We start from the raw sequence: 55,599 nt of genomic DNA, 5'->3' as shown, positions 1-55,599 counted from the left end.
TGTCTCACATGTACCAGTAAACTAATTAAGCAGCCATAGTTACCCAACTGCACTGTTTCATTTCAAATTGTTTGCTTACTGAAGATAGCAGGAAAATATTTATTGACAGACGTTGTGTGGGAAAGTTCCAGTTCTACAGGATTGCTGCCCTTGAAATTTTAGTCTGAATAATCCCCTTCCATCTCTACTACTCTATGTCAAATACATTTCTCCTGCAGATGCCTAATTTTGAGCAAAAGTTTGCTGCAGCGAACGACATCTGACGGTGTCTGCTTTCAAATATACCCTTGCACATATAGATTTTTTAATTTTTGCATGGCATATTTTTAAAAGGGCAAATCACTAATGCAAGGGTAATAGGGCATCGGGACCTGAATATTTATAGTTCATAACTAATCACATGGAAGGATTGTGAAGGAAATGGCAGTGTGGGCCGGAAGTGTAAACTAGTGGGTGACTTCAATGTCAAATCAAGTTCCGAAAGAAAATAGGGAAAGTAAAATTTGGATTAAGAGCAAAGGAAAGAGGCAGAAAAAGTTAAAATAAATTAAATTCAAAGTTGAATAATTTGTAACTCGGAAGGAATGAGACTAGGTCAGCACGGTGGCCCAGTGATTAGCACTGCTGCCTGCGCTGAGGACCCAGGTTTGATCCCAGTCACTGTCTGTGTGGAGTTTGCACATTCTCCTCGTGTCTGCGTGGGTTTCAACCCACAACCCAAGATGTGCAGGTTAGATGGATTGGCCACGCTAAATTGCCCCTTAATCGGAAAAAATAATAATTGGGTACTCTAAATTTGTAAAAGAGAACTTTTTTTTGAACAAAAAAAAGGAATGAGACTGTGTTCTGTAAACATTTGATCTTCAGTGCCAATATGATTAATTAGCACTAACATGTTAAAAGCTTTTTGAAATCACTTGGCTTAACTCTCCTTGTGGGGAGTTTATTTGTGCAATAGTTATGAACTACTGCAACATCAATGCATTTAAATGGTTAGGGAAAAGCGCGATGCTGATTTCACAAAGCTAAGGTGAGTAGTGTAACTCTGACAGCAAGTTTTGATATCTGCTATTAATTGAGCATCTGCCCACTTCAAATCTCTCCAAGTTGGCCAGGGGTAGCTACATTCAATTCTGGTGTTATGGATCCCTTTAGAGACTGATAACTTTGGAAAAAGTAATTCAAACTTCCAGTTCAAAGTTGAAAGGATTGCATGGCAAGATTTAATGTTTTAAAACTTTTCCTGTAATTCAAGATTAATAACACTTGACCTAAACAGCTAAAACTAAAATCACCTTTTTACAAAAAGAGCATATTTACTATGAAAAGATAAAGTGCATGGGATTGCGGGTAGTGTCTGAGATGGATAGAAAGCTGTTGGCAGACGGAAGCAAAAAGTTGAATAGATCTTTTTCCGATTGGCAGACAGTGACTAGTGTGGTACTACAAGGATCTGTGCTAGGACCCCAATTGTTACATTATATATTAATGATTTGAATGAGGGAACTAAATGTATTATCTCCAAATTTGCAGATGATACAAAGTTGGGTGGAAGGGTGAGTTGTGAGGAGCTGCAGAGATGCATCAGCGGGATTTGGACAGCTGAGTGAGTGGCATATGCATGGCAGATGCAATATAATGTGGAGAAATGTGAGGTTATCCGCTTTGGTAGCAAAAATAGGGAGGCAGATTATTATTTGAGTGGGTGTAAATTGAGAGAGGTAGATAATTTGGTTCCCTCACAAATTATCAGGGCAAGGAAAAGTGTTTGGTAGGAAACTAATCACCGTTTAAACTATTGAAAATTTGCTTACAGCTGAGTACATCCACCCTGACTCAGCTGTGTTAGTGGTAAGTACTGAAACTTCAGACCCCTGTGTTGCTTTCAATAATGAATCTCACAGTGGAGTGCAGTTACAGCAGAACCTGTTAAAGAGCAGGGTAACCCGACAAGACAATTTCTGGATTTCCTTAATCTGGCTGTGCATATGTGTACTATGGAAGTGCTCTCCGATCTATTTCATAATAATGGTGAATGTTGTTGGCTTCACTGTTAGTCATCGCACAAACTCTGGGTCAAGTAAATGAAATGAAAATTGCTTATTGTCACAAGTAGGCTTCAATGAAGTTACTGTGAAAACCCCTAGTCGCCACATTCCGGCGCCTGTTCAGGGAGGTTGGTACGGAAATTGAACCATGCTGCTGGCCTGCCTTGGTCTACTTTAAAAGCCAGCTGTTTAGGCCCAGGTGCTAAACCAGCCCCAGTGTGCTAAACCAGTAAATAATTGCACCGAGGTCTCCGGATGAAGCTAGAGTCATTGTAATTCTAGCACAATTCTTCTAGGTGCTGGATTGCACATTACTGGACTGGTGTTTGTCTGAAGGTCATTTGATGCACATGCTTCTTAAAAGGTGGTACAATATATCACTTGACATTTTAATTGTTCAGCCCACAGGTGCTGCTTATATATTATGACTGATCTCCACTTCATAACCCCCTCCCATCAAAACAACGGATCTTGGGAAATCTATCTCTCAAACGTTTGTTTAAGAGGCTATCATTTCTATTTCTATTGCATCATGCATGTGCTTCACAACCAACAAATTCTTATTTTGAAGTGTGGGCATTGTTGTTTTGTTGGCAACATAGCAGCTAACTTGCACACAGCAAGGTCTCAAGATAGCAATACAATAAATGGATAAGTTACCCTTTTCGTGTTGGTGGTAGTTAAGAGAGAACTCCTGATTGGGACATTGGGAATGATCCCTACTTTTCAGAAATATGCAACAGAATCTTTTGCATATCCTTAAAAATGCAGAAAGGACCTCTGTTAATGTTGACGCCTAACAATGCAACCGTACTTACAGTGAGGTGTTAGTATAGATTACATACTTCTGCTCTAGAGTGGAACATAAATTTCAGCTCCGAGGAAATAGTGTGAGCACGGAGTCAAACTAACAGTTAAAGTAATACCGTAAGGCATCCTCAATGATTTAGTGGACAATTGTACCACCATTATGTGGCACTGAGCTGTTCAGACAAGGACCATTTCGATTTTATCCCTGATCTTTATTCAGCTAGCTGATGTCACCCATGCTGAAAAAATGTTTCAAGCAAAAGAAACAAAGAGGAAACCAGTTCTGGGCACTATTTTAATGGATCTATATGTTTGGATGGGTAGAATCAGGTTTGGTTATAATACCTTCTTACAGTTGTGCAGCCTGACCATGCTTACGGAATTGATGGTTCATTCTGCATGATTGACACTGGACGCAAACAAATCCAAAATGAACTGACTATTTGCATGATAGATGGGTTCATGTCACCTGTCAATGAGGTTAAATGCAGCAATGCTGAAGTATGAAGACCGTAGAAATACTCAAACCATCTATGAAGAAAATCTAATACAAATCAAGGTAGCAGGAACTACATTATCCATGTTAATCTTTTACCCAAAGAAGGAATTTGTAATTATTAAAGTGACCTGAAAGCAATAGGGATGCAGAATGTGTGTGCACCTATGCTATACTTAGGACAACTTGAATTGCCAAGCAAAATTCTTAAAACACAGCAGATTAGAAACCTAGACTGAGATGTCTGTGCAATTTCCACATACTCCCTTAATCCTGATGAAATAAATGAACAGGCAGAGGTTGCTTGGAAATACATTTTGCATATCACAAGGAGTAAACCTCATATTCTTTATGAATATTGAGTATTTCTTGAACCGCAACTCTCACCACGTCCTGAGGTTTCCGCTAATACCTTGTGCCACTACATTCAAACTCTCAACATCACTCATCACCAATATTGACTGACTCCATCTCAAAGCTGCCCAGGTCCATAGCTATATTTCACTCTTTGCCTCATCTGATGCTTCAACCAAAAATGTATTTTCTTCTTTTCAGGTTGCAATGATCACAAGATTCATGATTCGTGGATGCCTACAACCCACTGGATTCTACCTCTTCACTTTCCTCTGGTCACATCTGTTCTATCAATCTTAGTCCTTGTAGGCTTTTTGCTGTCAGTTCTGGCCTTCACCCCTCCACCAAGTGGTTAGTCCTCAGCGAAAGTCTAATCTCTTGTCTTTCCACCTCGAATATCAAGCTTGGCACAACATTGAGCTATTTTTCAATATTATTTAGCTCCACACCCATTTCTTTGGCCATAAGTCTTCATGCACAATGTTTCCTTTTATCCTTTTCCAGTATTCTCCCTCCACATGACACCTACCTCCCTGTGGCTTTAACCCTCTCTTGATGTTTGTCTTAAGAACTGTTTGTGACATTTGGTGGTCTCTTTCTTTACTCCCCTCGCTCGTGCTATTGCAGCATTCCATTCTCTAAATGGAGAATCGGTCTTGATGCCGAAATTGTGGCAGGGGCCGGGTTCATGTCAAATCGAAATTCTCCGGTGCCTCAACAGTGGAGTCTATGCGTTCCAGTCTGCACGTATAGTAAAAGCCGTTCGCATACCATTAACGGGCCTGACCCGGTATTCTCCGGTGCCTCTGTGATTCTCCGCATCTGCCAGGGGGTTAATCCCGACAGCGAGGTTCATTTGTGCTTTTAAAAATTGGGAAAAGGACGCCGTGGATGATAAGGGAGAGACAGGAGGTAGGACATGCAGAGGCGTGACCGTGGGCAGTTCTTCCTGACACGGGGTGGGGGAGAACAGGCCCTGCTTGGGGGGTGGGGGTGGGGTGATCGGGGGACAGGCTGTGGGGCCAGGATGTCCCCACGGGACCGGACTGTCCAGGCATGTACCACTATTGCAGCGGCCTGCAAGGCATCCATCTTACTGTGCATCCATCTGCCCACCCTCCTTGTCTGTGGTTCTGCAGAGTGACACCGGCCGTATCGGTGCCCCTAGATCCAGCCCCACCTCTGCCAGACCACCCCCCCCAAACCAGTCGCCACCCGCTGGTGGGACATCATACTGCCTCCCAAGTGCAATGCCCACAGTAGCTCAACAAGGGGATGACATGTGGGAGCAGGATCCGTAGTGCCAACCAGGGCCACCATGTAGCCCATTGGACCTTGTTGGGTTCGGAGATGCGCACCATGCTAACACGTCGGCCTTTCACCCCCTGCCATCAGTGGATATTGGAATATGACCAGCAGTGGTGGCCTTCCTGCCCATGGTAGCACTTTCCACCCACCATCCACCTGCGAGAACCTTGCATGCAAGCTGGCCTTTCCATCACATGGTCGCATCAAATTGATTGGTCGGGGGAGGAGAAATACAGGAGTGATGAGCGCTGGCTGAACTGCTGTCTCTGGGCCAACCCACCACAAAGTCCACCCTCCAATGCACCCCCTCTACGGCAGGTCCAGACCAACCTGTCCCTCACGCCCTTCTGAGAGAGCACCGAGGTAAGTTGTAATGTTGTGCACAAATATATAAGCTTTTTGCCCTCGCCCCCAATGCTATCCTGTGCCCTGTACCAGTAGCAACTTAACTGCGTCTGCCTTTCTGGCCTTGTATGCTCTAATGCCACACTGAGGCGGTACATCAGGAGTGGAGGCTGCATGCTGAGATTCCCACCCTGTGACCTGGTTCCCCTTATGTAGCCATCTTCTGGGGTGCCTGGATCTGGATGTCACAGGTGACGTGGTGCTGTCCTGTTCTGCCTGCTGCCCATGTGATGTGCCAGGGACAGCGGTTGGGGGGGGGGGATTTTGAGGCACTGAGGTGATCCGGTACACCTCCTGCAGGAGTCACCGGTATGGGCCCCATCATCATCTCCCTCTAGGTGCCTGATGGCCCCAGGCTACTCCACGGGATGCGGGTACGAGCGGAACTAACCCGTGAGGCTCCCCGCCACCTGGAACTGCCAGTCCTGGAGGCTCGCTCTCGTCTCAATCAGGATCTGCATGCTCGTGGCCATGGAGCACAGAGAGTGGACCACTTATGTCTGGGACTGCGCCACATCAGCCAGTGACTCTGCCATCTTCCTCTGGAACTGGGCCACCTCCCTCTGGGTCTGTGCCATGTCGGCCAGCGCCTCGGCAATGCCGCTGATGCTCTCAGCCATGGCCCGCTGTGACTGGGCCACACGCTCTGGAGCGTCGCTGCAATGTCTAGGTTGCTTTGGTACTTGGCTGCCTATGATAGGGCAGCCCTGTCCTGGGCCTCGGCCATCGCCTACACAGATTGCCCAGGCCTTGAACATGTGGACCCTTGGCTGAAACCTTTGCCCCGAAAGCCTCCACTGTGGTCTCCACCAGTGTGGTGTTGGCCTGGGTGGCACACATTGTTGGCACCACCTACTCCACACAGTTGCACTCAATCGCCTGTGCCACAGGTGCTGGATGCTCGCCGACAGCCCCTCATGGCGTCCCTGGCTCTGCGACTGCATCTCCACAATCGATGGGGCCATCCATTCCAGAAGCCCAAAACCCTCCGGAACTTCAGCTAGACCATGGGGTCGGCCTGCCCTGCAACCATTTGTCCCCTCGGGGGTTCCTACCTCTACCTGTTGTACCACAGCATGTGTGTGCTGCACACCAGCTAGTGTCCGAGCAGCCTCTTCAATGAAGTGCCCAACTGACGTGAGTGTCTCTGGGATGGTGGAGGGTGTTGGAGATAGTTGTGGTGGGAAGTCAATGTCTTCCCCGGACTCGGGCTCTGGGAATCACAGGATGCGGGGCGATGGCTCCTGTCAATGTCAGTATCATTGTTGTCGCTGCCCGACACCTCATGATTGTGTCGTGGTTGGGAGTGGCATGGGAGTGTGTGTGTGTGGGGATGGGGTAGACCCGCAACAGTCCAAAGATGTGCGGGTTAGGTAGATTGGCCATGCTAAATTGCCCGTAGTGTCCTAATAAAAGTAAGGTTAAGGGGGGGGGTTGTTGGGTTACGGGTATAGGGTGGATACGTGGGTTTGAGTAGGGTGATCATGGCTCGGCACAACATTGAGGGCCGAAGGGCCTGTTCTGTGCTGTACTGTTCTATGTTCTATTGGAGGGAAATTACAGTGAACTGCTTAAAGAATTTGTAGAAGCCTGCTTGAATAACGAACCGAGTTTTAGACCTACAGCAAAGGAATTGCTGAACCATAAATTCATTATACGAAATTCTACACCGAGGGGATGGGGTAGACCCTCGGTGTTCCCTCACCATTGTGAGGGACGGTGTGTGGGCTGATGGTGGTGTGTGTGTGTTGGGGGTGGGGAAACGTGTACCACGGGAGTCTCAACTCTGGGGTCTCATTTCCTCACCCGATGCAGACCTCCATCCTGGATTGCTCTTTCTTCCAGCCCTCCGACATTGTCCAGTGCCCTGTTCTGCTGTAGAGGGGCTGCAGGTCTGGCGGTCCCCTCCAGTCGTCTTCTCTCAGCGATTGTGTGCTGCCTTTTCCTGGGGGGTGGGGAGGGAAACGCACAGTCCGACGTGGCCAGGGCACCCGGCAATGGTGGCTGGCATGTGGTGGTTCTGCCACCTTTTGAGTGGGTAGGGGGTGGGGGTTACAGGTGTGTGGGATGGGGGGTTGGTGTTAGTGGCACAGTGCTGCCTACTACCCTGGCTGCCCTGAGGAGATTGTGCAGGTTCTTTCGGTACTGCCGGCCTGTCCTCGTGATGTTGCCCACAGCGCTGACGACCTCTGCCACCTGCGTGCAGGTCCAGCGAACGTTGGCGGCTGGCAACCTCCTTCCCACCCTGGGGTGCAAGGTTGGAGAGAGACCCAACTAGTCCCTATCAACCCCCCACCCTTCCGGGCCTGACTGAATTTGTTGTTGCATTGAACCAACTCTCCTTTCACTCTGCACACTTCAAATAAAAGGATAGACGTGAGATATGTCTGCCTTATCATGATATATGTATATATAGAACATCCTTTGTTTCTGTAATAGCCGGGTCCCCTCCCTTACCTGTTTTTCCAGTATATTGATATTTGTATTGGTGCCATTTCCTGCCCTTTCTTTGAATTGGAACGTTTGATCAATGTTTCTCCAATTTGCACCCTTTCCTTGCCTTCACATAATCCATCTCTGCCTCTTCCCTTCCTTGACTTTTCTTTCTCTATTTCTGGGAATAGGCTATAAACAATTATCTGCTATAAGCCCTTTGGGTCCCACCATAGTTATCTTGACTGTACTAAGTTGTACCCTGCTTCTTATTCCACTCTTTCAGTTTCTGTTTCCATTGCATTTGCTCTGACAATGCCACCTTCTATAACAGTGCTTTTGTTATTTAATTTTTTCCCTTAACCAAGGATTCCCCACCAGCATGGTTGACCGGGCCATTAACACTGTCTATGATGATCCTTATCCTTACCTTCCAGCCCACCAGCCTTGTATTCAATGCTTCATCCTCCATTTCACCACCTCAGGGGTGATGCCAGTTCCCTCCATGACACTGGGCCCATTCCTCAGTCACTCCCCAACTCTACTTCTAACTCCAGTTTTTTAAAGTCAGCAGCTATTGTGATATTTCTGCTTTGCATTTCTTTACTTATCCAACCCCTTTTGCCTTGCACAATATCATTCCCGTTGTCACTTAATCTCTGGCAGTGAGTTAAAGTATAAAATCAACAGCTTTTTCTTAGAACTGATCTGAAACACACTCTGCATAAATGCTGGCAGACCTGCGGAGTAGTGTAACTTTTTATTTTTATTTCAGATTTCCAGTATCTGTAGCGTTTACTCTTGCCCATTGAAGGCTGGAATTCTCCGGTCCCGTTGCAATGGAGTTTTGGCTGAGCGTCCAATTCTCCGTTCTCACTGGCAGTGGTGGCGGAGCGAAGAGAAGACCGGTTACATCGTTAACTTTTTCCAGTTCTAACAAAAAGTAATTGACCTAAAGATTAACTGTTTCTCTTTCCGCAGATGGTGCCTGACCTGCGTATTATTTCCAACATTTTGTTTTTTGGATTTTCAGTATCCTATGGGCGCGATTCTCCGAGCCCCACGCTGAGCTAGAGAATCGCTGCAACTGCACCCTGATGCTGGTGCGCGATTCTCCGAGGTGTGGAGAATTGGCACCATTTGCGCCGGCCGTGGGCCACTGGAATTGGCGGGGCCACCGATTCTCCGGCCTGGTTGGGCCAAGCGGCCATGCAGAAACGGCAGAGTCCCGCCGGCGCCATTCACCCCTGGTTGCTGCCAGCGGGAACTCTGCACGGAGGCCCGAGGGGCAGGGAAAAGCGCTCCTTCACGGGGGGGGGGGGGGGGGGGGGGGGGCTTCCGATGGGGTCTGGCCCGCAATCGGGGCCCACCAATCAGCGGGCCGGCCTCTCCTCTTTCCTCCCCCCCCCCACCCCGACGGCGCAAACACTTAATCTCCATTTTGGAGAATCGCCCCCATAGTATTTTGCTTTTGCATTTAAATTTAATTTTGCAGTCAGTATATCAAAGAAGGGAGTATGACTGATCTAGGGTTCAGTCTGAAATGAGAAAATTGTACATGCATCAGTTGTAATAACCAAAGCCTTCAACAGCACAGATGTCATTCAAAAACATTGCTTTCAGCCTGCAGGGAAATCATCCAGGGTGCTATTCCTGTAAGAAAACTTTCATCCTGGGTGGTTGTATATCTTCCACTACACTGCTGTACTGCAATTTAAAGCAAGGCAGACTCGCACTTCGTTTCACACACCTCTCACCAAAATCCTCACCACTATAGTTAGCAGCTTGTTTGGTTACCTATCACAACACTTTGCTTTGTGATTAATCCTCAAATATTTTGGGATATAAAGTGTCTCTGGAAGCTGGGAGGTTATGCTATATAAATACAAACTCTTTCTTCAGTTAAAGTTTTCACCTGAATATTTTGTGGTGAGTGTTTTGAATTTCACTTGGGTATTTCCAACACTCAAAACCAAAGAGTTAATGTTTCAGGTTAGTGACATCAACCTGGAATTTTAACTTATTCTCTCCACAGATGATTGACCTGCTGAGGATTTCCAGCTTTCCAGCATCCACAGTGCTTTGATTTTGTACTTTAATATGAGTAAAAGGATCTTTTAAGCCTGCTCTGCCATTCAATGTGATCACAGCTGAACATTTGTCTTGATTCGACTTTGCTGCCCACTCACTGTTTTGATTCCCTGCAAAGCCAAAAATTACTCTATCCCAGCCTTACTTGGGTAAAGAAATCCAAAGATTCGCAACCCTTTGAAGTGAAGAAATTTCTTCTCATCTCAATCGTTTGTCTATTGTCAGAAAAACCTATCTTGCTAACTAATGTCCTTTAGGGAAGGAAATCTACTGTCCTTTCCTAGTCTGGCCTACATGTGACTCCAGGTCCATAACTATGTAGTTGACTCTTAAAATGGAGGGATGGGCAATAAATACTGGCCCAGCCAGCAACTCGCACATCCCATGGACTAATAATAAAAATCCCGAATGATCGGCTCTTTATCCTGAGATTGTTTTAGATTTCTTAGTCAGGTGAAACTACCTCAGTTTCTACCCTGTGAAAGTGCTTCATAATCTTGTAAATTTGACTGAGATCAGCTTTCATTCTTTTAAACTCGTGTATTGACTCAATTTACTTATGCCCAAGAATCAATCTAGTGAACCTCACTGCACTACCTCCAACTCAAGAATATCCTTCCTTAAATATGAAGACCAAATCTGCACAGTACACCATTTCACTGATGGTTTTAAACATTTGATTAATTTAAATGTAGTAAATCCAGCTTTTTCCAGTTGCTTAATAATTCTGGTTGCTGGTTCGTAGAGTGCATTAGTCATCTTCAGTGCCAGATACTGTTGCCACTAATCATCATTGCCCATTTTAAATATCCTAGATTCAACTCATGGATTAATATAATTGGATCATTCAAGGTAAAACTGAGAAGGGACTTCAGATCCTTTCTTAAATACAAAGCAAAATACTGTGTCCACCATCAATCTGAAGTAGAAACAGAAAATGCTGGAAATACTCGATGTAAAGTTCTTGGTAAGAAACAGCAAGAAATAGTAAGCATTCCAAAATAGAACTGCATATGCTGTTAGAACGTGGCCATTTTATTTTCTTTCTCTGATGCATCCTCCTTTAGGTGCAAATGAACAATACTTACAATCACAATACACTATATGCGGTAGGTCAGGCTGCATTTTTGAGATGAAAATCAGAGGAAAGAGTTAATTCCTTCCACTACCTCTAACACCCCTCCCTTCCTACAGCACCTTCCCATGTGCCAGGGTGCCCTTTTTAAATACCTCCCTTATCATCCAACAACCTCAAAAATCCATCCAGGTGAAACAGCACTTTACTTGAAATTCAATACTGTATTCGCTATTCACAATGTAGTCTTTTTACATTAGAGCCCAAATGCAGATTGAGAACCACTTAGCAGGTAACCATTATTCAGTCCACAAATATGACCCCAAGCTTCCGTTACCTATCATTTTAATTCTCTTCCCTGCTTCCAATCTGGCCTCAACCACCCAAACTTCAGCCTTCTAGACAAGGGTTCAATAATTTCAGATCATTACCTCTGTCCTCAGTGGATTCCTATGCACTGCATTTGACGATTCTGCTATTCCAATTTACATTATTGCTTATCCCATTACTATCATCTTTTGTCATTTAATGTCTTCAAGCCCATTACAGACCTCCTCGTGTTGCCTCCATCCTCTCTTTCTCTGCCTCTGTACTCATGTCAAGCAGTCACTCTTTTTTAAATTTAGAGAACCCAATTCATTTTTTCCAATTAAAGGGCAATTTAGCATGGCCAGTACACCTAGCCTGCACATCTTTGGGTTGTGGGGGCGAAACCCACACAAACACGGGGAGAATGTGCAAACTCCACACAGTGTCCCAGAGCCGGGATCGAACCTGGGACCTCGGCGCCGTGAGACAGCATTGCTACCAACTGTGCCACCGTGCTGCCTTTAGCAGTCACATTTCTAACTTTTTTTTAAAAACTAGATTACTTTTATTTGGCACAGGGTGGGCTGGTTTCTGAGCCCTGTCTAGCAGCAGTTGTTTGAGTTTTAAATCTATTTCTGATGGAGTCCATTATCTGCAACAATTGGTGTATTTTCATCAATACTGCTTAGAAGTAGTATGCTAAAATCATCAGAAATACTACACTGATAACTAGACTGAAGATTTAGGTAGTTCAAATACAACCATTTTTATTTGCTTTGGAATGTGGGCATCACAAGGCCAGCATTTGCTACACATCCCTAATTGCCCTTAAACCGAGTTGCTGCTCGGCCATTTCATGGGGCAGTAGAGTGAACCACATTGTTGTAGGTTAGGAGTCAGTGAGGCCAGACCAGGATTAGTGAGGTTCTTACAATCATTAGAGGCTAGCTTTCAATTCCAGATTTATTAATTGAATTTAAATTGCACCATTTAAATCCCATGGTGGGATTTGAACCCATGACTTTAGAGGATAGCCTAAGCCTCTGGATTGCTAGCTCACTGATATTACCACTAGGTCATTGCCCATGAAGTAATTTACATTTTGAATTGTATTTCCTCCCCTTCGAGATGTGCAAAGCAATGACTGCCATTCTCGGATTAAAAGGTACAATGTGGGTCTAAGGGGAAAGAAAAAATAACCTGGTGTCTCATACTTGAATTTTCTGAGTCGTGTTTTAATTTTCTCCTTTGAAATCTCCAATGAAGAATTGCTGATATTTTTTAAAAAACACAATCAATCTCTTCCAGATGTTTGTGTTCCATTAGGAGTTTAGCCATCTGCAAAGTGATGAATCATTAAAACAAATGATCAAAAAATAAATCTTGCGTCATTTAAATAGGATTGCCGAGGCAAAAGGTTCTCAAGGCACCAAAGAATGAACTGAAGCAGGTGGCATGATGGCGCAGTGGTCAACACTGCTGCATCGATCCCAGCCCGGGTCACTGTCCATATGGAGTTTGCACATTCTTCCCATCCCTACGTGGGCCTCACCCCCACAACCCAGAGATGTGCAGGGTAAGTGGATTGGCTATGCCAAGTTACCCCTTGGAAAAAAAAATTTAAATGAATAAACTGAAGGAAAGGGCTTTTTGCTAGTCACTGACTTCCATGAACCTTTGGTATCCCTCCAAAGCAGGGGCTTTAGTTTGGTGTGAATCTAGATTTTTAAGAAAGTTAAAAAGAACATTAATTTTAACTAACATGTAAGCTATAAATCCCTCCAGGTTCCAAATGAAGATGTTTCTGTTGCATTATTTATTATAATAGAAACCCATCTGGAACATCACATGTACAGAAGTTTATATTTTATTGAATATGGATACATGTCATACAAGGTGCTCAAATAATTACATTGATCTGAGATATCCATAAAACATGAATACAGGAATTGACAATGGAATATTTCAGTGAAGATCAATCTGCTACATAGCCAGACATTTCACACCCAGTTGGTCCAGGAAATGGAATGTGTAACATCTGGTACTCCCTTTCTCAAATCACATTGCTACTATTTTCTGAATTAGTTCAATGCAAGAACAGAAAAGATCAGCATTAAATTTTTGGAAAACTGATGCTAATTTAATTTTTCAGCTATCTAACAGGCCATCTCCATCTTTACATTTATTGGCGATTCACTAAATTCAAGGGCTTTCCTGTGTAAACAAATGTTTTTTATCCAGTTACACAGTTTTATGAATATACAGTGGGCATAGCAGCTGTATACTTTTTGTACGCTACATCCAAATATGTTAAGACAATCTACAATCATAAATGTAGTAGTCCCCTGCCCATCATCCTCAAGCACTAATAGAGTAGCAGTATGAGCACAGGAACAAACATGGTTATGCAAAGTATTTACTCTGTACATGTAGTTATTTCCTTTGGTATACCAAAATGAAATTTCACTGAGGGAAAAGGTGAGCAACACGTTTTAATTGAAACCGAAGGTGATATTCATTCATACTGACTGAAGCACTTCCCATCAAGAAATTAAAATGTAAACATTTTTTTCCCTCAGTCATTACAGGCAAAAATCACCTGCTGAGTACAGAGCTCGAGTCTAAACTTCAAGATTAATGCAAATTGTACTTATTTCCCACTTCTCAATACAATTTTATAAATTTATATACTTCATATCGATAATGTAATAAAATAAAGCGATCTACATCAGAAGTACATTCCGTAACAAAGATGTTTTTATTTTAGCAGCCTTGCACTGCAGTTAGTGATAAAAATAGGAAGATTTAACAAAAATACTTAGCAAAGTTCAATTTAAATGTGAAAGGTTACATTTAAAACATTGTAAATTCTACATATTGCACTATACTTTGAGAATACTTCAATGTGCCAAAAATATTCCTGAAACATTTGTTGCATTCTAAGAAGTGTTTTCAGAAAATCAGTTGAATACAAAAAATATTAAGAAAACCTCACTGTGTATCAAAGCAGTGAGCAGAAAAAACTGAGTAAAACTGGCTAAAATGTTGTTTCTTCCCATTTTTCTTCAGTCTGACATGGTCTTGATATTTTTCAGGAACTCAAATAGTTATTGGTCTCTTGATTCATATAGAAGCTTGGCAGCCTATGGATTTGCAGTAGATGGTGGGGGTAGGAAATGAAAATGAGGGACAATTAATTTTCAATCGTTATACAGTGCACAGTCTGTTTTACTGTGGTCTGCGGAAAATACAGCTCCATTGTCAATGTTCTATTTTTGTTTTGATACAAATGAGAGTACACAGCATTATGCATTCACACATTGTTCCTTCCTTTGACATTTCTGTTTAAATCCATTCAAGACTGCTGCTTTCCATTCTGATGGCAGTAAAGAATCCCATGTGAAATTAGTTTGTACTGTTTACAATAACATCACAGGCTCACAGCACGTGTTCACAGTTGAGTACAAATTAGCACTCATTCAAAGTACAGGACAGACAGTGGTTATGATGTAGTTTGGTGCAATACAAGTGTTCTCCTGAGATTATAGTTCAACTTTATCCTTTGGCTACCCATGTATACCCAAATTTTAAGTACGTGGAAGATAGCTGGCATTTGTACAGCACCTTTCATGACCTCAGGACATCCCAAAATATTTCACAGCATATTAAGTACTTTTGAAATGTAGTCACTTATGTAGGAAACATTGTGGGAGCTTCATTTTTACAAATTGACTGTTATGTGAAGAACAGATAATCAAAACAATGATACTATTTGATGGAAAATATCTTTGCTCTCTTTTGAAATTGTGCAATGGGATCTTTTATATCTTGCTAAACACTCACATGGGGCCATGGTTTAATACATCTGAAAGAAGGTATCTTTGAGTGTAGCACTGCATCAGTGGAACATCCACCTAGAATGTTATGCTGAAGTCTCCAGAAGGGGCTTTGATCCACAAACTTGGACTCAACAGATTGCTAGCAACTAGCCACAGCCAAGACATTTGCCTGGGACAGAAGTGAAAAAAACTTGCAATCATAAGATTTCTCAAGTGCTTACCCATCAATTAAATTCTTGTTAAAAGTATCGACAGTGAAGCACAAACATAGTTTTCTGGTCCAGAAATAGCAACAGATTACCTTGTGAGCTTGCTGTGTGAAGATTAGCTGCCACATTTCCTGCATTGCAACATGTCAAAAGTACTTTGGGATGACTGGAGGTTTTGATTTGCGTTTATAGCAAAAAAAAAATTGCACAAGTATCTGCAGATCTGAAGCTAGATCAAATATTCAACAAAGCCAGCATCTGCAAGGTTTTATATGTTCAATATGCAACAGAATCAGTTGCATTACAATACACTATCAACTGAAAGAATAATTTAACTTTAAAAAAACCCAAATGCACACATCGCAGTCCAACCTGAATGGATAGAAAATATTGGTGATCTCCAGGCACCCCACGCCAGCTGTATGTAGAATACTACTTCCAGTATGGAGGAATAAAAATGGAAAATTATACATATCACATTCGCCAGTTTATTAGACAAGGCAAACTCCAGTGTCCATCTCAATAAATGTCAAAACAGTACATCAGCCGCCTTTGAGAAGTGGTTACACCTCACCAGTTATCCCAGTTTAAAATAAACAAAACTTCCCTTTCCCTGCTCAAATGTGGATCTTTCCATTGGGACAAACACACCAACCCCATTGGGTTGCTTCAAACTCACATTTTTCAATCATCTGAGCAACAGCCATGACTCCATTGATAGCACTTTCACTTTTGAGTCACAAGGTTCTAGGTTCAACTCCCACTCCACGGCTTGAGTGCAAAAATCTCCAGTGAAACACTGAAGGAGCACTGCACTATCTTTCGGGGGCAGGTATTAATCTGGAATCGCATTTGCTTGCTTGGGTGAATATAAAAGATTCCATGGCACTCAGCGAAAGGAAAGGATATATTTGTCTCATTGTTACACCAGCACAATTCTTCTTTCCAAAGGTTCTTTTTGAACCATGGTTAGTACCTCCATGTTCTCCAGTGTCGTCAAGATGCATACCATCTAAATTTGAAAGAGTCTTCAAAATTTCAGTACCATTCATATTTTTAGCACCTCGGCCAATTAATGAATCGCCCTTTCACATTCATGCTCTCCTTACCTACTCTGCAAAACATATTTAAAACTGTCTCAGCCATTCTTTCATTCTCAAATACACGATGGTAATATTTGAATTAAGTAATTGCACACTGGCCTTTTTGTACCATAGTTTTTATTTTGAGCTGCATTTTTTTCATAATTACTATTCCTATTTTGCTTCCCATCTACAATGTTGTATGTTTTTCTGTATTATTTTTCTGATATTGATATTTATCTTGTATAACCTCATTTTTGCTCATCAATGCAATTCTACAGACAAGTTACACCTGCCCAAAAATGTGTTTACTGTATTTTGTCTAAATACCTTTTACTACACTTTTCCCCCACTAACTTAGTACAGCAGTGAGAAATTATCTTGGTTCAGAAGATCACAATGTAAAATCAGTGAGTGGAAACAGCAAGAGGAAAAAAGTCATTGGTGGGAGTAATCTATAAGCCTCCTATCTAGGCTAGGCAGTCTGGAGGACAGTTTCATAGACTGTACTCGGCAGTTTCTCAGAAAAATCCATTATGGAACTAACTAGGGTACAGGCTGTTTTAGGTCTGGTAACGTGCAAGGAGACTGGATAATCCTGTCGGGAAGACTTGTGCTTCAAATCTCTGCTGCACCCCTAGCCAAGTTGTTCCAGTACAGTTACAACACTAGCATCTACCCAGCAGTCTGGAAAATTGCCCTGATGCATCTTGTACATGCAAAGCAGTACAAATTCAACCTGACCAATTACTGCCTCATACATGTGTTGCCTGCACAACATATACTCTACCCACAGTACGTACTCTGGGTGGGGAGATCAATGTACATCACTAAGAGTGGCTCGGTGGCTCCACTACAGAGTCGTAAAAGTCCATAGTTGCTAGACTGGGTATGCGGCAGGTGCAGCAGAGATTTGAAGCACACGTCTTCAGTACCATTCCCAGAATATTGCCAGGGCCTACAGCCTTTGCAGTATCCAGTGCCTTCAGCCCTTTCTTGATATCACGTGGTGAATTGAATTGGCTGAAGAATGCCATGTGATTCTGAGGACCTCGGAGGTAGCTGAGATGCATCACCCGCTTAGCACTTGATGGATGTGAATGCTTCAGCCTTGTCTTTTGCACATGTACTGGGCTCCTCCATCATTGAGGATGGGGATATTTATGGAGCTCCCTCCTCGAGTTGTTTGATTGTTCACCACTATTCACAGCTTAACGTGGCAGAGATACGGAGCTTAGACCTGATCCATTGACTGTGGAGCTACTTATCTCCATCACCTGCTGCTTATGCTGTTTGGTACGCAAGTAGCCCTATGTTGTAATTTCACCAGGTTGACATATAATTTGTATGTATGCCTGGTGCTGCTCCTGGCATGCCCTCCTGCACACCTCATTGAACCAGGGTTGACCATTCGGCTTGATAGTAACCGTAGAATGGGAGACATGCCAGGACATGAGGTTACACATTATGGTTGAATACAATCCTGTAACTGTTGAAGGCATAGAACACCTCATGGATGCCCAGTTTTCAGTTGTTAGATCTCTTCAAAATCTATCCCATTTAGTATGCTGGCAGCACAACACATGATAGAGGGTATCCTCAATGTGAAGATGGGACTTTGCCAGAAAACCTTGATGAAGGCACAGCTGGCTACAGTGACTGGTAAACAGATTTACAGACAAGGGGCGGGATTCTCCATTGACTGAAGCCAAAATCAGGCAACGTGATTGGGCTGAGAATAGGTTCCGATGGCAAAATCACGGCGGGCGCCAATTTGACTCCAAATCGCAATTCTCCGTGTCACCTCGAGCGGCGTCAATGCAGTCTCTGGAACACGTACATTAAACACCATTTCCATGAGGAGACTTCCGGTGTGCAGCATGGAGTGAGTGTGCACACAGAGACAGCTCCTGCCCAAGGTTACAGAAAAGAGCTCTTTTTTGGGCGGCATGGGTTGGAATTTCGATGAAAAGGCGTAGGTGAAGGTTCGAGGAGTACTTTCCCCCAGGAATAGTATGTTTCTTGGTTATCAGACCCTCAGAAACAGTGCAAGATTGGGCGGAAGCAGCAGCAAACAAAAGCCTCAGCAAGCAGGGGAAGGGCCAGCTTATAGGTCTCAAGCTGACTTGAGGGCCTTTATGAAAGCTGAATTCTAGCAGCAGTCAACGCTGTCCCGACGAATCCCGGTGGGGGAAGGTGCCTAGAGGAGCATTCCCCATAATTTATGGTGCTCACCCGTAGTGGGGTGAAGGAAAAAGCTGCAGCAGCTCCCCAAGAAAAGCAGGGGAAGAAAGACAAAATGGTGGCCGGCGGAACACCCGAGGACTGGTGGAAGTGGGCGCAGGAGCAGCAAGCCTCTCTTCTGCGCTGTTTTGCAGAGCTGAAGGCTGAGTTGCTGGACTCCCTGAATGCAACTACAAACAAGCTGCTTGGGACCCAGGCGGCCCAGGAAGTGTCTATCTGGGAGTTGCAGCAGCAGGCCGCTGAGAGGGAGGAGGAGGCCGTGGTCCTCGTGGGGAAAGTGGAGTTGCATGATGCACTTTACAAGAAGTGGCAAGGCCGCTTGGAGGAGCTGGACGTTCGCACGAGGCGAAAGAATTTGAGGATCCTGGGCCTGGCGGAGGGGTCGGATCTCCCGTCATACGTGACCATGATGTTGAGCTTGTTGATGGGAGCGGGGTCCTTCCATTTGCCCCTGGAGCTTGAGGGAGCTCATCGAGTGATGGCCAGGAGGCCTAAGGCAAATGAACCCCCGCGGGCGGTGCTGGTGCGGTTCCATCGATTTAGTGACCGGGAGTGTGTGCTGCGCTGGGCCAAGAGAGGAGCAGCAAGTGGGAGAATTCGGAGGTGCGAATCTACCAGGACTGGAGAGCGGAGGTGGCAAAGCGGCAGGCCGGGTTCAACCGGACGAAGGCAGTGCTGCATGCCAAGCTGGTCAGATTTGGAATGCTGCAGCCTGCGCGTCTGTGGGTGACATACAAGGACCGGCACCACTACTTCGAATCCCCGGACGAGGCGTGGGCCTTTGTACAGGCGGAGAAGCTGGACTCGAACTAGGGTCTGGGGACATACTATGGCCGTTGCTGTTTTCGCTGTTGCTGTTCTTCAATTTTGACAGGTGTTATTTTTATGCAGGTTTTCTTTTTGCTGTTTCCGGGTGGGTTTGTCTGTTGGGTATGGGTGTGGGGTATGTGCTTTATATGTTCTCTTCTGTACGGGGCTGGGGGCTGGGGTGAAACTGGATTTTGAGGAGCTGCGTCAGAAGGGTGGGGTGTGGCAGTGTGAAAGCGCGGGCTTTCCTCTGGATGTCCGCGCTGCGGGGAAGGAGGGGGGCGGAGCTGGAGGCGTAGCCTTCATTGGTTTTCTTTCCCCCGCTGAAGCGGTGCCAAGGAGGTGTGGCAAGAGGGGGATGGCCCCATGCCGGGAGGAGATGGGTTTTGGCGGGAGCTGCCGGGTCAGCAGAAGTCAGCTGACTCACGGAAGTACCATGGAGGGTGCGTCGCGGCTAGGAGGGGTTCTAGCCTGAGGGGGGGGGGATACCAGGTTGCTGCTGGAATGGCCAGGAAGGAGCTGGTGTGGGCCGGGGGGGTAGAGGAGAGGCGTTATCGCCATGGGGAACGGGTCAGGCGGGGCGAGCTGGCCTGGGGCGAGCAGTCGATAAGCTATGGCTAGCCGGCGGGGGAGAGGGGCAAGTTGCCCTCTGATCCGGCTGATTACCTGGAACGTGAGGGGGCTGAATGGGCCGGTTAAGAGAACTAGGGTATTTTCTCATCTGAAGGGGCTGAAGGCGGACGTGGCTATGCTCCAGGAGACCCACTTGAAGGTGGTGGACCAGGTTAGTCTGAGGAAGGGGTGGGTGGGGCAGGTTTTTCACTCAGGATTGGACGCAAAGAACCGGGGGGTGGAGATTCTGGTGGGGAAGAGGGTGGCGTTCGAGGCGGCTGAGCTGGTGTCGGACAAGGAGGGCAGATATATTATGGTGAAGGGTCGGCTGCAGGGAGGGAAGGTGGTGCTGGTTAATGTATATGCCCCGAATTGGGATGATGCCGGCTTCATGAGGCGCTTGTTGGGCCGCATTCCGGACCTGGAGGCGGGGGGCCTGATCATGGGGGGAGACTTCAACACAGTGCTGGATCCCCCACTGGACTGGACCGGTGTCCATAGGGTCTATTCCCAAATAGATTTTTTCGTCCTTAGCAGGGGATTGATCCCGAAGGTGCAGGATGCAGAGTATTCGGCCATAGCGATTTCAGACCATGCTCCGCACTGGGTTGATCTGGAGATGGGGGAGGCGCGGGACCAGCGCCCGCTCTGGCGCCTGGATGTGGGGATGCTGGCTGATGAGGTGTGTAGGCGGGTCCGTGGAAGTATTGAGGGGTATCTGGATACCAACGACACGGGGGAGGTCCGGGTGGGGATGGTCTGGGAGGCTCTGAAAGCAGTGATCCGGGGGGAGCTGATCTCCATCCGGGCCCATAGGGAAAGGAAGGAGAGGGAGAGACTGGTGAGGGAGCTCCTGGATGTGGACAAGAGATACGCGGAGGCACCGGAGGAGGGGTTGCTGGGGGAACGGCGTAGTTTGCAGGCCAAATTTGACTTGAAATTTGAAAGGCGGAGACACAGTGGAGGAGGTCGCAGGGCGCGGTATACGAGTATGGGGAGAAGGCGAGCAGGATGTTGGCGCATCAGCTCCGCAGGCGGGATGCGGCTAGGGAAATTGGTGGAGCGACAGATAGGGGTGGGAATGTAGTGCAGAAGGGGACAGAAGTAAATGGGGTCTTTAGGGACTTCTACGAGGAACTGTACCGGTCGGAACCTCCGATGGGGAGGGGGGGATGGAGAGCTTCATGAACAGGCTATGTTTCCCAAGGGTTCAAGAGGAGCTGGTAGAGGAGCTTGGGGCGCCGATAGAGTTGGAGGAGCTAGTCAGGGGGATTGGACAAATGCAGTCAGGTAAGGCGCCGGGGCCGGACGGGTTCCCGGTGGAATTCTATAAAAAGTATGCGGATCTGGTGGGCCCCCTGTTGGTGCGAGCCTTCAACGAGGCATGGGAGGGGGGGGGCTTTGCCCCCGACGATGTCGCGGGCACTGATCTCTCTGATCCTGAAGCGGGATAAGGACCCCTTGCAGTGTGGATCATACAGGCCTATCTCGATCCTCAATGTTGACGATAAGTTGCTGGCGAAGATCCTGGCCACCAGGATAGAGGACTGTGTGCCAGGGGTGATACACGAGGATCAGACAGGATTTGTCAAGGGATGGCAGCTCAACACGAATGTGCGGAGACTGCTAAATGTTATTATGATGCCGGCAGTGGAGGGGGAGGCTGAGATAGTGGTGGCGCTGGATGCGGAGAAAGCGTTTGATAGAGTTGAGTGGGGGTACCTGTGGGAGGTGCTGGAGCGGTTCGGATTCGGGGAGAGATTCATCAAATGGGTGAGGCTGCTCTACGCGGCTCCGATGGCAAGTGTAGTTACCAATGGAAGGAGATCGGAGTACTTTAGGCTCTACCGTGGGACCAGGCAGGGGTGCCCCCTGTCCCCCTTGCTCTTTGCACTGGCGATTGAACCGCTGGCTATGGCGTTGAGGGAGTCAGGGAGATGGAGGGGTCTGGTGCGGGTGGGAAGGAACATCGTGTATCGCTGTATGCGGACGACCTGCTGTTGTATGTGGCGGATCCAGAGGGGGGAATGCCGGGGGTGATGGAGCTGTTAGCGGAATTTGGGGGCTTCTCGGGCTATAAGTTAAATTTAGGCAAGAGTGAGGTATTTGTAGTACACCCGGGTGATCAGGAGGAGGGAATTGGGAGACTCCCATTCAAGAGGGCAGTGAAGAGTTTCAGATACCTGGGGGTGCAGGTGGCCAGGAGTTGGGGGACTCTCCATAAGCTTAATTTTACCAGGCTGGTGGAGCAGATGGAGGAGGAATTTAAAAGGTGGGACATGGTGCCGCTATCGTTGGCGGGTAGAGTGCAGTCCATCAAAATGACGGTTCTCCCGAGGTTCTTGTTCCTTTTTCAGCGTTTGCCCATCTTTATCCCTCGGACCTTTTTTAGAAGGGTGACTAGCAGCATCATGAGCTTTGTTTGGGCGCATGGGACCCCGAGGGTGAAGAGGGTCTTCTTGGAGCGGGGTAGAGATGGGGGGGGGGGGGGGGGGGGGGGTGGGTGGCGTTACCCAATCTCTCGGGGTATTATTGGGCGGCCAATGTGTCGATGGTGCGCAAGTGGGTAATGGAGGGGGAGGGGGCAGCATGGAAATAGATGGAGAGGGCGTCCTGTGGAGATACAAGCCTGGGGGCCCTGGTAACGGTGCCGTGGCTGCTCCCTCCTACGAGGTATACCACGAGTCCGGTGGTGGCAGCTACCCTCAAGATTTGGGGGCAGTGGAGGCGACATAGGGGAGAAGTGGGGGGCTCGATGGAGGCTCCGTTAAGGGGGAACCATAGGTTCGTCCCGGGGAACATTGATGGGGGATTTCAGGGTTGGCATAGAGCGGGCATCAGACAGCTGAGGGACCTGTTTATTGATGGGAGGTTTGCGAGCCTGGGGGAGTTGGAGGAGAAATTTGGGCTCCCCCCGGGGAACATGTTCAGGTATCTGCAGGTAAAGGCATTTGCTAGGTGGCAGGTGGAGGGATTCCCTTCGCTTCCCGCGAGGGGGGTGAGCGACAGGGTGCTTTCGGGGGTCTGGGTCGGAGAAGGGAAGATATCTGATATCTACAAGGTTATGCAGGAGGCGGAGGAGGCGTCAGTAGAGGAGCTGAAAGCTAAGTGGGAGGGGGAACTGGGGGAACAGATCGAAGACGGGACATGGGCTGATGCTCTGGAGGGGGTTAATTCTTCCTCCTTGTATGCGCGCGGCTTAGCCTCATCCAATTCAAGGTGCTGCACCGGGCCTACATGACTGGGACAAGGATGAGTAGGTTCTTTGGGGGTGAAGACAGGTGTGTCAGGTGCTCGGGGAGTCCAGCGAACCATGCCCATATGTTCTGGGCATGCCCGACACTGGAAGAGTTCTGGAAGGGGGTGGCGAGGACGGTGTCGAGGGTGGTGGGATCCAGGGTCAAGCCAGGTTGGGGAACTCGATTTTTGGGGTTGGGGTGGAGCCGGGAGTGCAGGAGGCGAAAGAGGCCGGTGTGCTGGCCTTTGCGTCCCTAGTAGCCCGGCGAAGGATCTTGCTACAATGGAAGGATGAAAGGCCCCCAAGCGTGGAGACCTGGATCAATGACATGGCGGGTTTCATTAAGCTAGAGAAGGTCAAATTCGCCCTGAGAGGGTCGGTACAAGGGTTCGTTAGGCGGTGGCAACCTTTTCTTGACTTTCTGGCTCAACGATAGGGTACAGGGACAGTAGCAGCAGCAACCCGGGGGGAGGGAAAGGGGAAAGGGGGAGGGAAAGGGGAAAGGGGGAGGGAAAGGGGATGGGAAGGGGGGGGGGCGGACAATGACTATGTTTGTTTATTTAATTTTAATATATTTTTAAGTTCTTTTGTTGTTCATTGGGGTTGGGGGGGTGGGGGGGGGGGATGTGATACATGCGTCAATACGGTCTGGGGGTGTCACAGTTATTATGGGTTATTTTGTTGCATTTCATTGTTTGTCGTTATGTTTTATATTTTCTGTAAAAAATTCCAATAAAAATTATATTTAATAAAAACACCATTTGCATACCATTAGCGGGCCTGAGCCGGTATTCTCCGGGGTCTCGGTGATTCTCCGATGGGCCAAGTTCCCGACAGTGCAGTTCACTTGTGCTTTTAAAAATTGTGAACCCGGCACCATAACTGCTGAGGGAGAGAGAGGTGGTATGGAAAGCATCCAACATCGCCATGATTTGCTAACAATTGAGCCACTGGCTGGGGGGGGGGGGGGGGGGGGGAGTGGCCAGGAATGGATGGGCACAGATGGATTGCCACAGCCGGAAAGGCAGCCATGCATGCTGCTGACAGCCCATAGTGAACTTGGGGCCATAGGTCATATAGGTATCAGCCTAGGGCAACCCCCAGCCCAAGATGCCCTCTGGCCCCAGCCAGCCCATCAGCAGGATGGGTGCAGTCCAGCACAACCAGTGCCACCTTGTTGGCTGGGATGAGTGTGTGGGGATTGCAAGGTGTATATGCGTTGCAGCTCGTCAGCCTCCCGAGTGTCAATCACAGACCTGCTGAATCTTGCACCATTTTTCATTGGAATGGATTGTGTTCCACATGGCGCCAGTGCTAGCCCCTCCACAGTCGCTGAATCAGTCCAGGTTCGGCATCAGTTTTGCTGTTGTGTAAATCCACGAATCCTGCCCCGGCTCCAACACTTAGTCTCAGGAACGGAGAATCCAGCCCATGGCTTTTGACAAGCAGTGGCAGATATTTCATAATTGTCAAAGATATATTCAAATGAAAAAGAGTCTTATGAGATTGATTAATTAACTATCCAAGGCTAACTAGGGAAGTTAAGGATGGCAACAAATTGAAATAAAAAGTATTCAATGTTCTGAAGTTTAATGGTAGCCAGAAGATGGAACCCTATTTTAGAAACTAAGGATGGATAAGTAGGAAAATTAAAAAGAGGGAGAAAAAGGAGTAAATTAGCAAGAAATCTAAACAAAGAGACGCAGGAGCTTCTACAAGTACATAAAAAAATAAACATTAGTCTCTTAGAAACTAGAGAATTAATAAATGGTAAACGAGGAAACAGTGGAGACTTCAGATAGATATTTTGCATCTGCCTCCATGGCAAAAAGACACAAACATCCCAACAGTAGTGTAAAATCAGTGGTCAAAAGGGAGGGAGGAATTTAAAACAATCAGCAGAGAAAAAGTAACATTTAAACTAATAGGATGAAAGGTTGGCAAGCCAATGGCTTGCATCCCCAGAATTCTGGTACATTGGAAAGCCTTAAATGTCTATTCAAGAAGCAATAAAACGCAGGAAACTATATTCAAATTGGTTTAACATTTATCATTGGGAAAATGTTAGAATATATTAATAAATGAGTAGCAGGGTATTTAGAAAATTAAAAAAATCATGCTATGTTTGAATGTATGACAGGGAAATAGTGTTTGACAAATTTCTTGAATTCCTAAGCAGGGTAGATAAAAAAGGAACTGGAAGGTGGGGTGTTGTTGGATTTCCAAAAGGCATTTGATAAGGTGCCACATAAAAGATCACTGCACAAGATGCTCATGGTGTCGGGGGTAATATGGAGAGGGGATTGGCTAACTTACAGAAAATCAGGAGTCGGTGCTGGGGCCTTAACTATTCACAATCTATTGTAATGACCTGGATGAAGGAACCAAATGTATCGTGGCCAAATTTTTTAACAATACAAAGGTAGTTGGAAACACAAGCTGTGAAGAGGCCAAGAATTTGCAATACGATATGGATTGGTTAAACAAGTGGGCAAAAATTTGGCAGACGAAGCTTAATGTGGGAAAACGTGAAATTGTCCACTTGGAGAGGAAGGAAAAAAAAGTAAATTATTTAAATGGAGACAGACCGCAGAGCGCTGCTGTACAGAGGGATCTCCATGTCACGTGCATATACACAACACAAAATGTTAGCATGCAGGAAAAGCAAGTAAGTAGGAAGGTAAATGAATAATAAAATATGAAAACCACACCACACCAAGTGCTTTGCACCACTTTAACCTCCTCATTTAAGGAGGATGTACTTACATTGGAAGCAGTTCAGAGAACGTTTACTAATTTGAATTCTGGGATGAAGGGCTGTCTTAAAGAGGAAAAATTGAGCAGGTTGGGCCTTTACTCATTGGAGTTCAGATGAATGAGGGGGGAATCTTAAGATTTTATGGAGCTTTAAGACGATAGATGTTGAGAGAAAGTGCGGCCTTGCACGGGAATTTCAAACTAGGAGGCATAATTTCAGAACAATGGGTTGCTCATTGACGATGAAGATGAGGAAGAAATTTTCCTCAGGGGGTTGGGGATCTTTGGAATTCTCTATCCCAGAGAACAGTGGAGGCTAGTTCATTAAATATATTCAAGCCTGTGTTTGACATTTTTATCTACAAGGGTTATGGGGGGGGGGGGGGGGGGGGGGGGCTGCAGGAGCTACAATCAGATCAACCATGATCTTACCAAATGGTTTATTTCTGTGCCATAAACCTTCTATAGGCCATAGGGGCCAACTAGCCTAATTATGCTCCAATATTATTTGGGCTCAATCAGCTTCCTTTCTACTGAATTAGACTTTAGTTTTGCTGCTCTTATTTATTTTCAGTACAAACTTAATTAGGTTTATGGTCATTTTTTTCCTCTTCCTGAGCATGCACCCAAGAATTAAGATAGCAGTTCTGGATACATTCCAACAATCCCATCTCAAAGACAGTCATGTACCCTGCCTGTGTCTCTTGATTTTAGTATTTGTGCAAGTTTATTTTACATTCAAATAGACTGTATTTAAAGTTACATTTTAATTTGCTACAGTGAAGAACAATTATTTTACATTGAAGGAAGATTCTCCAGTTTGTAAAAAGTACTTTGATGACAGACTCTTAACAGATCTGTTAGACATTACCTTATGCATGGCTGCCAACCAGCCAACAGATACTTTCTTGTTGCTGTTAAAATCGTCAGACGCACTTAACTTCAGCTGCCTTGGTTCCTGGGAGCCTACGGTTTTGTACTGGATCAGCATTCCTGTGGCACGTGTATTACCTCCTGAAATTGTACAGGTAAATCAAACGCCATTAAAATTTGGTTAAAAGCAAACTATACATTACTTTCTTGCATCATTTCACCTAGCAATTTCCCCCAGATACTCACTTTCACAAGATAACATTGCAACTTTCCTGAACATTCCCTTTCAGCTAAATAGTACTTCTAATTCCATGAATTTTGGCTTTATGTATTTTGGCTATTTTTTCCCCCCCAGAAACACAATATTCGGTTAAAAAAAAAAGAAATAGAAATAACAATCCCAGATGGGAAAGCCAGTAGAACTGCTTCCTGTGATCCAATTGCTGTGTGGTATGAGTGGTTGAGAGAGCCAAAATAAGTGTGAGCAGTCCAATGATTTTGGAAAAAATAATTTTCAATGAATCGGACATAATTCAGAACAAAATATGATTAGAGTACCGAATAGATGTTACATACAATACAGATCATTTGTTCAGTTTAATAGAGGGATCTGGTATCTGAATAACTACGTACGACTGAATTTATTGGATAGACAGACCGCATAAATGTACACAAGAGGAGCACACTCTTTTTGTCATCTCAGTAAAACATTTTTTAACCAATTTTTCCATCTATACTAGAATAGATCTTTCCCAGATAAAGGACTATACATGTGTAAAAACAGTGGGCAACCTTTTAATATTGTTCCCAAGTGGACACTCCAGTTTAAATGTGGAGAATGAGTTCAATGGGGTTTTTGACTGAAGATCGTCAGAAATGTTTCCACCATTTTCTCACCCAGTATTCACTCTATTCGTAGCAATCAATCAGCAATGGGAACCGTATGCATTCCCTCACTCCTTCCCAAACAGGTTATGAAGGTAACAGTCACCTTCACTGGAAAGTGGCTAACTCAGCACAAAGCAAAGGTGAAAACTGGGACCTTTATGGTCCATGCAACTCAGCACATCACATTGCATATGTATCCACTGAACTACATCTCAACCTACAACAAGCATACTATCCTAAGACCATTTGAAAATGCTTTCCACTTATGCACATCATAATTGGTTCCACTATTAGAACAGTTTCAAATAGCCTAAAATAACTGCAAAGCTATCAGTCTTTGGCAACACTATATACAAAAGGGATGATGGACTAAATGGAAATAGAGTAAGTAAAGCACAGATGTTAACATATATTTGAAAGTAGAATGCTGTCATTTCAGACAGTTAGCAAATAACACATGCAATCTAAAGCAAACAAAGAAAGGAGAACACAGAAGGATTTTGAGGAGTTTGCCTTGCAATTTACAAATGCATCACAAAGTCAGCACTAACGACAACTCAATTCAACTTAAACTCAACTCCCATACGGTACAGCTCACAAATAAAAGCATCATTCAGCAAGGCATCTAATATACAGTAAATGACAAGCCAAGCTCCTAAGGGCCATATGTAAGGAGATTGGCACATGATGAACTGTTGGCAAAGATGACAATCATTCTTCTAACCTTCTGTAATGTACGGGTTCTCCAGTAGGCTGGTGTAAGTGTGAATATCTTTCTCTGTACCAAGACGATAGGCAGCAGCAGGCATTGAAAAGAAGGATTAGTTTCAGGCCATTCTAACAGGAAAATATGAGCTCCACCATCTAATTCAATACACAAATACCACTAACTACATTATAATATTTCTGTAAAAGTAGCTAACCAAATTTAATTGAAAACAAAAATCCAATCTCAGTGCATACTTCAATTGGGAAGATTACTCCAGGCTGTTGATTTCCAATGTTGCCCACAATTGAGTAATAGAAACAACTTTTCTTCCTAGGAGGTATTTCAACTTGTCCAGACAAAAACAAACACTTATCTATCCAGCCGATGCTGGGACTTAAACCCATGGCAACTCCTTTGGAATACTCTGCCATTTACTGTACATGGTCCACTCTGGCACTAATTTTTATGACCCAATAATCTTAAGGCTGTATTTCTTCTACTATTAATTTTAATACAAAAAAAAGTTACTGCTGACATCAGTTACTTGTACAACCAGCATCTACTTAACAAATTTACCTCCAGGAGTAAAACCTTCAGTTAGCACTTGAACACTTATAATTCTGGGAACCTCAATTTCAAAGTGATCTTCTCCATCCAGGTACAGATACCTAGCAAAAATTTTAAAGTTATTATTTCAGGAGAAATGTTTCAAAGTAATAACGTTTGAATACTCCAGTTATACATTTTTCTCAAGTTTTTTTATTTTGTCTTTCAAATAGAGATTTTACCCACACGCCCTTCACCATTTCTGAATCACTGACTCTTACTTGCACCACCAATCCTTAACACTTCACTGAAGTGGCTATACTTCACACATGAAAAGATGTTCCATGAGATTTTAATTATTCCACCATGTGAAACATCTTGTCTAATTACAATGTAGTCCTCACAACCCTACATGGTGATTTTGCAGTGGGAGCAAGCATCCAGGCCAATTATGCTCTTCCCCACTTTAAAAAAAAAGCACTGATGACAACTGCAGCAGCCTTACCACACTCCAGCCGAGATCAACTAACTCAGCACAGATCAGGGATTAAACCTGGCAGTTTCCTCATTGTGAAAATTTGTCAGTTAGTGGTTAGAGCTCATCGAGACAATGGGAAGATGAAAACACTAATTCTGTTTGACATTTCAGAACAAGGAAAATCTTTGTTAAAGAAACAGTCTGAACAAAGCTACTGTGCACATATTACAAAGCTCATCTAATTAAGCTTCTATTATCCAACATTAAAAATAGGGAGAATTAAAAAAAACATCCAGCAACTGGAACTGTGATCATCAGTGCATGTTTCTTCTATTTTAACAATTCAAAGCAAACATCATTTGAAAAAAGAAGAAATTGTTTTTATTTTGAATTAAAAATGTTCCCATAATGTAGTTATTACTAAATATTAATACACATTACTTGTAGTAAGTCACCAAAACATAATTTTGGTTTACTTGCAAACAACCACGGTATGCTTTATATAGCCTTTACTTGCCAGGAAAAAGGTCTGTGTTTCCATTTGAATCAGTAAATTCCCATGTGTTTTTATGGATTGATATTTTGTACTTGTGTAGGAAATGTTCTCAATCTGATTATCTGTTGTTGGGAGCAGCTAATTCATCCTCTAGCATATGCTAACAGCCTTCTTAGTGCCCAATCCACAAGCTGGGTGCTTCGGGGAACACATTGCTTAGCTCCAGTCTGCAGCACTTTGAAGGAACAAACATTTTATTTTCCCAAAATAGGCTCTTTTAAGTATGTACTGTACATCTTGAATTAGAAACATTTTCACAAATGACTGCCAAATAAGTTTAAATTTAATGGAATTGGTAGATAAGGAACTGGTTGCACTCTTGTAGACAGAAGGTAACTATTAATGTAGAAAATCTCCTTTGGGACCAGTTCCTGGTGGAATCCTGCAGGGATCGTGTTAGGACTTTGCCCTTCACCATCTGCAATTATCTGGCTTAAGCGTCAGGGGAACTGTCTGCAACTTTGCAAATGATAAAAGATGTGTGGGTTAATTGAGGGGGGGGGGGGGGGGAAAGAGAAAAAAAGAGGAACATAGAGATCTTGATGTGATGGAGAAATAAAGCCATTATTTGATATCAGTGGAAGTTGCTAAATTGTGAAAACGTTTGTTAGCTTTGCAAATTAATAAGAGAAATTGCTTAAAATGTGAAGCAACAAAACCAAGGCTAATATCGTGCAGCACAACCTATTTGTCAAACTTTTATCTTACGATAAATGTGAATTTAGTGCACTTGCATAATTATTTTTTTGAATTAAGGGGCAATTTAGCTTGACCAATCCACCTACCCTGCTCATCTTTGGGTTGTGGGGGTGAGACCCACCCAGACATGGGGAGAATGTGCAAACTCCACACGGACAGGGGCCAGGATCCAACCCGGATCCTCGGAGTTCTGAGGCAGCAGTGCTAACCACTGCTCCACCGTGCCGCTCTCATTTGCTTATGAAATAAAAATGCTCTCAGATTTTTACAAAAGGATGTGCTGCAAATAAATGTGATTTTTTAAAAAAATGATCACATCATCAACCTTCATACCTTTCCTCCCAGATAATTCGCGGAACAGGAACTGCAGAGTTTAACTCTTTTTAAGGGAATTTGCAGTTCTGCTACATCTTTATTGAACCTTCATTTTTAGGGTGGCCTGGTGCCACAGTGATTAGTACTGCTGCCTCACAGCTCCAGGGTCCCGGTTCAATTCCAGCCTGGAGTGATTGTGAGAAATTTGCACGTTCTCCCATGTCTGCGTGGGTTTCCTCCAGGTGCTCCGGTTTCATTCCAAAGATGTGCAGGTTAGGTAGATTGGCCACACTAAATTGCTCCTTAGTGTCCAAAAGGTTCGGTAGGGTTGCGGGGATAGGATGAAAATGAAATGAAATGAAAATCGCTTATTGTCACGAGTAGGCTTCAATGAAGTTACTGTGAAAAGGCCCTAGTCGCCACATTCCGGCACCTGTTCGGGAGGCTGGTACGGGAATTGAACCATGCTGCTAGACTGCCTTGGTCTGCTTGAAAAACCAGCGATTTAGCCCACTGTGCTAAACCAGCCCCTGGATGGAGGAGTGGGATTACGTCAGGTGCTCTTTCCAAGGGCCGGTGCAGATTCAATGGGCTGAATGGCCTCCTGCTGCACTGTAAATTCTATAAACCTATTCTGCAGCCACTATTTCAGAGAAAAAAGGCAATTCTTCACAGATAACACGGTCATCATTCAGCAAAACCAAAAAGGGTAAATTTGATGTCATCCAAAACCCTGTAGTTTCTATCCAAGCCCCACCCCAAAACTCTAACTCCACCGGTCCAAATAACCCGCAAGATATTTGTACTTTCCAGATTCCGGCTACTTGCGAATCCATAGTTTTCATCGCTCCATAATTGGTGGCTGCGCCTTCAAATGCTCAACTCTGGAATTCCTTCCCCAAATCTTCCTCCCTTTAAGGCATTCCTTAAAACCTATGTGGTTCAGTGTTGTACTTTGTTTTATAATGCACATGTGAAGAACTGTGGAACATTTTACTGCCTCACTCGCTCCCCATTCTTTACTATAATGAGTTTTATCAGCTCGCTTTAAGTATAGTTTCCTGAACTTCCAAAAGCGTACTGTAAATAAAAAATTGCATGAACTGTGTAAACCATATTCAGACAAGACATTCTAATACCAAAACATTCAAAATAAAAATTGTTCCTACCTGTGGTTGTTTGACAGTCGACAACTCATTGTTTCACCTTTCTCTAAGGAACCCGAAGTTACAAGGAATGTAGCCCCTTGGCAACAAACAGTTAAAATATGAATGGAAACATTAGAGGTGAAAAAAAGTTCAAATACTTGGACGACAGCATGAGCAAGAATAAAAGGGGGAAAAATACAATTAATGCAACTATACTTCACAAACTGTCATCTGTTACCTGCACCTGTCCAACATTAAACGTATATCTGCCCAGATTTTGTGGTTAAAAATAATAGAGCATAAAGTTAAAGAGAAAGCTGGACTGCACTTCGGGCGGTATGTGATTAAACATGAAAATCTGCAAGTTGCAATTAACGAAGCCTCAGTCCTCCTGATGCTACACAGCACTGGCATCTTACTCAGTGACTTCGCATTGCAATACATGGAACAGCGGAAAGTTGTGGTTCTGACCTAAACTCTCCAGAAAAAAATTTAAGTTGTTCATTCAAATCGAATAATGCCTTAATCACTTCTAAACATCCTCTCTGGTACTGAAAATTAAGTGTGCACAACACAAAGGACAAAAAAAAACCACAGCATGCATCAGGTCACAGCTGGTTCTCCAAGAGTAGGTCGTCATTTTCCATTATGGTGCTCGGGTATCTCTAGATCAATTTAACTCCCCATGAAATTATCAGCCTCATCATCTCAATGATTCAGATTTTAATTACGCTAAAAAAAATTTAGGTTTTTCACGAAGGGTTTGACATAAACGGACAATGCTGGACTCGAAACGTTAGCGCTTTTCTCTCCCTACAGATGCTGCCAGACTTGCTGAGGTTTTCCAACATTTTCTCTGTGGTTTCAGATTCCAGCATCTGCAGTAATCTGCTTTTATTTAATTAAGTTTTTCATCTCACTTTGTTTTCCTCTCTCTGAATTCCATCTTTCTTCCCCTTCTCTATTTTGTTTTCTGTACATAATGTGGCTTTGAGTTAAATATTCCAGAGCAATGTGTTTCAATAAGAATTCTTCAATCTGATTTGTTAAGGAGATACATGGTTGCTTGTACTGTTTGCAAGTCCCATATCCCTTGTAGGGTATGCTGCATTGAAAAGGGTTTCTCATTACTGCAAGTCTAGTACAAAATTCTAAAGTAAGTCTAGATATGTGTGATGAATAGTTTAGTTGCTGGCTACAAAATGGGTGCAACTACACCTCAATTTGTTTGACTTAAAAGACTTAAATTGTGAATTATTGGTAAATATCTAAAACCTATTTTTAATTTCATTATATAAAACTAATACCAGCATCCCCAATAACCCAACAACTTCAACCAGTGAGTAGTTAAGCTCCAAATTGTGTCTATACCGAGTGAGGTGAATTCAACTGGAGCAGCAACTAATGGTCTTGGGACTCTTGGGCTAAGTAAAATGATAATAAGCTCTTTTTATCTCGAGAAACCATTTGCTGGAAGTGTGCATGTTTGGTTGTCAGCGAGGGCTGGGCCAGGCATGGTTATCTTGGATCTCAATAATTGTAGATATTCACTGTCACACATGAATAGCAACTACCTGACAAATGAAGGTATTATGTTTGAGCCTCGCACATGATTGCCAGAAAAGTCAGATAGACCTATATTTCAAATTATTTTTTAATGTTTTTTAGCAAGCCGATTCATTACTGTACCTTAATTCATATCACAACAGGATTTTAACAGATGCCACTATCATAGAGTTATATTTATCTGAAACATTTTAATTGAGATATAGGTCATAAACCAGTGATGGGCAACGGAGGCTAGTATTGACCACATGAGCGGCCGCTCACCTCAGTGGGCCGCAAAATTAAAATCAGGCTTGTTCACGAACCATGATCCCATGAATAAGATTAAATATGTTTAACACATGCTGAATATTTCATAACGAGTTACAGAAAATGTTTAGAAAAATTTGGCCCTCGAGCCTGCTCTTACCATTCAATGGTCACCACTGCTCCTCTATTTCAACACCATACTCTAGTGCTCTCCCATAGCCCTTAATTAACACCTTTAGATTCCAGAAATCTATTTATTTCCTTCTTAAATAGATTCAGTGACTTGGCCTCCAGTCTTCGTTGGTAGAGAATTCCACAGGATCACCACCCACTTAAGAGAGATGTTTCTCCTCATCTCAGCCCTAAATAGTGTACCCTATATCCTGAAACTGACCCTTTGTTCGAGACTCCCCCGGCCAGAGGAAGCAATATTCTTGCATCCACTCTGTCCAGCCCGGTCAGGATGTTATACATTTCAATTAGATCTCCTCTCATTCTTCTAAATTCCAGTAAATACAGACCCAGTCAACCTAATCTCTCCTCATACGACAATCCTGCCACCTCAGGAATCAGGCTGGTGAACCTTCACTGCACTCCCTCTTCGGCAAGTATATCCCTTCTTAGATAAGGAGACCAAAACTGCACACAATATCCAGGTGTGGTCTCACCAAGCCCCTGTAAGACATCCTTACTCCTGCACTCGGTTCTTTTGCAATGAAGGCCAACATTCCTTGTGCCTTCCAAACTGCTTGCTGTTACTTCATGCTTCTTCCAGTGACTTTGTACGTCAACATTTCCCAATCTATCACCAGTTCAACAATACACTGCCGTTCTGTTTCTCCGTTCGAAGTGGATAACCTCACATTTATCCAAGTTATGCTGCATCTGCCATATATTTGCCCACTCACTCAATTTATCCAAATCATCTTAGTTCTACTAATATACAAATGGTTCTGTCAACTTCAAATGGTAAAAACAAAATTAATATTTACACTTATCTTACTGAAAGTACAAAAATAACAAAGTGCAACCTCATCTCCACCAGTATCATAACCAAGCTAGTCTCCTGAAATAGGGCAACTCTAGAATTTGCAGGGTGTGCCAATTGAAAGGTAGCAGCACACTGATTGGCTTCTGAGGGAGAGTATGGTTCTCATTGTGTGCAATCAGCATGCACCTCACTTCATATGCTCTTGCTTTGCAAGCATATCACTTGAGTGGTACTGGTAGGAAAATTATGCAGACGGAACCCAGTAGAATCTGGCAACCCTGCACGTGGGCAATGGGTAAGAAGGACTTGTGCTCAGAACCCTGATGGGCTAAACACCTTTTAAACAACATGTTTGGAGGCAGCATGGTGGTGCAGTGGTTAGCAGTACTGCCTCAAGGCACCAGGTCCCAGGTTCAATCCGGGCCCTGGGTTACTGTCCGTGTGGAGTTTGTACATTTTCTCCGTGTTTTCTTGGGTTCCGCCCCCTACAACCCAAAAATGTGCAGACTAGGTGGATTGGCCACACTAAATTGCCCCTTAATTGAAAAATTAATTGGCTACTCTAAATTTTTAACAAAAAAATAAACATGTTTGGAGACAAGTAATGGAGATAACAAGTAACGCAGGTCTTACCATTTATGAGCACCTTAATCTGTTTGTCAAAGAACTCATATTCCTTCTGAGAGACCAGAGCACATTCTGCACATTGTCGCACTGGATCTATGAAGTACATTCGTGGAAGAGGTACTTTTTTACTGCAACATTTGTCACAGAAGCATTTTCCACATCTCCTGCAGTGATGCTACAATTACAGAATAGTTGAGTATTTTTGGGGGGGGGGGGGGGAAAGACAAAATCAAAAATTGTACTAGAATTCATACAACAGCATTAAACAAATTCACAAAAAACGGAAAGTTTAAACTATTTGGTACTGGGTAATGAACCAGGACAGGTGTTAGATTTGGAGGTAGGTGAGCATTTTGGTGATAGTGACCACAATTCTATTACGTTTACTTTAGCGATGGAAAGGGATAGGTATAAACCGCAGGGCAAGAGTTATTGCTGGGGGAAAGGCAATTATGTTGCGATGAGGCAAGACTTAGGATGCATCGCCTGGAGAGGAAAACTGCAGGGGATGGACACAATGGAAATGTGGAGCATGTTCAAGGAACAGCTACTGCGTGTCCTTGATAAGTACGTACCTGTTAGGCAGGGAGGAAGTGGTCGAGAGAGGGAACCATGGGTTACTAAAGCAGTTGAATCACTTGTCAAGAGGAAGAAGGAGACTTATGTGAAGATGAGACTTATGTGAAGATGAGACTTATGTGAAGTTGGGTCGCTTGAGAGTTACAAGTTAGCTAGGAAGGCTCTAAAGAGAGAGCTAAGAAGAGCCAAGCGAGGACATGAGAAGTCTTTGGCAGGTAGGATCAAGGATAACCCTAAAGCTTTCTATAGGTATGTCAGGAATAAAAGAATGACTAAGGCAAGAGTAGGGCCAGTCAAGGACAGTAGTGGGAAGTTGTGCGTAGAGTCCGAGGAGATAGGAGAGGTGCTAAATGAGTATTTTTCGTCAGTATTCACACAGGAAAAAGACAAAGTTGTCGAGGAGAATACTGAGATACAGGCTACTAGACTAGAAGGGCTTGAGGTTCATAAGGAGGAGGTGTTAGCGATTCTGGAAAGTGTGAAAATAGATAAGTCCCCTGGGCCGGATGGGATTTATCCTAGGATTCTCTGGGAAGCTAGGGAGGAGATTGCTGAGCCTTTGGCTTTGATCTTTAAGTCATCTTTGTCTACAGGAATAGTGACAGAGGACTGGAGGATAGCAAATGTTGTCCCCTTGTACAAGAAGGGGAGTAGAGATAACCCCGGTAACTATAAGCCAGTGAGCCTTACTTCTGTTGTGGGAAAAGTCTTGGAAAGGTTTATAAAAGATAGGATGTATAATCATCTGGAAAGGAATAATTTGATTAGAGATAGTCAACATGGTTTCGAGAAGGGTAGGTCGTGTCTCACAAACCTCATTGAGTTCTTCGAGAAGGTGACCAAACAGGTGGATGAGGGTAAAGCAGTTGATGTGGTGTATATGGATTTCAGTAAAGCGTTTGATAAGGTTCCCCACGGTAGGCTATTGCAGAAAATACAGAGGCATGGGATTCAGGGTTGATTTAGCAGTTTGGATCAGAAATTGGCTAGCTAATAGAAGACAAAGCGTGGTGGTTGATGGGAAATGCTCTGACTGGTGTCCAGTTACTAGTGGTGTGCCACAAGGATCTGTTTTGGGGCTGTTGCTGTTTGTCATTTTTATAAATGACCTGGAGGAGGGCGTAGAAGGATGGGTGAGTAAATTTGCAGATGACACTAAAGTCGGTGGAGTTGTGGACAGTGCAGAAGGATGTTACAAGTTACAGAGGGACATAGATAAGCTGCAGAGCTGGGCTGAGAGGTGGCAAATGGAGTTTAATGCAGAAAAGCGAAAGGTGATTCATTTTGGAAGGAATAACAGAAAGGCAGAGTACTGGGCTAATGGTAAGATTCTGGGTAGTGTGGACGAGCAGAGAGATCTCGGTGTCCATGTCCATAGATCCCTGAAAGTTGCCACCCAGGTTGAGAGGGTTGTTAAGAAGGTGTACGGTGTGTTAGCTTTTATTGGTAGAGGAATTGAGTTTCGGAGCCATGAGGTCATGTTGCAGTTGTACAAAACTCTGGTGCGGCCGCATTTGAAGTATTGTGTGCAGTTCTGGTCGCCACATTATAGGAAGGATGTGGAAGCATTGGAAAGGGTACAGAGGAGATTTACAAGAATGTTGCCTGGTATGGAGGGAAGATCATATGAGGAAAGGCTGAAGGACTTGAGGCTGTTTTCGTTAGAGAGAAGAAGGTTAAGAGGTGACTTAATTGAGGCATACAAGATGATCAGAGGATTAGATAGGGTGGACAGTGAGAGCCTTTTTCCTCGGATGGTGATGTCCAGCACGAGGGGACATAGATATAGGACAGATGTCAGAGGTAGGTTCTTTACTCAGAGAGTAGCAAGGGCGTGGAATGCCCTGCCTGCAACAGTAGTGGACTCGCCAACACTAAACGCATTCAAATGGTCATTGGATAGGCATATGGACGAAAAGGGAATAGTGTAGAGGGACTTTAGAGGGGTTTCACAGGACGGCGCAACATCGTGGGCCGTAGGGCCTGTACTGCACTGTAATGTTCTATGTTCTAGAGATGTATTCAAATAATATCTAGCTTCTTGACTATGTCGCTTTTAAAGATATGGGGAGATAACAGAGCAATTCAAACAGTACAATTATCAGCAGGAAACATAAATTATTTTGTAGCATCATTCAATACATTATTAAAATTGTAGCAGGTTGCTTTAATCAAAAGATATTTCAATGCAGAAAGAGACAATGACTATTCAAAAACAGAAATCATTAAGTGCAAATTTAAAATGTTATATTTTCTCCTGGTTAGTTTCCGTTTAGTTCATCTGGTCCAAATGCATGGGCAGACCATCCTGATAACATTTGAATACCTACTACAAATGGGTACAGTGCAGGCCTGACAACCTCTTCAATTTATGTTCCCTCTGGCAAACTGCCATAATGGTTTCTTTTGTTTAGTGGGTTGCTCATTGACGACAAAAAGGATCTTAAATAGAGAAATTGCACACTAGGTATTTACAGACACACGTCTCGAGAACCATTTCTCCATAAGGTGAAAAAGATCAGCAGCTCTCACTGTGAATCCAAGGTCTATTTCATAACACTTGATTCAATGCTTCTGGTTAAAGATACCAAAATGATTTCAAATTTACTGCATTCCTTGGTTGTGCATTATGTTTCCCTTCAGTATGTCAAAGAATCATAGTTTTTATGTTGAACCTTTAATAGAATTAAATCAAGATAAATAAATGTATTCAATTTATCAAATGTAAAGAAATGTAGAATACTGTATCTTACCTTTCTGGTAAGAAAGTCAAATTTTGCTTCGCACTGCATACACCTGGGACACTAGAAGAAATACAGTTGCTATGAGAAATAATCATAATGTCAGAAGTTAACGAGTATTTATATTCCTGAATGAAGCTTTAGTAAAATTTATATTGTACACACATGACAAATTCATTAGCAAATGCCTTCTACTAGGAGTAATCTGAATTGATAAACTGGCAAATTTCCTGTTCTGTTACCCACTGTAACATAAAGGATACAATATTTTATAACAGGAACATTTTGCACCAAATAATACAATATACAATATTTTGTTGGAGCAGGGTATCTTGCAGCTTGCTAGTTAGTCTTGGGAAAGCATATTAAATGTGAAATGTTTTGGCTTGAAGTCCAAACTGATAATGCTGCAGCAAGGACAACAGGGTATCTAGGATCTTGGTGAGCACCAATACAGAAAGAACTGAGGAGGAAGGTGAATTTAATGTCAATCAGGCAAGATTTTCAGTTAATTTGACATTAACATTTTCAACAATTCAGAACTTGAATCAATGAGATTCTGTAAACAAAAACAGACAATACTGGACAATAACAGCAAATAATGACAAGTGGGGAGAGAGAACGGAGTTAATGTTGAGAGTCTGGATACCATTTTGTCAAACTGTTGATATTTTGGGGCATGAAAGGTTGATCGGCAGTCATTAATCATTTCCGTGTTGCTGAAGGTATACATTCTATTAATTGCTGCACTTTCTGGGCGAGTTTACTGGGCAAATGCAGAAACGTCACAAAAGTCACGGGTGGTTGAAGCCGAGGAGCCATCACGAAGCTAATGAGCTGGCAACGCAAACTGTCCACCAACTTGTCATGATTCATAGTTCACAGGGTCTTTCTTGGGTCCATAAGACATAGGAGTGGAAGTAAGGCCATTCGGCCCATCGAGTCCACTCCGCCATTCAATCATGGCTGATGGGCATTTCAACTCCATCTACCAGCATTCTCCCCGTAGCCCTTAATTCCTCGCGACATCAAGAATTTATCTATCTCTGCCTTGAAGCCATTTAGCGTCCCGGCCTCCACTGCACTCCGCGGCAATGAATTCCACAGGCCCACCACTCTCTGGCTAAAGAAATGTCTCCGCATTTCTGTTCTGAATTTACCCCCTCTAATTCTAAGGCTGTGCCCACGGGTCCTCGTTTCCTCGCCTAACGGAAACAGTTTCTTTGCGTCCACCCTTTCTAAGCCATGTATTATCTTGTAAGTTTCTATTAGATCTCCCCTTAACCTTCTAAACTCCAATGAATACAATCCCAGGATCCTCAGCCGTTCCTCATATGTTAGACCTGCCATTCCAAGGATCATCCGTGTGAATCCGGGTCAAGTTACAGAACAATTAGGCAGCTGAATAATTAGCACTGCTGTTTCATGGCATTGAGGACCCGGGTTTGATCACGCCCCCGGGTTATTGGTCGTGTGAGTTTGCACATTCTCCCAGTCTGCGCTTGGGTCTCACCCCCACAACCCAAAGATGTGCAGTTTAGGTGGATCGGTCACGCTAAATTGCCATTAACTGGATTTTTTTTTTTAAATTGTTGAACAATTTACACATTCACGCTGTCATCAATGTCATTTTTCCAAACACATTCTGGGGCCACATTATTATTTTGCTGCTGAGGATATGCTCCCCCTAAGCCTACTGTCACGTAGACAGCGGGAAATTAATTAAGCAGCTAACCGCCACTCAGACTAGAAATTAGAACCTTGGCATTGTTTGCAAGGCTGTTAATTAGGAATTGTGGCTCCAGTATGTTCTCTTTCAGGTGTCTGCGTGTGATACAAAATGTTTCTTTTTATATGCAGAACACAATTTTTTTTCCCAGATTCTGTATGGTACTGACTTCATTAAAACTATCAAAAAAGGAGTTAAAAATTAATATCACATACAGCAAAGCTTAGCTTACTTTCATCTTGACCGGATCTGGGATACATTATGCAATTCAAAAGCAAATATTGGGAACTGGCTCTAATTATGTTTACTTGACAGCAGCTTCTTGAACAAGAGTCCAGTGTTATGTTCCCAGTTGATGTTACTGGACAGGAAGGTCTCAGAATGGAACCTTAGCTCAAAAGACCGCAACTTTTACTTTGTTTTTTTAAAAGAAAAGGTGGATTAACAGAGTCAGAGGACTGCCAATTAGCCTATATATTTTTGAGTACCCAACTATTTTTCTTTCTAATTAAGGGGCAATTTAGCATGGCCAACCCATCTACCCTGCACATCTTTGGGTTGTGGAGGCGAGATCCACCCAGACATGGGGAGACATGACAGTAACCTGGGACCGGGATCAAACCTGGGTCCTAGGCTCTGTGAGACAGCAGTGCTAACCACTGTGTCGCCCTCCAATTAGCCTTTATCAACAGAAAAAACATTAAACATGAAAGAAGTTTGACTATAATACAATATTCTTTCACTCACACTTATCACAAATGTACACACATTTTATAGGATAACACAGGGTTCAAAATATATCTTATGTAATAATGTTCTTTGTTACACAGTCCCTGCAACCTAACAGGTTTACTGTGGTCAGACAACACCCCACTCTGGAACCAAGTGGTAGATGTCACCCAATCAGACTGCTGTGCATTTCACTTCAAATTCCCCCCAGATGACTGTCACACAAGGGTTTCCAAATTCCACTCTCAAAGATACACTTTAGAATTTTTCATATGAACAATGCCTTTCCACTTCTGTTTTCAGCAAGGATCCACCTCCAGGATTTCCAACTCTCCTTTCAGTATTCCTTTGTCTTGAATAGCCACGAGCATTCAGGGTTTTCATACAATCTCTCAGGGATCCACCACAAATTGCTTAACAAATGCTTCAGGCTGTAGTAAGATATCACCAACCTTTCGGATTACTCCACATACCTCTGGCTATTCATTTTCCACCTTCACCAGCTCTGCACTTTTCAGCTCTGATTCTAACTTTAATGAAGAGTACCCTATTTCAATTCCAGTTACTCTTTGTTCCTTTGATTTCAAGCTTCCTGGAGCTTCTTTTTTTCATTCTCTGGTTTCTATAACTATCTGTCCTTTAGTTTTTCTAGGACATGCTTTCTTGTCCATCACTCCATTGTTCTGCTTCTGGTAGCGTTGGGAGATCTGTTCTCTTTCTGGTTGCTAAGCTCCTTTTGTTAATGGGTTCAATTTCAAACTAAGCTCAAAAATCCATCCCAACCTAAAAAGGTGGAATCGTGCTGCCCTTGTGACACCTTGCGGAAGGTGTTAAACAAAGAGCATTACAGCACAGGAACAGGCCCTTCAGCCCACCCCAATCCAGATTCCTTACTTAAGCCTACTACTTATTGTCCAAACGATCTGTATCCCTCCATTCCCCGCCCGTTCATGTGTCTATCAAGTTACATCTTAAACATTGCTATCGTGACTGCCTCAACCACCTCCACTGGCAATGCATTCCAGGCACCCATCACGTGAAAACCTTTCCCTGCATATCTCCCCTAAACTTTCTCCCTCTCACATTGAACCTTGCAATTGAGTGTTCCACCCCGGGAAAAAGCAACTGACTATTCACCTTATCTATACCTCTTGTAATTTTGTAGACCTCAATCAGATCCCCCTCAGCCTTTCCAACGAAAACAATCCAAATTTATTCAACCTCTCCTTACAGCCAACACCCTCCAGACCAGGCAACAACCTGGTAAACCTTCTTTGTACTCTCTCCAAAGCATTCACATCATTCTGTTAATGTGGCGACCAGAACTGCACGCAGTATTCCAAATGTGGCCAGACTAAAGTTTTATACAACTGCAACATGACCTGCCAACACTTGCACTCAAATATCACGGCCGATGAAGGAAAGCATGCGTATGCTTTCTTGACCATCTTATCCACCAGCACTGCCACTTTCATGGAACTATGGTCCGGAATGCCCAGATGGGCAGCACGGTGGCACACTGTTGCCTCACAGCTCCAGGGTCCCAGGTTCAATTCCAGACTTGGGAGACTGTGTGGAGTTTGCACTTTCTCCCAGTGTCAGTGTGGGTTTCCTCCAGGTGTTCTGGTTTCCACCCACTGTCCAAAGAAGTGCAAGTTAGGTGGATTGGCCATGCTAAATTGCCCCTTAGTGTCAATAGGGTTGAGGCATGGGCTTAAGCTAAAGTGGGATGTTCTTTCCAAGGGCGGCTGCAGATTCGATGGGCCGAATGGCGTTCTTCTGCACTGTAAACTCTGATAATTTCTATGATCCCTCTGTATTTTCTTTTCATTTGTCCATGGGACTTGGGTGTCGCAGGCTGTGCAAGCATTTATGGTCCATCCCCAATTGTCATTGAGGGGTCAGTTAAGAGTCAACTACATTGCTGTGGATCTGGAGTCATATGTAGGCCAGACCAGGTAAGGATGCCAGATTTCCTTCCGTAAAAGGGTATTAGTGAACCAAATGGGTTTTGACAACAATCGACTGGTTTCACGGTCATTATTAGACTTTTAATTCCAGATTTTTATGGAATTCAAATTTCACACCATCTGCAGTGACAGGATTTGAACCCCAGGACATTACTCTTTGTTTCTGGTTTACTCGTCCAGTGATAATACCACTATGTCACAGCCTCCCCAATATCAATGCTCCTCAGGGTTCTGCCATTTACTGTATAATTCACACCTGAATTTGATTTTCCAAAATGCATCACCTTGCATTGGTCTGGATTGAACTCTATCTGTCATTTCTCTGCCCAACTCTCCAATCTATCTATAGACTACTGTATTCTCAGACAATCCTCTTCACTGTCTGCAACTCAACCTATCTTAGTGTCATCTACAAACTTGCTAATCAGACCATCTACATTCTCCTCCAGATCATTTATATATATTACAGACAACAGTGGTGTGAGCACTGATCCCTGTGGAACACTAGTTACAGATCTCCATTCTGAAAAACTCACTTCCACTGTTACTCTCTGTCTTCTGTTGCCAAGATGTGGAGATGCTGACGTTGGACTGGGGTGAGCACAGTAAGAAGTCTTGCAAAACCAGGTTAAAGTCCAACAGGTTTGTTTCGAATCACTAGCTTTCGTAGCACTGCTCCTTTGTACTTCACCTGAGGAAGGAGCAGTGCTCCGAAAGCTAGTGATTCAAAACAACCTGTTTGACTTTAACCTGGTAAGACTTCTTTCTGATGCCAAGCCAATTCTTTATCCAAGAAGTTTGTATACCCGAATCCCATGCAACTTTATCTTTTGTACCAGTTTGCCATGAGGGACCTTGTCAAATGTCTTATTAAATAAAGTCCATGTAGACGACATGCACAGCCTTTCCCATATCAATTAATTTTGTCACCTCCTCAAAAACCTCTATCGAGTTGGTAAGACGTGACCTTTCTCACACAAAACCACGTTGCCCATCACAAGTCCATTCGCTTCCAAACATGAATAAATCCGGTCCCTCACGATCTTCTCCAACAGCTTCCCCACCACTGATGTCAGGCTCACCAGCCTAGAATTACCTGGATTATCCCTGCTTCCCTTCTTTTTTTTTAAGTTATAAATTTATACCAATTAATTTTTCCAATTAAGGGGCAATTTAGCGTGGCCAATCCACCTACCCTGCCCATCTTTGGGTTGTGGGGGTGAAACCTACGCAAACGTGGGGAGAATGTGCAAACTCCACATAGACAGCGACCCAGAGCCGGGATCGAACCTGGGACCTTGGCACCGTGAGGCAGCAGGGCTATCCCACTGCGCTACTGTGCTGACCTGCTTCCCTTCTTAAACAAAAGGAAGAACATTGGCTATTCTCCAGTCCTCTGGAACCTTGCCTGTGGTCAAAGATGATGCAACGGTATCTGTTAAGACCCCAGCTATTTCCTCTCTTGCCTCCCACAACCTGGAATATATCCTATCATGTCCAGGGCACTTGTCTACCTTAACGCATTTTAAGATATCCAACACTTCCTCCTTCATTATGCTGACATGTCTTTGAGTAATCGCACACCCATCGCTAACTTCAACATGCGTCATGTCCCTCTCCTTAGTTGAACCTTGAAGGTTTCACTTTTATTCTGGCTTATATTGAAGAAAAAAAGAAAAATACAAAGAAACAGGATACGTTAAAAAAAATGAAATTAAACCATATAAATCATTTAATGCTGCATCTAAAATTTTATACTATGTAATCACCGGAAATTTCAAAGTACAACTCTTTTAGCTTAGTTGTGGAAATGTTGTCAAAGTACGCTCGGTCAGATTAATAGACCGACTCAAAAGAATGAGAAAATTTGTATGTAGTAACACACTTGCACTAGACTTTCATCAATCTTCTGTGCTAAATATTTGTTTTACACCTAGATTACATCCTGCTGGGCATGAATATGCAAGAAATTCCACCAACAGGTCACAGAAAGTGATCCAGCTTACTTGATGATAATAATAATAATAATCCTTATTAGTGTCACAAGTAGGCTTACATTAACACTATTAACACTGCAACGAATTTACTGTGAAAATCACCTGGTCGCCACACTACGGCGTCTTTTCGGGTACATGGAGGGGAAAATTCAGAACGTCCAATTCACCGAACAAGCGCGTCTTTCGACTTGATACATAACCAGACATCACTGTCATCTATGTACTTGAGGGAATGAGAAGATGTAATTCAAATGCAAAGCACCCCCAGAAGATTTTGACTTGCAATTCTTTCTGGCCTTAACAGATGTATTGAAACTTGTCTTAATCATTATTTGTAAAACAATATTTCTTAGCCCATATTGTAAAATTTGGTCCACATGAAGTCAGAAAAAACAATTACTGTAAATTTACAATGTACCAAAAAGGCTAATTTAACAGTTTATAGTTTTTTTTTAATTATATTTTTTATTAAGGTATTTGCAATTTTTATAATAACAACAACAACAGCAACATAAACATGGAACAATAAACATTTCCATCCCCTTCACACACCCCAACCATAAAACAAGTCTGCCCACCACCTCTTTGGAATTCAGCTTCTGCTGACATTTCAATTATCCCCGAGAAAGTCGACAAATGGCTGCCACCTCCGTGAGGTGAACCCTAACATTGACCCTCTTAAGGCGAACTTTATTTTCTTGAGACCGAGATACCCAGCCATGTCACTAACCCAGGTCTCTACACTCGGGGGCTTTGAGTCTCTCCACATTAATAAGATCTGGCTCAGGGCTACCAGGAAGGCAAAGGCCAAGACGTCGGCCTCTTTCACCCCCTGGCCTCTCGGCTCTTCCGACACTCCAAAGGTCGCCACCTCCGGACTCGGCACCATTGTGTTTTGAGTACTGTGGACATCGTCTCAGCGAAACCCTGCCAAAACCCTCTTAGCTTTGGGCATGCCCAAAACATGTGGACATGATTTGCTGGGCTTCCCGCGCACCTCGCACACCTGTCCTCTACCCCGGAAAACTTGCTCATCCGGGCCATCTTCATGTGTGCCCGGTGGACTACCTTGAACTGTATCAGGCCAAGCCTGGCACATGATGAGGATATGTTAATCCTGCTTAAGGCATCCGCCCATAGACCTACCTCTATCTCTCCCCCTAGCTAGTCTTCCCACTTGCCCATAAGCTTCTTCACCGGAGTTTCCTCGGATTCCAAAAGTTCCTGGTAGATCTCATTCCTTCCCCTCTACCACCCATGTACTGGAGACCACTGTCCTGTATCCCCAGTGGTGGCAGCAGCGGGAAAGCCGGAACCAGCCTCAAGAAGTCTCGTACCTGTAGATACCCAAATCCATTCCCTGCTGGCAATTCAAATTTATCCTCCAAGGTTTTCAAGTTGGGGAAGCTCCTGTCTATAAATAGATTCCCCCATCCTCTTAATTCCTGCCCTTTGCCATCTCCAGTACCCACCATTAAGCTTGCCCGGTACAAACTGATGGCTATTATAAATCGGGGTCCAAACCGATGCTCCCTCCACTCTCATATCTCCTCCACTGCCCCCAGAGTCTCAGAGCCGCCAGCACTACCGGACATGTGGAGTATCGAGCCAGCAAGAACGGAAGAGGTGCCGTTATCAGTGCTCCCAAACTTATGTCTTTACATGATGCCGCCTCCATTCGCTCTCATACCGACCCCTCCCCCACGACCCACTTCCTAATCATTGCTATATTAGCAGCCCAGTGGTAATTACAAAAGTTCATAAGCCCCAACCCCTCAACTGCACTCCAGCAACTATTTCTTCACTCGTGGGGTTTTACCCGCCCACACAAAGCCCAAAATAACCTTATTTACCTGTTTAAAAAAAGGCCCTCGGGATGAAGATGGGGAAGCACTGAATGACAAACTGAAATCTGGGGAGAACCGTCATTTTCACAGTCTGTACCCTCCCCGCAAGTGACAGCAAGAGCATGTCCCATCTCTTAAAGTCCTCTTTCATTTGTTCTACCAACCGGGATAGGCTTAACTTGTGCAGTGCCTCCCATTTCCCGAGACACCTGGATTCCCAGATATCGAAAGCTCCTTCCTACCATTTGAAAGGGTAGCTCTCCCAGTCTCTTCTCCTGCTCTCTTGCCTGTATCGTAAACATCTCTCTTTTCCCATGTTCAATTTTTTTCCTGAAAAATTACCGAATTCCCCTAGGAACCGCATAACTTCCCCATCCCCTCCAACGGGTCTGAAATATAGAAGAGCAGGTCATCTGTGTAAAGCGAGACCCGGTGCTCTTTACCTCTTCCCCACACACAACCCCCCCCGGCCCGAACCAGCCCATTCCAGTACCGAGAGGCTCATAACGCTATAGCCAATGGCTCTATGGCCAGAACAAACACGACACCCTTGCCTTGTCCCTCGGTGGAGTTTAAAATACCCCGACCTCAGCAGTTTCGTACGCACACTCGCTACTGGTGCCCGATAGAACAACTGCACCCAGTCAATGAAGCCCTCACCAAACCGAAACCTTCCCAGCACCTCCCACAGCTAATTCCACTCCACCCGATCAAAAGTCTTCTCCACATCTATCACGTCCACCACCTCTATCTCGCCTCCTTGAGGGCATCATAATAACATTTAAAAGCCTTCGAACATTGGCCGCAAGTTGCCTGCCCTTTACAAATCCCATCTGGTCTTCCCCATCACCCCTGGGACACAATCCTCTATCCTTGTGGCCAGTATCTTAACCAGCAGTTTGGCGTCCACATTCAGTAGAGAAATTGGCCTGTATGACCCACATTGCTCCGGATCCTTCTCCCATTTCAGGATCAATGAAATTGAGGCCTGTGACATTGTGGGGGGGGGGGGGGGGGGGGGGGGGGGGGGGGAAAAGAGGACTCCCTTCTCTCTTGCTTCATTAAATGCCCTCACCAGCAGTGGGCTCAATATCTCTGAAAACTTCTTATAGAATTCCACCGGGTAGCCTTCAGGCCCCGGGGCCTTGCCCGACTGCATGCCCTCCAGCCCCTCCATTATTTCCTCAATTTCAATTGGGACTCCCAGCCCTTCCACCAGATCCTCATCCACCCTCAGGAACCACAACAGACCCAAAAACTGTCTCATCCCTCCACCCCAGCCGGGGGTTCAGACTCATATAATTTCCTGTAAATGTCCTTAAACACCTCATTCACCCCCACTGGATCCAGGACCGTGATCCCACCTCTACTCTCCCTATCTCCTTGGTCGCCTCCCTTTTTCTGAGCTGGTGCGCTAACATTCTGCTCGCTCCGCCGCTCCCTCAGTAGTCCCGCGTCAGTAGTATCTCCTGTCCACCTGGAGTATCTCCTCAACTAACCTATCCCTCTCAGCCCCTTCCACCTTTTCTCTGTGGGCCTGTATCAAGATTAATTCCCCTCTGAACACTGCCTTCAAAGCTTCCCAGACTATTGCTGAACAGACCTCCCCGTATCATTTGTTTCCAGGTAGTTCTGGATGGGCTTGTTCACCTGTCCACAGACCTCTTCACCTGCTAACAACGCCACATCTAGCCTCCATAGCGGGCGTTGTTCTCCCTCCAAACCCGTAGATCCACCCAACGTGGGGCATGATCCGACACTGCGATTGCCGAGTACTCAGTATCCACCACCCCCGGTATTATAGCCCGGACATGGGAGAAAAAAGAAAACTCCTTTGCCCTTGGCCATGCAAACCTCCATGGGTCTACTCCCTCCATCTGTTCCATAAACCCCTTCAATTCCTTTGCCGCGGCTGGCACCCTCCCTGTCCTAGATTTTGACCAGTCCAATTCCAGATCAATGACTGTTAAAATCTCCCGTCATGATCAAGTTATGTGACTGTAAGTCTGGGATCTTACCCAACACCCGTCTCAAATTCCACATCATCCCAATTCGGAGCATATACATTCACGAGTACCACCCGCACCCCTCCAGCTTCCCACTCACCATTATGTACCTGAGCCTCCTGTCTGACACGATTCTCCCTGCCTCGAATGTCACCCATTTATTAATCAAAATCGCGACCACCCTGCTCTTTGAGTCCTGCCCCAAGTGGAATACTTGGCTAACCGACCCCTTTCTCAATCTAGTCTGGTCTGTAACCTTTATGTGTGTCTCTCTTGTAACATCGCCACGTCTGCCTTCAACCCCTTCAAATGCGCGAACACTCCAGCTCGCATCCCCAGCCTCCTCGAGCACGCCCTCGGGCATCCGCCATCACCAACCTCCAAGTTGTCCCCTAGTAACAGTTCCTCCCCTGTCAGCAAAGCAGCTCCCTCCCGCCTGTTAACAGTACCAGAAGCCCAACCCCCCATATCAAGCTTATCACCTGCTTGCCCCCCACTGTGCTTCCGTGAGTCAGCTGATTTAGCTGACCTGATAGTCTGTCTGGTGCGCCATGGGTGGGAGCTGTCTCCCATTTTTCTCACCTCTTCTCCCCCCGGACATACATATTCAAAGCATCACATTCCCCAGTAAACAAACAGCAGAAAAAAAAAGTGGAAAACAACTACAGAAACCCACCCCCCTCCACCCAGCTCCCAGTAAGACAAAGATGATGTTAGCCATCGAAACAGCCCCTTCTTGCACATAACACTACTTATTCAAACCAGTACAAAAGTGATGGTCAACAAATCGCCATTGCAATACTCTCGCCAAGTATTCTTCACATCCAGTCTTTTTGCCCTGATGAAAGTCAATGCATCGTCTGGTTGTTTCGAAGTAAAATTCCCAGTCCTCATTTGTGGCCCACAGTCACGCTGGGTACAGCATCCCGAATTTTATCCCCTTCTTAAAAAGAGGGCCGATTTTGCCCAATTAAACCCGGCTCGCCTCTTGGCCAAGATCCATGCCCAGATCTTGATAAATGCGCAGCTTGCAATTCACCTACCTGCTGCTCAGTTCTTTCTTGGTCCACGCAGAACGTGCTCCTTGTCCAGGAACCAGTGCATGCGTATCACCATCGCCCTTGACGGCTCATTCGCTCATGGCTTCTTCGCAAGGGCTCTGTGCGCTCCATCCACTTCCAGGAGCCGAGGAAATGCCTCAGCCCCATTAACTTCTCCAGCATGTTCATCACATAGGCCCTTGCATCCGATCCCTCACTGCCCTCAGGGAGGCCAACAATTCTTAGGTTCTGCCTACTGGACCTGTTCTTCAAGTCCTCCAGCTTCTCTTGCATTCTTTTCTAGCGGTCATTCATCATCTCCACCTTGGTCTCCAACACGGTTAGGTATTCCTCCTGCTCGGACACCTTTTTCTCCACCTCCTGGATCCCACGTCCATGTATTTCTTGATTCTGCACCACCTGATCAATCGAAGCCTTGATCAGTGTGTCCTTCTTCAGATTAGCGAAGCAATCTTCAAAAAACTTCACCAGCTGCTCCGTCGACCACTGTGCCATTTCTCCGCGGCCCTGCTTCTCCGCCATGCTTTCGCGTGTTGCCAGCTCTGCTCCTGTCTTTCTTGTAGAACTTGTCTTCTTACACGGCCACTTCTGGTCCAATTCTCCATACACTGGAGGGGGATTTCTCCTCACCGTTTCACTCTCCACCGATTCATCCAATAAAAGCTGGACAAAAACGGGAGAAAAAAGTCCAAAAGTCCGTCACAGGCGGGAGCTATCAAATGTGTGACCTACGCCTCCATGGCCGCCATTGGAAGTCCAACCGTTTATAGTTTACTACAATTGTTTGGCATTATAGGCCTGAATCATGGTTAGGGGTCCATTCTATTGCCTTCCGTACATCCCACCCTGACTTTGCCCTATCCCATTGCTTTTGAGTACTGCCAACCTATCAAATACCTCTTGTTTATCCACTTTTATATTACCAAATATCACTACTTCATCCTCCCTTTACTGCTACATTGAAAGTATCTCTTAAGAGATGCAAAGTGGGGCAGCATGGTGGCGCAGTGGTTAGCACTGCTGCATCACAGCAGAGGCGCCAGGTTCAAGGCCGACTTTGGGTCACTATCCGTGTGGAGTTTGCACATTCTCCCTGCGTTTGGCCCCCACAACCCAAAGATGTTCAGGGATTGGCCACGCTTAATTGCCCCTTAATTGGAAAAAAATGAATTGGGTATGCCAAATTTATATTTTTACATTTTCTTTTTACAAAGTACTCATTTAACACCTTAGCCCTCACCACTGCCACTACAGCAGGTTTTTTTAAAAAATCCCTAATTAGCCCCATGCTGCCTTTGAATTTTTGTTGAACTTTGTTGTTATAAAATACATTTGGGGTCCCTTTTGAGTTTGCTGCTTTCTACTCTTGTAATCTCTTATTGGCTATTTTGGATGACCTTCATAGTCTCTATATTAAGCTGCATTAGTGTGGGTTAGTTTTATCCCACAGGGCATCTCAAGCTCCAACTGAAAAACACTTGCCTTAGTAGGGTAGCAAAGCGGTTAGCACTGTTACTTCACAACGCCAGGGTCCCATGTTGGATTCCCGGCTTGGGTCACTGTCTGTGCAGCGGTCTGCACGTTCTCCCAGTGTCTGCGTGGGTTTCTTCCGGGTGCTCTGGTTTCCTCCCACAAGATCAGAAAGACGTGCTGTTAGGTAATCTGGACATTCTGAATTCACCATCTGTGTACCCGAACAGGCGCCGGAATGTGGCGACTCGGGGCTTTTCACAGTAACTTCATTGCAGTGTTAATGTAAGCCTACTTGTGGCAATAAAGATTATTAAATCAGCATTACGGTCTTCCCTTGCCTTAACATAAAAATAATCAGCATGGTGACAATTTGCAAATATGTTGAACAGCACAGGTTCCAGTCTGATAGAAGTATGCAATTCCAGACATGGCCATATAATTGACAAACCACTTTACTGAGTAAACTTTAAAATAACTTTGTAATTAATACAACTGTAGGAAGTTTGGTATTTTGGAAAGTAACTGGAATTACAGAAATTCTATTCAGCACCTATAAAGCTAGAATTTTCACAGGTTTCACGTAAAAGCAAAAGTGCAGAATCAAGCCAGCCACATGAACAAAAGAACTACTTAAATCACAGATGTAAAAACTGAAACTACTTATTTCATTATCGGTGATATAGTTAGATTGTCATAAACTGCAGATAGTTTAGTATAAAATAAATGTGTTTGAAAACACAAGTATTTGATATACAATATTAAACTGTTTTTATGCTTCATTACATGGAACTTGTAATAGGAGTGGACTATAAACTGTTGTATGTAAAACATTACAATAGTTATTACCACCAGTGATTTATGCGGAAATGTTCTAGAATTCAGTTAATTAAATAGAAGTACAAACATATAGAAAGTAGAAAGACACACATGTTACAAAACAGCAAAGTTCAATGATGCAAGAGTGTTCAGGTGACCTATCTATATTGGAAGTTGTCACAATTGCCCATCAAATGTATCCAGTGAATAACTGAATCTGGAACTTCCAGGCTTTTAAGATTCAGTCTCTAGTCTGTGCAATTTGCTGATGTTAGATAAGACAATGATACGGGAGCTTGTCTTTGATAGTGCCCCGTATCAAGCAAAGGGAATAACTGGCCCAGAGTTCACACTAATCACCATCCAGTAATCTCTGTCGGTATATAAACTGCTAAACAACAGATTTTGAATCAAGTTCAGCTAGAAGCACCCTAGAGTCAAATTGCCTGTTAATATTCAAATGTAAATAATGCTGAGGTATAGTATAATCACCCAGCCCTGACAAAATATATCACAACAAGGAATTTACACCTTCTACAGATAGAAGATTAGCAATAAAATGGTTTATTGCAAACAGAACTGTTCGGAGGTTGGTGGGGCCGAAGGTTATATTAAATTTATTGCAAATTTTAGATTGCAAACAACAGGGAAGTGATTGAGTTACCCAACTGAGACAATGGTAATATCAGGCAAGGGTAAAGAGGATACTTTATTACATGCTCTTAATTGAACAATATTTGCCTAAACTTTGAGCTGGTACATCACTTGGAATCTATTATTGATATAGAAACACAATTAAGGCAAACCTTTGTTTACACTTTAATGAAAATCATCAGAGAAATCAAAATAGCATTAAAAAAGCAAAAAGTATTTGAAATAAGGAGTCAATATATGGAATTTTGATACCTAGAAGTCAGAAATCTAATAGTTAACCACAGTATATCCATTTATACACTTTATCTGTACACCTGCACAACAAAACTAAAATGCTTCCGGCCAACAGGTGTTCCAGGTGGCTGCAAAAGTGGGAATAAACACACGCAAACATAGTAAATGGATTATGCTTGGGGTTTACTAGTACCCGAATCCAGACAAAACGCATACGATACAATTTTTTTCTCTTTGCCAACTAAAGGTGTCGATTTGAGTTGAGCTTGGATTGTTTTCACCTAGTTTCTATATAAAGTATTGGTCACAGAGAGCAAACAGAACTGCCCACACGTGACTGGCTAAGAGACAAACTGACAAGAGCTCATCCAGACAGTTGCGTAAAATAAACACTGGCGCAGAAAGGGATTCTCAGGGTGGGGTTAAGAAAAAAAAACTTTTGAGAGCCAGGTGAAAACAGACATGGGACTACTGGATACAACGGACACAAAAACAAGTGTTCGCCAAATCGCTGACTTTATTCCGTGGTTAATAAACAGAGAAATAGTTTGTGTTAACAAGCATACTTAACTGGAACAAATAAAGTTCAACAACTACAGCTGAACACAGTGTAAGCTCCAGGTGACAATACATTTTTCATAAATCCCTCTTTCTCACACAAAGCAGTACACCCCCGAGAAACACGAACAGACAAATAAACTGGATTCAAAAGCAGGTCCGATAGGAATGACCGCCACCTCATCCACGACAATTTGGTCTGGATTTAAACCCAACATTTTATAAACACGCCGACAAGACGTGTTCCCAAGAACCAACACGAAAACAAAATCTGCGGCACGGGACACCCGCAGAGAGCTGCTGAACACCAAGCTGCTGCCAAGCCCCCAGCACAATGACACCCTTGGCTGACTCAAACAGGCCGCCAGTGCCCACACTCGGCCACTCACCTCTTTGTCCGGGACCCACTGAGGCTCATCCAGAGAGAAGGGGCTGCTGAAGGCGCCGTTCTCCGGCACCATGCGCAGTCCGCTCGGGCTGCGCACCAATTTCTTACCATCGGTTGTGGCCGCCATATTGCCTGAGTGAACAACAGACTGCCTGGCGCCCCGGCCAATCAATCAGCTTCCTCACACGGCGGCCAATCCAACCGCAGGATTTCTCCACTACAGCCCTGGCCTCAGCAAATAAAGTAATTCCATCATGTTGAACAGCCTGTCAGATATCCTAGCCTATCACATTCCAGCGTGTTGAACAGGTCTGTCAATATTCTAGCCTATTAGATTCCACCATGTTGAACAGGTCTGTCAATATCCTAGCCTATTAGATTCCACCATGTTGAACAGGTCTGTCAATATCGTAGCCTATTAGATTCCACCATGTTGAACAGGTCTGTCAATATCCTAGCCTATCACATTCCAGCGTGTTGAACAGGTCTGTCAGATATCCTAGCCTATCACATTCCACCATGTTGAACAGGTCTGACAGATATCCTAGCCTATCAGTTTGCACCATCATGTTGAACAGGTCTGTCAGATATCCTAGCCTATCACATTCCACCATGTTGAACAGGTCTGTCAATATCGTAGCCTATTAGATACCATCATATTGAACAGATCTGTCAATATCCTAGCCTATCAGATTCCATCATGTTGAACAGGTCTGTCAATATCCTAGCCTATCAGATTCCATCATGTTTAACAGGCCTGTCAGATATCCTAGCCTATCACATTCCACCATGTTGAACAGGCCTGACAGATATCCTAGCCTATCAGTTTGCACCATCATGTTGAACAGGTCTGTCAGATATCCTAGCCTATCACATTCCACCATGTTGAACAGGTCTGACAGATATCCTAGCCTATCAGTTTGCACCATCATGTTGAACAGATCTGTCAGATATCCTAGCCTATCACATTCCACCATGTTGAACAGGCCTGTCAGATATCCTAGCCTATCACATTCCACCATGTTGAACAGGCCTGTCAGATATCCTTGCCTATC

At 44.3% G+C, this 55,599-nt stretch overlaps 1 protein-coding gene across 2 annotated transcripts; it reads right to left on the bottom strand.

The window, feature by feature from the left end:
• Positions 1-13,178: 13,178 nt before the first annotated feature.
• On the bottom strand, positions 13,179-54,825 carry zfyve21 (zinc finger, FYVE domain containing 21). 2 transcript variants are annotated; one of them, XM_038777765.1, is made up of 8 exons: positions 54,546-54,822; positions 39,095-39,145; positions 35,769-35,937; positions 32,351-32,426; positions 29,164-29,255; positions 28,603-28,656; positions 26,989-27,131; positions 13,179-14,472 (listed from the first exon to the last, which is right to left on the bottom strand). In XM_038777765.1, the coding sequence occupies exons 1-8, from the start codon at positions 54,669-54,671 to the stop codon at positions 14,437-14,439; spliced, it is 747 nt and encodes a 248-aa protein (XP_038633693.1). In that variant the 5' UTR covers positions 54,672-54,822; the 3' UTR covers positions 13,179-14,436. The 2 variants fall into 2 exon arrangements, with proteins under 2 accessions (XP_038633693.1, XP_038633701.1); XM_038777773.1 differs by lacking the exon at positions 28,603-28,656 and having other exon boundaries at positions 54,546-54,825.
• Positions 54,826-55,599: the final 774 nt, after the last annotated feature.

Source organism: Scyliorhinus canicula, chromosome 2 (genome assembly GCF_902713615.1).
Source record: "Scyliorhinus canicula chromosome 2, sScyCan1.1, whole genome shotgun sequence".
NCBI lineage: Eukaryota > Metazoa > Chordata > Chondrichthyes > Carcharhiniformes > Scyliorhinidae > Scyliorhinus > Scyliorhinus canicula.
This window is presented reverse-complemented; position numbering and strand designations above follow the sequence as displayed.

Bases quoted from the DNA above. Each gene is read 5' to 3' on its own strand.
- zfyve21 (XM_038777765.1), bottom strand. From the start codon at position 54,671: ATGGCGGCCACAACCGATGGTAAGAAATTGGTGCGCAGCCCGAGCGGA. The intron at 28,657-29,163 runs GTAAATTTGTTA...GTCTTGGTACAG, and splicing joins TGAAGGTTTTACTCCTGGAG to AGAAAGATATTCACACTTAC. The intron at 27,132-28,602 runs GTTAGAAGAATG...GTACAATTTCAG, and splicing joins GAACCCGTACATTACAGAAG to GAGGTAATACACGTGCCACA.